At 34.1% G+C, this 72,089-nt stretch overlaps 7 protein-coding genes across 12 annotated transcripts; 2 read left to right on the forward strand and 5 right to left on the reverse strand.

The window, feature by feature from the left end:
• The first annotated feature begins 25,956 nt into the window (after positions 1-25,956).
• On the forward strand, positions 25,957-29,383 carry LOC140880006 (F-box/kelch-repeat protein At1g55270). The gene is made up of 2 exons (XM_073284040.1): positions 25,957-26,468; positions 28,133-29,383. The coding sequence occupies exons 1-2, from the start codon at positions 26,406-26,408 to the stop codon at positions 29,381-29,383; spliced, it is 1,314 nt and encodes a 437-aa protein (XP_073140141.1). The 5' UTR covers positions 25,957-26,405.
• Positions 29,384-29,759: 376 nt separating this feature from the next.
• LOC140880008 (uncharacterized) lies at positions 29,760-31,498 on the reverse strand. 3 transcript variants are annotated; one of them, XM_073284043.1, is made up of 3 exons: positions 31,219-31,498; positions 30,946-31,116; positions 30,020-30,150 (listed from the first exon to the last, which is right to left on the reverse strand). In XM_073284043.1, exons 1-3 carry the CDS (start codon positions 31,414-31,416, stop codon positions 30,076-30,078), a joined length of 444 nt encoding a protein of 147 aa, XP_073140144.1. In that variant the 5' UTR covers positions 31,417-31,498; the 3' UTR covers positions 30,020-30,075. The 3 variants fall into 3 exon arrangements, with proteins under 3 accessions (XP_073140142.1, XP_073140143.1, XP_073140144.1); XM_073284041.1 differs by having other exon boundaries at positions 29,760-30,150; positions 30,946-31,492; XM_073284042.1 differs by having other exon boundaries at positions 29,781-30,120; positions 30,946-31,487.
• A 4,390-nt stretch (positions 31,499-35,888) lies between these two features.
• LOC140885277 (non-specific lipid transfer protein GPI-anchored 14-like) lies at positions 35,889-37,174 on the reverse strand. 4 transcript variants are annotated; one of them, XM_073292237.1, is made up of 3 exons: positions 36,824-37,174; positions 36,306-36,374; positions 35,889-36,205 (listed from the first exon to the last, which is right to left on the reverse strand). In XM_073292237.1, exons 1-3 carry the CDS (start codon positions 37,140-37,142, stop codon positions 36,096-36,098), a joined length of 498 nt encoding a protein of 165 aa, XP_073148338.1. In that variant the 5' UTR covers positions 37,143-37,174; the 3' UTR covers positions 35,889-36,095. The 4 variants fall into 4 exon arrangements, with proteins under 4 accessions (XP_073148338.1, XP_073148337.1, XP_073148336.1 ...); XM_073292236.1 differs by having other exon boundaries at positions 35,889-36,226; XM_073292235.1 differs by having other exon boundaries at positions 36,306-36,401.
• Positions 37,175-39,681: 2,507 nt separating this feature from the next.
• LOC140880821 (uncharacterized) lies at positions 39,682-44,628 on the forward strand. The gene is made up of 9 exons (XM_073285626.1): positions 39,682-39,816; positions 40,347-40,733; positions 41,104-41,229; positions 41,317-41,356; positions 41,454-41,536; positions 42,280-42,357; positions 42,491-42,544; positions 42,627-42,761; positions 42,852-44,628. Exons 2-9 carry the CDS (start codon positions 40,443-40,445, stop codon positions 44,340-44,342), a joined length of 2,298 nt encoding a protein of 765 aa, XP_073141727.1. The 5' UTR covers positions 39,682-39,816; positions 40,347-40,442; the 3' UTR covers positions 44,343-44,628.
• A 217-nt stretch (positions 44,629-44,845) lies between these two features.
• Positions 44,846-47,953, reverse strand: LOC140884761 (uncharacterized). The gene is made up of 4 exons (XM_073291607.1): positions 47,474-47,953; positions 47,264-47,326; positions 45,763-45,935; positions 44,846-45,199 (listed from the first exon to the last, which is right to left on the reverse strand). Exons 1-4 carry the CDS (start codon positions 47,817-47,819, stop codon positions 45,005-45,007), a joined length of 777 nt encoding a protein of 258 aa, XP_073147708.1. The 5' UTR covers positions 47,820-47,953; the 3' UTR covers positions 44,846-45,004.
• A 1,657-nt stretch (positions 47,954-49,610) lies between these two features.
• LOC140884790 (uncharacterized) lies at positions 49,611-50,933 on the reverse strand. The gene has a single exon (XM_073291649.1). The coding sequence runs from the start codon at positions 50,842-50,844 to the stop codon at positions 49,894-49,896; it is 951 nt and encodes a 316-aa protein (XP_073147750.1). The 5' UTR covers positions 50,845-50,933; the 3' UTR covers positions 49,611-49,893.
• A 10,625-nt stretch (positions 50,934-61,558) lies between these two features.
• Positions 61,559-64,754, reverse strand: LOC140878464 (uncharacterized). Its single transcript, XM_073282064.1, has 2 exons — positions 64,551-64,754; positions 61,559-62,287 (listed from the first exon to the last, which is right to left on the reverse strand). The coding sequence occupies exons 1-2, from the start codon at positions 64,752-64,754 to the stop codon at positions 61,559-61,561; spliced, it is 933 nt and encodes a 310-aa protein (XP_073138165.1).
• Positions 64,755-72,089: the final 7,335 nt, after the last annotated feature.

The raw sequence follows: 72,089 nt of genomic DNA on the forward strand, positions 1-72,089 counted from the left end.
TCAAACTCTAGGATTTTATTAATACCTTGGTAGTTAATAACTAACTTGGGTTTCCCTCTTTTTATTTCACCATGATTCCTGACCAGAAAACCTGGGCTGCTACATGGAGAAACTCGTTCTTTGATTAGACCAAGGTCCAAATGTTCCTTGATAATCATTCTCATATCCCTTTGATCTGTTATGTTCATTGGGATAGGCTTATATCTGACGAAGTCATACTCTTTGCCTTCCTTTAGAGTAAGACTGGCTATATACTCTGTTTGGAGTTCTTGTTCTGTTGTTATTTTCAACATGGTTTCTCCAAACCTTCTTGGATCTTTCATTTTTGGGTGGAAAAGTTGTCCTTTATCACCACACTGGCTACGAAATATTATCGGCAATTGTCGATAGAAAGCAACCTTGAGTCGTTGAACGATAATTTTATGATCACAAATTGTAGTGAACATAAGTCTTCTTGATTCATTGTCTTGTGTGTACTTTTAAACATTTGTAAGAAGTTATTTTCTAACAGGATATCAGCTCCTGTATCATGGAAATAGATTGGTGGTGTCTTTACCTTGTACCAAGGTGTTTGACCTGCTCCTCCCATAAGGATCTCTGCTTGTTTTATTCCTTTGCAAAGAATTAAAATTTTTCGAGAGAAATCTCGTCCAGCAATTTTTGGCAATTATTCTTCCCATTCTTCAGGAAAAACTTCTCTTTTTGCTGTACAAATTCCTGCTCTTGAGTTAATATAAGCTGCAAAGTACTCAGCTTTATATTGTTCATACAACATCCCTATCGGAATGTATATGGAGAAAGGACTTGTTGTCATTTTTTAAAAGGATTACTAAATGGCCCTGCCATTTTTATCAGACTGTATTGTAACTCAGTAATCCAATTAAGACTATTCACCTTTAGTTTTCCTAAGGCCTCAGAAGGTAGAGTATGGTTACTCCTTTCCACTTCTTCAATGCGTTCTAGTAAATCATGTTCATGACTTACTAATTTCAACAGTTGCTTCTTTCTCTGTTTGTAAACAGAGTTTTCGAATCTGATTAAGGGATTGTCCCTTATCCAATTCTCTTGGTTTTCCATCTTGTAGAATTATTATTGAATTCTCCAAGTCTTTTCTTTTGCCATAAACTCTATTCCTTTTTCAAGGCGTTTCCATGGTTTATGGTCCTCTAGAAACTCTAGGCCAAGAATGAGCTGATCCACTTCTTTTCCTGGAATTCCACAGATTTGAACTTCCAATTCTCCAATATTTATTAATCCTTGGTAAGTTCCTGTTACCTGCTGCTCTAAATAGTAAATCGAGTTACAAGGAAATTGGTTCCTGTGACTTGTAATCTCGAATACTATTTTGACTTCTTTCCATCCTTCTGGAGATCTAAGTTTTCCTATTATTGAAAACTCCTTTTCTTCTGGTGGAATTTCCTGAATAGGAGATTTTTCCCACCTTCGACTTGTCATTCGGTCGCCTTGGAAAGATAACCTTCGGGGTTCTATTTTAAGGTCTCTGTATAGAACCGGTTTATCTTGTATTTGAATGTCTGTTTCTTGAATTAAAGAAAACTCGATTCTTTCCGGGTATATTACTTGAGCAACTTTTCCAAAGATTTCTAAAATTTCAATAAACTCATTTCTAATGAATAATTCAGAGTGATGAGTATTAGAAAGAGCATATGAAATTTGATAAGTAATAGAATATGGTCTATTACCTTTCTTCATTAATCTTTTTTCCTTGAAGTTTTGGTGCAACGTCAAGGCTCGACTAAAATCTCTGTCAGCTCAATTGTAGGCTATTCTTGGATAAATAACTCCTACAATTTTTCCTGCACGTAGATTTCCTGAGATCGTACCCAGAACAACATCTTGGATATTCCCCATTCTTTTTATCACATACTACGATATCTATGGGTGAATCTATTCCTTCTTTAAAAGTTGCCTTGATCATTATTTGGATTGCTCCAATATGAATCTAAGACATCGTTCTTGCTACCTTACCTTTCAGTTTCTGCAATTCCTCTCTTACTTCTTCAAAAGGAATTAACTGCATCTCTATTTGATTACTTGTTAACTCCATAGGGATTGCCATTTCCCTTCTGGATACTTTGTAAATCAAATGATGTCTTCTTTGTCTAAGCCCTAGGTTGCCTAAGACTCTTTCTACTTGTCCTGCCAAAAATTCTTGGTACTTTTGTAACGTTGGATTTTCTCTCATAATCCTTTGGATCATATTATGAGATATCGTGGTTTGGCTAAAGAATCCAGCCAAACTTTCATGTGTTTCATGCCGAAACACTTCCTCTTTATTCTGATTCTGATTCTGATTCTGATTCATCCTCGGAATCTTCTTGACTAAACAATATCTCTTCTTCGTATATGATTTCATCTGAGGGGATATCCTCAAATTGATATACTTGGACTAGATCTTGAAAGAAGACCGCATCATCCATATCTGGTGTTGCTTCAAAGAGTTTAACTCATTTTTTCTTGTTTTCTGGACAATTTGTAGATATATGTCCTCTTGCTCCACATGTCCAGCAGTTTCAATCCTTGAAACTTTCACTTGCTCTTGTATGAGTTCTTCTGAAAGTTCTTCTTGATGGTGTTCTTCCCCTACTTTGTGATGAGCTTGTTGCTGGGGATGTTCTTGTAGGTCCACTTCTTCTACCTGATTTATAAGATCCGGCCTTTTGTTTGGACCAAAATGTTCTTGGTTTCCAAGAACTTCTCATTCTTTTATTATATGGATTATTTCTGAATTTCTTCCTTTTAAATCCCTGTGATCTGTTTTCAATGATCGTTGGAAGATCATTTTCTCTGCAACATAAAGGTGTACGCTTATCTATACCCCTTATTTTCTTGTAGTTCTTCTGTAATGCTGTCATATGACACCATTCTGCCAATTTTCCTTTTAGAAAAGAGGCTCGTCTTGCCAAAGTATCAAGATTTCCTGGAACGTATTCTTTAATCAGCATTTCTCTTCAGGGACTTGGCATTTTTGCGAAAAATAGCTGAATAGCTATATTTTCCTCGACTCCCGAATTCCATCTGTATTTAGTGAATAACATAATGTATTCATCAACTAAACAAATATCATTTATTCGAGGCTATACAGAGCTTGAATATATCTTTTTTTTTTCTCTGTATCTTGATTATTGAAATAGTCTACCCCTATGAATTGTGCTTTAAATAGGGTGGCCATTCTTCCTCCAATCTCGCTAAAGGATTCTCCTGCTAAGATTGATTCCTTAGTTTTTGGCATAGTCATCTCCCATGCGATCTTAACAGATCCCATTAGACTCATTTCTAGAAGTTTAATGAATCCTTCTTTATTGAGATCCAATGTCCCTGCTGCAATTCTCATTGCTGACGTCCAGTCATCTATGAGATCTTCTCTGTTTTTGAAGTCCAGAACATCCAGGTTTAACATAACCCCATACGGATGTATCGGGTCTAAAACAGTTTTTCCATAAGGAGTTTGATGTATTGGTATCTTACTCCGTCTTGATCTGGTTCCTGCTGGATGTGAATTTTCTCCTACATGAAACTCACTATGTGGTTCTTCTGTTTTAACAACATATCTATGGGGATTCCCTATGGGTTGTTCACCTTTAGGGGAATTTATTTTTAGATCTACTACTTTGAAATTCGCAAAAGAATCCGCAAGATCTTGTAGATCCTCGAGATTTAATCTTTCTAAAGTAGTCATCAGATAGTATTTTTCTCTGATACTGCTTTTATAAGATTAATCATCATCTCATCATCAGTTAAAGGTTTTTGAACCATTTTCGTTTTACCTTTCTGATGTAACAGAAGTTCGGTACCAAACGAGAGTGGTAACCTTCCTCCTGTATTTTTCTTCCTAGAACTAGAAATGTGTTCTAGATTTATGATTTTGGATTGAAGATCCTTTAGAGTTACAAGAATTTTTTCTTGTTTCTTAAGAATTTCTCCAATCTGCCGAGGTATTTCATACAGCCGATTGCTGTAATATTGTACCGTCTTTTGAATTTCTCTAAGATATCCGGAGATTTTAGAGGAATCTGGTGTGATCTCTAAAAATTGAGAATTAGAAATCATATTTCTTAATCTTTTCAGAGAGTATAAAAGACCTAAGTCTCTTTTGTAAAGAATAGATTCACTTGTTTATGAGATTTCATATAAATAAAACCCTTCTGGTTCAAACTCTCGTTTGAATCCATAGTTTGTTGAAAATCTCTTTCTCAACAAAGAAAAGTCTGATTTAATTAATAATATAAAGTCTGAATAAAATTACCTAGGCTCTGATACCATTTTTGAGCCCAAAGGAAATATTAATAATAATTGTTAGAATAAGGGTATTATAGGCAATTTTTAGTTTGAGGGACATATTAAGAAAACTATTTGTTAAATAAGGGACATAATTAGGAACGAATAAAGTGTTAGTATATTTTTGGGAAATTTAGAAAACTTTGAGGACGTAATTGGGTATTATCCCATTTTTTTTATATTGATTAAACTTCCTAAGCTATCTACTTGATCAAGTATATATATTATGAATTTTTTTATAATTGAAAAGTTATCATTTATTTTATTTTACATTCTTGAGCTTTCATATCCGCGTTCCATATGCCATTTAATTTCATTAATTTTAAAAATTGATCATTTCATTTTTATTTTTCAAGAAAACTTGTTCACTTCTCTGTCTCCTCTTTCTTTCTTTTTCTTTTTCTTTTTTCCCCTTTCATGCTTCAAATTTGTTTTTGTTTTTGTATTTTTGTATTTTTTGTCAATTCAAAATATCTTCTCCTCCCTTTGATTGGCATTTCATTTGTTACGCGCATGCATCGTACATGTGTTTTTAGCATTATGGATTTTGAGATACCCTAGAATCAATAGACGAAGGAATGGACCGACTACTGATTACCTTAATTCTTTGTTTGATTTCATTTATTAAGATCCAACTTGGGATTGATCGATGGAGGATTCGAGTTTTAATTAATTTATGCAATCATTTATTGCTCATCACGAAGACTATACAAAAAATTCATCATATTAATTAAGTAATAACTATCGTAATCTGTTCCAAAGTTTATTGAATATTAACAAATTTTAGTTGGATTTTCATCGAAGAAACCTGTTACGGGGTTTGCTTTATGATTTATTTCAGCGTCATAGGTAGCTATTAACTTAAAATAATGTATTCAATTGTTGACTTCCTACGTTAATTGCTTTGCTATCCCTTAACAACTATACTACTATTGTGTAACAAAATCATATAATAATATATTATCATGTTCCTGTAAATATATATATATATATATATATTGAAAAATATATTATTATTATTATGTTGAATATTAAATGTTGAATGTTGAATATTGAGTTGTAAAATAGGGAAAATTAGTGTGTGATGATGTAGATGATGATGTATTAATTTTTGGACTAATCTCAAATGTGGATCTATAAATAGGTCTTCATTTGTGATGAAAAATATAATTGAGTTGAGAGAAAAATATTATAAAGTGTAGAGTTTGATATATTTTGAATTTTGGAGTTTTTACTTTTTACCATATATTTTTATTTTTTCACAACACGTTATCAGCACGATCGCTCGAAGGTTCTCTATAATTTCCGACGCTCCAAAACACAAAGAGAAGACAAAAATATTTAACAAGTAAGTATATTTATTTTATTGTTTATTTATTTATTGTGTATATATTTAATATATAATATCATGTTATTATCAGACATAAAAAAAATAAGTTTTTAAAAATTTGTTATAAATCCTGGGAGGATGTTAAGACGACATCCCACACTCCCAGTAAGGGATACGACAAGTATAAAAGCCTCTAAGGTTTTTAAATAATAACGTGATATGATTATACATTATTGCTTATATACTTTTATTGTGTAATTATATTTGTACAATTTCATGTTATTATATAAGAGGTTGTCTATGACACCGACCTTATAATAACATGATATGATTATACATTACTGCTTATATAATTTTATTGTCTAATTATATGTGTATAATTTCATGTTATTATATAAGAGGCTGTCTATGACACTGACCTTATAATAACGTGATATGATATATATTTATTATGTATATATACTAACTATATCAATATATAATTTCATGTTATTATATAAGAGGTTGTCTAGGACACTGACCTTATAATAACGTGATATGATATATATTTTATTATGTATATTTAATTATGATTATCATTATATGCATCACATGATTATCACGAATTTTTATTCAACACATACTCGATTTTTTTTTACCCCAACGGTAACAAACGGCTAGTTTTTGGTCTATAAATATGTTCACTCAAACTCATTTTTAATCACACCAAATTCACTCTTTCTCTCAAAATAATTTCTCCTCGATTTTTCAAAGATGAAGATGATGGCATTTCTAAGGCTATTTTTCATAACGATTATGATCATCATGCTCACGAGTTTTGTACTCATCAGCGATTTTCCACTACATACTTTTTTTTTATTTGTACACGCACTTGTAATCTTCGTTCTTCCATTATTTTGTATTGTCATATTAATGGAAATAAAGTAATAAAATGCATTGTTATTTTTCTAGTACCACCATGTCAAATTTGACAAAGATTGAATTCGTTGCGCTCGATATCACTGGAAAGAATTATATGTCATGGACTCTCGATGTAGAGATGCATCTTGAGTCATTGGGTCTAAGTGATACCATCAAAGAAATTAATATATCAACCTCACAAGATAAAGCAAAGGCAATGATTTTCTTACGCCGACATCATGATGAAGGGTTAAAATGTGAGTATCTCACAGAAAAAGACCCAATGATTTTATGGAAAGGGTTGAAAGAAAGATTTGAGCATATGAGGGAAGTGATACTTCCGACCGCCCGTGATGAATGGAATACGTTAAGATTCCAAGACTTTAAAAAAGTCAGTGATTATAATTCTGCGATGTATCGAATAGTCTCGCAATTAAAATTCTGTGGACTTGAAGTCACAGAGATGGAAATACTTGAGAAAACATTTTTCACTTTTCACGCATCAAATATAACTCTACAGCAATAGTATAGAGTGCGTGGTTTTACGAGATATTCTGAACTCATTGCATGTCTTCTTGTGGCGGAAAAGAACAACGAATTGTTAATAAAAAATCATCAATCCCGACCCACTGGATCAACGGCATTTCCTGAAGCAAATGTCGTAATGAAAAATGAAAACCAAAATCAAAGGCATAGATCAGATTTTGGTCGTGGACGAGGTCGAGGAAGTGGGCGTGGGCATAAAAATTATCGCGGTCGTGCTCGTGGCCGTGGATATGAAAATAATTGAGATAGTTATTTCAATAACTTATCTCAAAAAAACGTCACGAACCACCCACCAAAAAGGCAGCATGAAAATACGAGTGAAAATGAAAATCACTCAAAAAGATCTGAGAGTGTTTGTTATAGATGTGGCACTCCAGGACATTGGTCACATATTTATCGAACCCCTGAGCACCTATGTAAGCTCTATAAAGAATCGACAAAGTGGAAAGGAAAAAAGACCAATTTTATTGAAAATAGTGACCATTTAATTGGTTCAACTAGTTTCAATGCTGCAGATTTTTTGAATGATTTCGAAGACATTGATTAAAATATTGGTGGGACTAGATTGTAACAAATTTTTATTTTTCATGCATTCTTGTATTATAAAGCATGTTATATTTTGCATTTGTATTGTACTTAATTTTTCTTTATTGCATTTTTTTGAAGTTTGATATGGAAAATGCGATGAGCAAACATGGAAATAATATCATGGAAATTTGCATACCGGATAATGGTACAACGCACACTATTCTGTGAGATGAAAAATATTTCATGGAAATAAAACCAACAAAAACAATGGTGAATACCATATCAGGTCCTGTAGACTTGATTGAAGGTTGTGGTAAAGCACAATTTTTGTTACCAAATGGTACAAAATTTCGGATAAATGATGCTTTATATTCACCACAATCGAAAAGAAATTTGTTGAGTTTTAATGACATATATTCTCATGGATATGATACTGAGACGATAACTGATGGAAATCAGAAATATATGTATCTTACCACATATAAATCAGGAAAAAATATGTGGTTGAAAAATTATCAATGCTTCCTACTGGATTGCATTATACACATATAAGGTCAATCGAATCAAATATGGTGGTTAATAATTCTTCAATATTAACCAATTGGCATGATCGATTGGGACATCCTGGTTCAATAATGATGCGAAAAATTATTGAAAATACATATGGTCATCCATTGAAAGACCAGAAGATCTTTCAGAATAATAAGTTTCAATGTAAAGCATGTTCTCTTGGAAAACTTATTATAAGACCATCACCAGCTAAAATCCAAACAGAATCACTCATATTTCTTAAACGTATTTAGGGTGATATTTGTGGGCCAATTCATCCACCATGTGGACCATTTTGATATTTTATAGTATTGATCGATGCCTCCAGCAGATGGTCACATATATGCTTATTGTCAACTCGGAATGTGGCATTTGCAAGATTAATGGCTCAAATAATAAAATTGCGGAATCAATTTTCCGATTATACAATCAAAAAAATAAGACTTGATAATGCTGGAGAATTTAAGTCCCAAACTTTCAATGACTATTGTATGTCAATGGGAATTACTGTTGAACATCATGTTGCTCATGTTCATACACAGAATGGATTAGCTGAATCATTGATTAAACGTCTACAAATGATTGCTAGACCAATGATTATGAGAACAAAACTCCCTATTTCTATATTGGGACATGCAATTTTACATGCTGCGGCATTAATTCGCATTAGACCAAGTGCATATCATAAATTCTCCCCATTGCAACTTGCATTTGGTAAAGAACCAAATATTTCTCATCTGAGAATTTTTGGATGTATGGTGTATGTGCCTATTGCACCACCTCAATGTTGGAGAACCGTGATCAGATCAATCAGGATTGATACCCGGTGCAGCGAAAGTTTAAAAATTTTATATGGAACGATTCCATAATGGGTATCAAAACTTTACGATTAAATTGTGCGTGTAAAAATTAAATAACAATTAAATTTTTACCTCCAATCTCGAATCGAGATTATGGACACCAACAGATTACTCTGCTCTTGTTGTATATCCCAGGAACTGATGGACGAACAATTCTTCAATCAGGTCCACGAACAGAAGTTTAATCTCTCTGATAGATTGCACTAGAAAATCTATCAGAAGTTTCTACGAAGAGAATTAACGAATTTGATCCGTTAAACCAGACTGCAAATTCAAAATTCACAGGGTGGAATTTTCGAGCAGAGAGGGAGAGGGGGGCGGCCACTTAGAGAGAAAAACAGCTAGGGTTTTCGAAAATTGTGACCTCTGTTGTGTAATTTCTGTACTGCAATAACTTATTTATAATGTGGGCTGCTAACAGTTTAGGGCCCATTAGTCATAAGTTCAAGCCTGACAAGCAAAGCCCGCATGTTCAGAAATTAATATAAAATTCATCGTGACTCAGATTGATAAACCAATTTCACCAATGTTCACAGAAACCATTTCTGCATCTTTTAGAGTCAAGATAAATTTTCTGAATCCGAATTCAGTGGTTTCCAAAAAAATGCCCATCCCTATGTCATTTTAGGAAATCTTACTCCTCTACTCTTAAATAAGAAGTCCCACTTCTTTGTTCATTAAATTTAACTCTTTAAATTTAACTATCTCAACGGGGATTAAAAATCCATTACTTGTGTGACCCTCAATGGTTCAGGGATACAGCTAGCTGTGGGCTCACAACTCCTTGTGACTCGGAACAACAATTTCCGACTTGCCCATCGAATCATGGTAAGAGCACCTAGCAACATCGCCCCATGATTCCCTAGGTATCACTGATAGTGCCTGCAAGAACCAATAGATTTTGGTTAGCGTACAGTACGGTCCCTTCATCCAAATATCCCGATCGAATCAACAACCATTGGTAAATCGAGAGTCGTTCAAGATTCGATAACTATGCAATACATCTTGAAGATCAAATAGTGACATCGCATGTGCTACTAAGAAACCATTTCTTAAAACACATCATGTACTCTGGCCAGAGATTCGTCACACTAATATCTCCTCAGATTGCATAGGATATCCACACTAGCAAGTATGTGGTGAATCCTTGACAACAAAGCATCGACTCCTATATGTGTCGTAACTGTACCCAATCCCGACACCTGATGACCCCAATAGAGTCGGTAAACGAGTCAAAGTACAGTACTAGCATATAGAGTCTCAATGATGTTTCAAGTAGTAAGGACTAATGGTGTACAACCAAAACCGCGGACTTTATCCACTCGATAAGTGATAACCACTTGGAAAGTCCGGATAGGGTAGTTCGATCATTCATCGTATGAATATCCATTTGCATGCTTTGAACATCTCTATGTTCCATACCAATGAAACGTGGTACTCGGCATCGCAAATGCTAGTCTCAATCTCGAGCGATCCTTATCCTTATTAACGGACGGCTCAATTGACTAGGAACTGTTTAGAATATACAGTGACTATAAGATGTGTTTCATGATAGCCATCCCCATGTGCCACCACATCCTACATGCACTATAGTATATTCAAGGTCTTCATCTAAACATCTTATAGTATGTCACAACATAATAATATGATAAAAGATAAAGTAAACGCCTTTATAAAAGTGTAAATTATATTAAACAAAAGATTGTTTATACATAGAGTCATCAAAGTCCTTAGCCACAAGTTGGCTCACCGGGCACCCACTCTTTCAATCTCCCACTTGCCCTATAGCCAACTAGTCATACTACGCAGTCCCATTGCTTCGCGATGTTTGTCAAATAATGGTCCTGGCAAGGGCTTAGTAAGTGGATCAGCGATATTGTCTGCAGAGGTCACTCTCTCGACAGTGATGTCTCCTCTTTCCACGATCTCCAGGATGATGTGGTATTTCCTCACTACGTGTTTGGATCTTTGATGAGACCTTGGTTCCTTTGCCTGAGCAATGGCACCCGTGTTGTCACAGTACACCGGGACTGGACCAACAACTTCAGGAATAACGCCCAACTCTTGGACGAAATTCCTCATCCAAACGGCCTCTTTAGCAGCAGCTGATGCTGCAATGTATTCTGCCTCAGTGGTGGAATCCGCTGTGGTGTCCTGCTTGGAACTCTTCCAAGAGAAAGCACCGCCATTGAGCATGAACACAAATCCAGAGGTAGACTTCGAGTCATCCACGTCACTTTGGAAGCTAGAGTCGGTATAGCCTTCCAATTTCAGTTCTCTTCCTCCATATACCATGAACATATTCTTAATCCTTCGTAAGTACTTAAGAATGTCCTTCACGGCTTTTCAATGCATTTGACCGGGATTAGCTTGATATCTGCTCGTGACACTCAGAGCAAATGCTACATCCGGTCTGGTAGATATCATCCCATACATGATACTACCAATGGCTGACGCATATGGTACATGTGTCATTTTCTCTATCTCTTCATCAGTCTTGGGACACATAGACTTGGATAGAGAAACTCCATGACACATAGGTAGATGTCCTCTCTTGGACCCATCCATTGAAAACCATTTCAATATGGTGTCGATGTAGGTTGCTTGAGTGAGTCCTATCATTCTCTTAGATCTATCTCTATAGATCTGTATCCCTAGAATATAGGATGCCTCACCCAAATCCTTCATCGAGAATCTACCTGATAACCATATCTTTGTTGACTGCAACATCCCTACGTCATTCCCAATGAGTAGGATGTCATCAACATAAAGTACTAAGAATGTCACAGCATCCTTAACTACTTTCTTGTACACGCACGGTTCCTCCGGGTTCTTGATGAAACCAAAATCCTTTATTGTTTCATCAAATTTCTGGTTCCAACTTCTTGATGCTTGTTTGAGACCATAGATCGATCTCTGAAGCTTGCATACCTTATGCTCGCTTCCCATGGATGTGTATCCCTCAGGCTGCGTCATATAGATCTCTTCCTTAATGTTTCCATTAAGAAATGCAGTCTTCACATCCATTTGCCATATCTCATAGTCATACCAAGCAGCTATGGCAATAAGGATTCTTATGGACTTGAACATTGCAACTGGTGAAAAGGTTTCATCATAGTCAACTCCTTGTCTTTGAGTATAACCTTTCGCCACCAATCGTGCCTTGTAGGTCAGTACCTTACCATCAGGCCCAAGCTTTCTCTTGTAGATCCATTTACACCCTATTGGAACAATTCCATCTGGAGGATCTACTAAAGACCAAACTTGGTTTGTATGCATCGAATCTATTTCCGACTGCATAGCTTCAAGCCATAAATTTGAATCCGCATCAGAAATGGCTTCCTTGAAGTTTCTTGGATCACATCCAACATCGGGTTCATCTTGATCCCCTTCAAGAAGAAGACCATATCGAATAGGAGGTCTAGAAGTCCTCTCGGATCTTCTAGGTATAGGCGTGTCCATCATTGGTTCCTGAGATGTAGGAATATTATTTTGTATTTCGGGTTATTCTCGAATTTCTTCGAGTTCCATCATCTCGCCTTTCTTATCCAATAAGAACTCCTTCTCCAAGAAGGTGGCATTCCTTGAAACAAACACCTTTGTTTCAGCAGGATGATAGAAATAATATCTGATTGAATTCTTCGGATACCCTACAAAATAACATAAGGTGGATCGACTATCCAACTTATCTCCCACTGTCTGCTTCACGTAAGCAGGACATCCCCAAATCCTCAAGTACGAATACTTAGGAGCTTTGCCATTCCATAACTCGTATGGTGTTTTATCCACTGCTTTGGTATGGACGTTGTTCAACAACAATACCGCTGTTTCAAGCGCGTAGCCCCAAAACGAAGGTGGAAGCTCAGTGAAGCTCATCATGGATCGAACCATGTCCAACAAAGTTCGATTACGACGCTCCGATACACCATTCAGCTGAGGTGTCATAGGAGGAGTCCACTGTGAGAGAATCCCATTCTCTTTCAGATAGTCCAAAAACTCGGTACTTAAGTATTCTCCACCTCGATCCGATCGAAGTGCTTTAATACTTTTACCTAGCTTGTTTTCTACTTCAGCCTTTAATTTTTTGAACTTTTCAAATGCTTCAGACTTATATTTCATTAAATATAAATACCCATACCTAGAATAATCATCAGTAAAGGTAATGAAGTAGGTGTGGCCAAATTGAGTACCAATTCTAAATGGACCACAAACATCTGTATGGATCAAATCCAACAGATTTTGACTACGCTCAGGTTTCCCCTTAAAAGGTGATTTAGTCATTTTTCCTTTCAGGCAGGACTCACAAGTAGATAGAGAGTTAATATCAGACATATCAAACATGCCCTCTCCCACTAGCTTGTTCATCCTCCTTGAGGAAATATGACCTAGCCTAGCATGCCAAAGGTTTGCCGGGTTTTGACTATCGATTTTCCTTTTGTTCGTTGTTACCGGTTTATCAACATAATTTATTGGAACGTCTTTTAATTTTAAGTTATATAGATCGTTTTCAAGTTGTCCATTTCCAATCAAACATTCATTCTTGTAAATATTGCAAATCTCATTCACAAAATTGCAAGAAAAACCATCTCTATCAAGCATAGAAACAGAAATAATGTTTTTAATCAAATCTGGAACAAATAAAACATCTCTCAAAAGTAACTTAAAATCGTTCTGCAAAATTAAATAAACGTCTCCTACAGCTTTGGCTTCAACTCTAGAACCATTTCCGAGCCTCAGCTGGGTCTCACCCATTCTAAGCTTGCGACTTCTTGTCATCACCTGCAAATCATTGCAAATGTGAGATCCACATCCGGTATCTAATACCCAAGAAGTAGTATTAAGTGAAACATTTATTTCAATATAAAACATACCCGTCGCAGTTCGCAACTGCTCTAGATATTCCTTGCAGTTACGTTTCCAATGACCAGGTTTCTTGCAGTGATGACAAACATCCTTGGACTTTTCCATGTTTGAAGCCTTTGTCTTGTTCTTCTTCTCGGGTTCGGTTTTCTTGGATGGGGCAGAACGTTTCTTACCCTTTGTACTTGGCCCCTTCTTAGCAGAAGAAGAGGAGCCCACCAAGAGAACCGATTTATCCTTCTTTAAAGTGGCTTCATAAGTTACAAGCATATTGACCATCTCTTCAAGGGAGGCCTCTATCTTGTTCATATTGAAATTCACCACAAAATCGTCAAACGATGAAGGAAGAGAGAGAAGTAATAAGTCCACATTGAGTTCATGCTCCAATACCAAATCAAGCGTTACCAACTTCTGAATGAGCCAAATCACTCGTACCCCATGATCACGGACCGAAGTCCCTTCACGCATGCGACACGTCATTAACTCTTTTACAGTAGCGAACCTTTCAGCTCTTGATTGAGCCCCAAAAAGTTCCTTGAGTTGTACGTGAATGTCAGCAGCATTCACGGTATCCTCAAATCGCCTCTGGAGTTCATCAGACATCGATGCTTGCATATAGCATTTGGCCTTGATATCATGGTCCCACCATGTATCAAGTTTGGCCAACTCTTCCGGACTTATGTCAGCTGGTGCTTCCTTCGGAGGAGATTTTTCTAACATGTGAGCATCTTCTCCGAGGTCAAGACAATCTTCAACTTACGGAACCATTCCGTATAGTTTGCGCCAGTCAGTTTATTTTGTTCGAGAATAGAGAATAGTGGATTGCGCGAATTCATCTTAATGAAATACTGAAAAGAAACAGACAATAATCAGTGATTGTTTAATTAATTTACTAAGACATAAAATATGCGAAATTTATTTTATGAATCTCACTCCCACTATTTTAACGGTTTCACTACCCTCTAGTGAAAACGGGAAACTGTTTTCCTTAGTGGGAACATGGAGTCCAATTGACAAACTATGGTCCCGAATAATATCAGCCAACCATAATTTTCAAAAGGTAGAGCCCAATTGCTTCCAAAGCAACCTCCACGTTGTTACCTCATGTCCAATAAGGGCCCAATAATATGACGCCGTTTATTGTGACATGTCAAGATGACCCATCAATATTAAGTTGTGATGGACGGTCGCCATGTGGATCCCCCAATAATATGAGCCGATCCCATGGGAGTTCCACCCAACTTACAACATTTGTCGATCCAATGTACAGCTTTCTGACGAACGGGCCCCCCCCAATAATATGAGCCGGACCGTATCCGCGGGTAGCATCTCATACATTGATCGTTGATGGAAGTTAGGAACATTTAAACAATTTTAAATTTCCTTTATTTATCTTGATATCAATTTTAAATCATATTTAAAATGAGGGATTTTAATTTTGAAAAATTTGTCTCATCATTTAAAATTTGTATGCTTGCGGGATTCATATAATTTAGTCTAAAACATGCATACAACGATAATATCATATATTATATAGGATGATCGATTCCATTTCTAATCGACCCGTGGTTGCCAATCACGAGTCTAAGTCCAATTCTAGGTAATATGCAGGTATGCAATGCAATCCTATTACATTGAGCTTCCAATTTACATTTCTTCAGTCTTTATTGTCTGCTGGACCCACCTCCGTCTTCAAATCTTCATCTCCCACTAAGTCTAATGTATTTACAATAAATAACTATGACAAGTAGGAGATACATTTTAAGGGGTGGGAACGGGCCATAAACTAGGCCCACTTTTATTACATATGACAATTCATATTGGGCCATAAACCAGGCCATTAATAAATCCAACAACAATAAAACAAATGTAAATTCCTAACATACACCTACAAAATTGGTCATGGCAATCGATCATCCTTATCCAATAATATTTAATTCAAAATTAATTTATTGGATAACATGCAATGACAATTAAATTAAAAGGATAAAATCATATTCCATATATAAAATCTTATTTTACATACAAAATCATATTTTATCTTTTTATCAAATAAAATCATATTTTACATATAAAATCCAATTTTATACATAAAATCATATTTTACTCAATATTTCCATAAGATCATATCTTATCATCAATTGTACCAAAAATAATTAATTTCATAAAATCTGATTTAACGGATAAAATCTATAAATTTTCCAAAAATTCAAATTTATCCAAAAATCAATTTTAAAATTTTCGGACTCGAACAATTCGATCCAACGCCTCGTGGACCAATCAAAAACAATTTTCGATCGGACCAAAAATAGAATTTTAACATATTAAAATTTTAATTTAAAATAAAAAAATTAATTTTTCCCGAGCTGCCCGGGACGATCCCGGGCAGCGACCATCGCTGCCCTCCCCGGACAGCGATCCAATCGCTGCCCGTGTTTTGCCCGAAAAAAAAAATTTTATTTTTAAAAAAAATTTATTTTGTTTCAAAAACCGAGGCTTAAAATTTTTTTGTACAATCGATTAATTTAATCGCTTGATCTGAGCAACCTGGCTCTGATACCACTGTTGGAGAACCGTGATCAGATCAATCAGGATTGATTCCCGGTGCAGCGGAAGTTTAAAAATTTTATATGGAACGATTCCATAATGGGTATCAAAACTTTACGATTAAATTGTGCGTGTAAAAATTAAATAACAATTAAATTTTTATCTCCAATCTCGAATCGAGATTATGGACACCAACAGATTACTCTGCTCTTGTTGTATATCCCAGGAACTGATGGACGAACAATTCTTCAATCAGGTCCACGAACAGAAGTTAATCCCTCTGATAGATTGCACTAGAAAATCTATCAGAAGTTTCTACGAAGAGAATTAACGAATTTGATCCGTTAAACTAGACTGAAAATTCAAAATTCACAGGGTGGAATTTTCGAGCAGGGAGGGAGAGGGGGACGGCCACTTAGAGAGAAAAACAGCTAGGGTTTTTGAAAATTGTGACCTCTGTTGTGTAATTTCTGTACTGCAATAACTTATTTATAATGTGGGCTGCTAACAGCTTAGGGCCCATTAGTCATAAGTTCAAGCCTGACAAACAAAGCCCGCATGTTCAGAAATTAATATAAAATTCATCGTGACTCAGATTGATAAACCAATTTCACCAATGTTCACAGAAACCATTTCTGCATCTTTTAGAGTCAAGATAAATTTTCTGAATCCGAATTCAGTGGTTTCCAAAAAAATGCCCATCCCTATGTCATTTTAGGAAATCTTACTCCTCTACTCTTAAATAAGAAGTCTCACTTCTTTGTTCATTAAATTTAACTTTTTAAATTTAACTATCTCAACGGGGATTAAAAATACATTACTTGTGTGACCCTCAATGGTTCAGGGATACAGCTAGCCGTGGGCTCACAACTCCTTGTGACTCGGAACAACAATTTCCGACTTGCCCATCGAATCATGGTAAGAGCGCCTAGCAACATCGCCCCATGATTCCCTAGGTATCACTGATAGTGCCTGCAAGAACCAATAGATTTTGGTTAGCGTACAGTACGGTCCCTTCATCCAAATATCCCGATCGAATCAACAACCATTGGTAAATCGAGAGTCGTTCGAGATTCGATAACTATGCAATACATCTTGAAGATCAAATAGTGACATCGCATGCGCTACTAAGAAACCATTTCTTAAAACACATCATGTACTCTGGCCAGAGATTCGTCACACTAATATCTCCTCAGATTGCATAGGATATCCACACTAGCAAGTATGTGGTAAATCTTTGACAACAAAGCATCGACTCCTATATGTGTCGTAACTGTACCCAATCCCGACACCTGATGACCCCAATAGAGTCGGTAAACGAGTTAAAGTACAGTAGTAGCATATAGAGTCTCAATGATGTTTCAAGTAGTAAGGACTAATGGTGTACAACCAAAACCGCGGACTTTATCCACTCGATAAGTGATAACCACTTGGAAAGTCCGGATAGGGTAGTTCGATCATTCATCGTATAAATATCCATTTGCATGCTTTGAACATCTCTATGTTCCATACCAATGAAACGTGGTACTCGGCATCGCAAATGCTAGTCTCAATCTCGAGCGATCCTTATCCTTATTAACGGACGGCTCAATCGACTAGGAACTGTTTAGAATATACAGTGACTATAAGATGTGTTTCATGATAGCCATCCCCATGTGCCACCACATCCTACATGCACTATAGTATATTCAAGGTCTTCATCTAAACATCTTATAGTATGTCACAACATAATAATATGATAAAATATAAAGTAAACGCCTTTATAAAAGTGTAAATTATATTAAACAAAAGATTGTTTATACATAGAGTCATCAAAGTCCTTAGCCACAAGTTGGCTCACCGGGCACCCACTCTTTCACTCAACGATAAAAAATGGGTCCTCAAAGAAAAATCGGTATTTATATCGGTTATGATAGCCCATCAATCATTCAATATCTTGAGCCTCAGACAGGCGATGTGTTTACAGCACGCTTTGCTGATTGTCATTTTAATGAAAAAATCTTCCCAACGTTAGGGGGAGAAAAGAAACACATCGAAAAGGAAATCACATGGTATGTACCATCATTGTTACATTTGGATCCAAGGACCAAACAATGTGAGAAAGATGTACAACAAATTGTGCACTTGCAAAAAATTGAAAATCAAATTCCAGATGCATTTGCAGACACAAAAAGGGTAACAAGATCATATATACATGCTGTAAATTCCCCTGCTCGAATTGAAATTCCAAAGAAACAAATTGAAGACACTCATGATTTCATAAAATGCTTGAAGCATGGAAGGCCAGTCGGTTCCAAGAATAAAAATCCTCGAAAAAGAAAAGGCATAGAGAAACACGATGATCATAAAATAGAAAATGGTATTCCAAAAGAAACACCTGATGATGAAAATATTCTGTCAGAACCACAAACTGACGAGAATCGTGAAATTTTTATCAATTATATTAATACTGAAAAATATGGAACCGAAAAGATATAGAAGATATGGATGAGATATTTTCTTATAATGTGGCATGTGACATCATAAATAAAAATGAGGATCATGAACCAAAATCTTTTGAAGAATGTAAAACTCGTCATGATTGGGCCAAATGGAAAGATGCCATCCAGGTTGAATTGGATTCGCTTAATAAACGTAATGTTTTTGGACCTATAGTCCTCACACCTAAAGGTGTAAAACCTGTTGGATACAGATGGGTTTTTATTCGAAAGCGAAATGAGAAAAATGAAATAGCAAGATATAAAGCTAGACTTGTTGCACAAGATTTTTCTCAAAGGCCTAGAATTGATTATGAAGAAATGTATTCTCCTGTTATGGATGCAATTACGTTTCGATATTTGATTAGTTTGGCCGTGTCTGAAAATTTGAAAATGTGTCTTATGGATGTTGTTACAGCTTACTTATACAGATCACTTGATAGTGATATATACATGAAAATCTCTGAAAGATTTAAGATGTCTGAAACACGAAGTTCAAAACCCAGAGAATTTTATTATGTAAAATTGCAAAGATCATTATATGGGTTGAAGCAATCCGGCCGAATGTGGTATAATCGGCTAAGTGAGCACTTGATGAAAAAGGGATATGTAAATGATCCAATATGCCATTGTATTTTCATCAAGAAAACAACATCCGGATGTGTACTTATTGCTGTATATGTTGATGATTTAAATATCATTGGAACGAATAAAGAAATTCAAAAAGTTATGATGTACTTGAAAAAAGAATTCGAAATGAAGGATCTTGGGAAAACCAAGTATTGTCTGGGTTTGCAAATCGAACAAAAAGAATGTGAAATTTTTGTTCACCAGGAAAATTATACAGAAAATATCCTTAAACGTTTTAATATGGATAAATCAAATCCATTAAATACTCCAATGGTTGTAAGATCATTTAACATAGAAAAGGATCCATTCCGTCCATGTGAAGATGATGAAGTTATTCTTGGTCCAAAAGTACCATATCTAAGTACCATTGATGCCCTTATGTATCTTGCAAATTGCACTAGACCTGATATATCTTTTGCTGTAAATTTATTGGCAAGATTCAGTTCATATCCAACAAAGAGGCACTGGAACAGAATTAAACATATATTCCGTTATTTACGAGGAACGACAGATTTGAGACTTTTGTACTCAAAAAACACCAATCAAAGTATCATTGGTTATGCTGATGCTGGATATTTATCTGATCCACATAAGGCACGTTCCCAAACCGGATATGTATTTACTCGTGGAGGCACCGCAATTTCTTGGCGTTCACAGAAACAAACACTCGTAACAACTTCATCAAATCACACCGAGATTATTGCATTACATGAAGCAAGTCGTGAATGTGTATGGTTAAAGTCAATGACCAAACATATTCAAATATCGTGTGGATTGACAGTAGACAAGAAGCCTGTGACACTATATGAAGATAATGTTGCATGTATTGCTCAAATGAAAGAAGGATACATCAAAAGTGACAGAACCAAACATATCCCCCCAAAATTTTTTGCCTACACTCAAGAGTTTGAGAAGAATAAAGATATTGATATCTGTTACATTCAATCAAGTGAGAACTCATCAGATCTCTTCACAAAGACACTTCCCACGACGATATTCAGAAAGCATATATACAACATTGGGATGCACAATCTACGGAATATGTGAAGAATCACTCATGTTAACATGAGGGAGAGTTTACGTGGTTGCACTCTTTTTTCCTTACTATGGTTTTTATCCCACTGGGTTTTTCCTAGTAAGGTTTTTAACGAGGCAATATAAAACACGTAATGAAAACAGTCATCATATCACGATCATCATCACAAGGAGGAGTGTTGAAAAATATATTATTATTATTATGTTGAATATTGAATGTTGAATATTGAATATTGAATATTGAGTTGTAAAATGTGTAAAATTAGTGTGTGATGATGTAGATGATGATGTATTAATTTTTGGACTAATATCAAATGTGGATCTATAAATAGGTCTTTATTTGTGATTAAAAATACAATTGAGTTGAGAGAAAAATATTATAAAGTGTAGAGTTTGATATATTTTGAGTTTTGGAGTTTTTACTTTTTACCATATATTTTTACTTTTTCACAACAATATATATATATATATATATATATATATATATATATATATATATATAAAATGTTTATTGAAAGCAGGGGTGATCAAAATTTATGAAAAATCGTTCAAACCGATCGATCCGAACTGCACCACATCATCAAGTACAATTTTTTTGACTAAAAGTCGGATTAAAAAATAAACAATCAAACTGCACTGCATATAATGGTGTGTGATAATTTGAATGAAATACCGCGCTGACTGCACCGCGTAGTGATTTTTTTTATTATTGAATAGTAGTGATTTACTATTTTTGATTGAGTTGTATATTATTTATTCTATATTTAATATTGAACAACTAGTAAATAAAACCCTATTTTATTATTTTACACAATGTTCAAAATGATAATATTAAATTCATGATGCTACAAAATAAAACTAAAATATAGTAAACGGAACGTGAGAAATTAAAAATTAATGACATTATTTCATATTTCTATTAATTTTGTTACATTCTCATGCACGATTCATGCACATTTAAAGGAAAATCTGGAGACTGAAAAAAAATCTTTTTAAAACTCTTTTAATAAATCCAAAATAAGGGTAAGTTAGATCCTACCTATGCAGGCATTGCCTTGACATAGATCTAACGGTGTATATTTACAAATAAATATGAGGTTAATTATTTTTTAGTGGACCCCGCATGTATTGATAAATGAAGACCTTAGATCTATCATGGAGGTAATGCATGTAAAGGTAGATTGAAATGAACTATATGAGAAAAGTAATTATTGAATAAAAATTAATTTTATTTTACTGCTTCATCAGTGGTCAAATAATTCATTATAGTCTTTCAATCACCAACCTTAAGCATCACTTCATTTGAAAGACATTCTAATTTCATTTAAGATTATAATTATCAACTTAATTTTGTTTATATTTTATTAATTTATTATTTGTTTGTAAGTTGTTGATTTCTTTTCATTAGAGCTGTCAAAACGAGCCGACGAGGTGGGCTAACCTATAACCCACCAAAATCCGCCAGTTGGCGTGGCGGGCCGGCCCACCATTTAGGGGGTTGGAAAATTATCAACCCAGCCAACCCGCCTATTTGGTGGTGCGGGACGGACCGACCCGTCAATTTTTAGTTATATTTGGCGAATTAGAGCGGATTGACCCATAATCTACCACAACCCACCGATTGACTGGGTGGGCCGCCCCACCATTTAGGCGGATTGGAAATTTTTCAACCCAACCCGCCTATATAACGGGGCAGGACGGGCCAATCCAACTGGTCCAACCCACTTTGACAGCTCTAGTACTTTTCATTGGAAAAATCACATTAACGTTCGAAACCGGTCGGAACCGCACATATACTTTTACATAAAAAAACCACGATTAAAAAATATTATTTAAACCAAACCGTACATCACAAATTGATTTGAATTTAATAAGAAAACCGCTCAAACCGCAACGTGAATCCGTGATCACCCCTAAGTGGTAAGATTATGAATATTATTTCTAAATTTATCATTAGCATGTCATTAATCCGTCGCTATTTTGAATTAGAGACTGGATCAATGACCGAAAATCGATAATTAATCAGCGAATTTCTTTTATTATGTTATTTATAATTTAACTCCGGAATATGGGTCTTCATTATATAAACATATAAATTAAGTGAATTAGGACATATCGAAGACGTTTGCATATGTAACCACTCCATAAATATTATCCTACTATGGAGTGGTTATACACCCATACGTATGCATATCTGCACACACTTCTTGGTAAAGATTATATGTTAGAAAAATATAATGATATTTCTAAATAATATTTAGATCATACACAAAAACTGTTATGAGACGGTCTTACGGATCAATTTTGAGAGATACATATCTTATTTGACCCGACCGATGGAATATTATTATTATTATTTATGTCAAAAACGTTATTTTTGATTGAAAATATGAGCATAGTCAATCCATCTCATGGATATAAATCCATAAATCGTCTCACAAGAAACATATCTAGATCATAATACATTTATTGCTTGGATATGTGTTTGATATTTGACTCAGAAAGAAACAAACGTGAAATACCAAAAATATTAACTATCCCTATTTGCATTTGGATTGATGTATTTCATCTCTTTGAACTAAAGATTTCAACTCTATGATAACAAATCAATTGGTTTGTATGGGAAAATCCACTTAATAATGAATTTCAAATCTCAAATATTTGTTAGTGTGCAATAATTTATAATTGTTCTTGGTGGGTAGAGCGATCGAACCATGATATTTTAGGTATATTTAAATCTTTGTTTATGAATACATGTTTAATGAAAAAGGTGAAAACACGAAATGAGTTTAATAAAATAATGATAGCAAAATAAAATAATAATATTTTTTTAGAAACAAATTAATTAAGAATAATAAATTTAAAATAAAAATAAAAATTAATAAAATAAAAAATATTTGATAAATATTTTATAATTGGATCTTTATAAAAATTGTGTATTATGAGTTGAATAGATTTAAAGATTATACTCTCAAGGGGTCAAATATGTATTTTTAATATTTCATTAGGGTATTTGGTGGAAAAAAATTAAAATATTTGCCCAGTCGTATGAGTGGTACGTGCGCAACAATTACTCATATGAAGAGACACGTGTGCTAGTTTTATAATGAGTAACACTTCTGTGAGACGGTCTCATCCGTGAGACGAGTCAACTTTACCCATATTTATAATAATAAGTAATATTTTTGGCATAAAATGTAATACTTTTTAATGGATAACCCATATAAGAGACTCGTCTAAAAAAAATGACCATTGAGACCGTCTCATATGAGTTTTTGTCTTTTATAAAAGGTTAAAGTTGAAGATTCCTATTAAAATTTCACATGAAAAAAATGTGTATTTTCAATATTTTACATGGATATTTGGTGCAAATAACTCTACATATAATAACAACAACAAAAATAATAAATATACAATTTATTTTTTATACATAAATATTCATAGTTTAAGAACACAAATATATAATGTGTGTACAGACACGACTTGTATCTATACTATTATATAAAAGATGAGGCTATTAGAGTAACCACCTTGAGAACACCAAAATCTCATAATTTCATGATTACCCTTTTCTATTAACTACCCACAATTCCTTTCATTTTATTCTTTGTTTTTTAAAAAATATATATAAATTTTTTTTATTTTACACATGCAAAACGTGTGTTTTTTTTTTTATAGTATAAATAATTGATGGCCATGTGGATTAAATTATGACTGCTTTTTTAATTTGATCATATTTATAAATTTTTCACGCCCCTAAGAACCCTGAACGTGACAATCAATCGTTAATATAATCGAAAATGTCCACGGTAAATTTTGAACAAGTCAACATGACATCATTTAAAATTGTTTGAATCTAATAAAAAAGAATACTCCATTAATTGCCTACTTTATGTGCTTGATATTCCAAATCTATTCACAATTTAAAAAAAAAAGAGCTCATATTTAATTTTATACTTTATTTAATCAAAGTCTGGGAAAAATATAGTTGTTAGAAAGTGAAATGTATCAGGAGTGGTCCATTGATATTCAATATTTTATGATGAAATTAATAAATAATTATACAGCCGGCATCGTCAAACTCCCCAGCTTTAATTTTCCATGCAAAATTAATAATCACTCATTTTCATTTGACCAACTCACTCATATAATCATATTTTCCTCACCCTAAATTACTATCAAAGGAAGTTTCAGGAATATAATAGCTAAAATGATCATCTTCTAACCTTTTCAATTTTGTACTTTAGTCCGTAAGAATTTAAATTTGGGTTTTGATCATATAAGTTAGATTTATTTCGTCTTTTGGTCCATTTTTATTTTTATTTTTTATATATGAAGTGTTGACATATGTTTTTTTAGTATTTTTTGGCAACAACAAAAGTCAAATCTAAATATTTACAAAATGAAAATACAAAATAGAGACATTATCAATGCGTTCACTCGATGTTCCGTTCAAGTTCATTTCTCATTTCTCATGTTTCTTTTTTTTTTTGAATTTTTTTTCATTAATACATGAATATTGTTGAATTTTGTCAAATTTTCATATTTTTCCATGAAGAGTCTAATTCTATGCAACGTTTTTTTCTTTTTGGGAGAAGGGGTCCATTTAGGTAGAGACATTAATTCGTGGAGGTGGCCTAGTCTCTTTCAGATTAATTGTGATCCGGTATATGTATGTATGTATATCATATATCATTCACGCATTGCTTGTATTAATTTATGTGAATCATTTGTCTAATAAGATAAGATACATTAAAACTCGGGACAATAAAATTAAATAAATTAAACTTTATTTGATAGGTTAATTTTTTTTTAAAATTTTTAATATGTGCAATTAATTTAAAATAAAGAGTAAGCTTTAGTTAAGCCCATGAGTGATTAAGTGAGCATTCGAACTGATAGTTAAATGCTTGATCAATGATCAATTTTTGATATCATCTCATTGTTGTTTTTTTTTTGAGGAAATATCATCTCATTGTTTAATTTTATAAGAAATACTATTTATTTTCTAAGTAGTAGTTTTAAATTACTGTATAATTTCAATATCACGCAATTTATGAAATAACTTGAACTTTGTCACCATATTATATTATATCATTATATTAGATCACATATAATTTATATTTTATTAATTTAAAGAAAACTGTCGACTTATCATTCAACAACCACTGCATTTCCTCCACCACCATCACCTGTATATATATGTATATATATATATTTGAACAATTGTATATATATATATATATAATATATATATATATATATAAATTTAATAAGAGTATACAAAATCTTGGCCCTTTAATTAATGCAAACATTGAAAAATCTGACCAGCTTTCAGGTCTGCAGCGCAAGATTTGAAATCAATGAGGTAATTACACACAATATGTCTTAATTAAGGATGTTATATTAATGCGAAATTCTGCAAATAAATCCAAGTTTGTTGACGCTAAAGACAATGGGACCAGCTGTAATCTTCAGTTTAGCCTTTTATAAGTCTACCACTCGGTCAGATTATCCAAAAATACCAGCTTGTATTGTATGTGTGTGTATGTATAGATTCAAGCGTGTATTTGTGGTGTGTAGAAAGAGAAAGCCAGAGAAAGAGATGCCCTTCACGGTTTGAAGTGGCTGTATCCCTAACTTCCAAGCACAAGTTTTGCGGTTTGGTTTTCTTGTTTGTATTTGAGGAGCTCCAAAAAGGGATCCGGAAAGAGAGCTCTTTCCGTGGCCTTGTGGGTTTTCCGTTTTCTGCATCGACTTTTGAGATATTCAGATTTCATGGTTTTGGCTTTCGGGGTACGGTGATCTGTGTTTACGAGGGAGAGGCGCAGTTTCTGCATACTCATGGAGCAAATAATTGAGAGGTCTTCGAATGTACACAGGAATTTTAGAGCTCGAGCCCCACTGGTGAGTTTCACATGCTTTGACCCTTGTCTTTTGCTGGTGATTTTTGAAATTTGTTTGATTTTGGAGATGCCCGTATGAGATTCTTGGTAAATGTGGTGTTATGTCGATATGTTTCTTTGTTTTATGAATAGAATTTGTTCTGGGTTTTTCTTTCTTCTTGAAATTCTTGTTGTTTGGATTTCCGTTTTCCGAATTTTTATGGTCTCCAGCTGAATTTATGTTAAAGATACCAATTTTATGAATCTTTGACATCTGGTGCATTCAGTTGCTGTTTATTAATGTTCTGCTTTTATTTTCTTTTTCTTTTTCCCCATCAATGATGGATGAACATAGACTTGGATGCTGCTTCTTTGGTTTTGGTGTGATTTTTGAACCTGATTTACTTCTTTACATGGATCTGAATTGGTTGGGACGTGGGAACCTGTCTAACGATTTGACAATTACCCCATTAATTTGATCATGTAACTTGAAAATTTCTCAGTGCTTGAATTCATCCTTGAATGAAATTTACCATTATGAAAATCAATTATGATAGTTTAATCGGATGTGTTATTTGTCTCATGTTTGATTTGTTCTGATTATTTCAACTTCCCATTTCTGGTCTTTACGTGTTGGCCTTTACTCGATGTTACCGGTTACATTTCACCATAACATGTCTCATGTTCGAACCGGTTTAGTCTATGCCAGCACATGGGCACTCCAAGGGCCCAATTTTTTTTGCATTTGAGATGTTCACACTCACGTGCAAAAAAATGTGGGTCGTTGGATCTCCATTCAGCACTGCCCGAATGGGGTAGCATAGACTAAAAACCCCTAGCTTTCCTCCCAACTTTTATCTCGGTTCTTCTTCCCTTTTTGCATTTTTCTGGATGTTACTGTTTATCTTACTGATAAGTGACGCCAAAATAGGCACCCAATCGGTTTTATGTACCGGGTCCATGAAGAGGCACATGTTAGCTCATGTATGTCAAACGTACTTGGCAGGATTTGCTGTTGTCTATGCGAAGTGAGCTCACAAACATGTGTAGTAACTAACTCAACAGTTGCCAACCCCCCTAGTGGTTTAGTGGCATAAACCTCTCATATCTCTCCCCTGATATGGGAGAGGCGTTCGTTCAAAATGACCTACAGATGGACAAAACAAGAATGAATCCTTGAGACTCGAGTAGTCAAAGTTGTCCTTAGATAGCCTAGAGTGCGTGTGAAATGGTCACCCTTACTTTTACGCTTATCTGCCAGAGATAGATGAAATGTCAACTGAAGTTGGTGTATGAATTCGAATCCTCATCGATAGGGATATTCAAACAGATCCAACTATGCTAAAGTTGAATCTTTCTTAATCTCGAAGGAAATTTATCCAGCTACAAATAAAGCTGAAGCATGTGACTTAAACATCATCGTCAAATGCTTTTTTCTATTTTTTGGGTACGTATCGGGTATTGTGAGGAGATTCAGCTTCGAAAGTGATGCAACTGCAACTATTTTAAAATTTCAGATGCATAACTTGTTTCTGGTAGATAGATATATGGAATGGTGGACTAATATTCGAGTGCAAATGATGTGATACTAGTTAATGAATGTCAGAGTTCCTATTAATTATTTGTTGTTCCTGTTACATTACTGTTATTTGCACTTTGTGTCATCCTGACCAAGAAATGTTGCAGGTTGACTCGGTATCATGTTATTGCAAAGTCGACTCAGGGTTGAAGACAGTTGTCGGGGCAGGAAAATTTGTTCCTGGATCTAAACTTTGTATCCAACCTGATATTAATCCTCGCGCGCACAAGTCAAAAAACTCACGTAGGGAGAGGAGCAGGGTTCAGCCACCACTTCTACCTGGACTTCCTGATGATCTTGCGATTGCTTGTTTGATCCGAGTCCCTCGCATTGAACATAACAAGCTCCGCCTAGTTTGCAAGAGATGGTACAAACTTTTGGCTGGAAACTTCTTTTACTCTCTGAGGAAGAGTCTTGGTATGGCTGAAGAATGGGTATACGTAGTGAAAAGAGATCGTGATGGGCGTATTTCATGGCATGCTTTTGACCCAACCTACCAATTATGGCAGCCGCTTCCGCCAGTTCCCATGGAGTACAATGCGGCAGTTGGATTTGGCTGTGCTGTACTTAGTGGCTGTCACCTCTATCTTTTCGGAGGAAAAGATCCACTTAAGGGCTCAATGAGGCGGGTCATTTTCTATAGTGCTCGAACGAATAAATGGCACAGGGCACCTGACATGCTTCGTAAAAGGCACTTCTTTGGTTCTTGTGTCATCAACAACTGTCTTTATGTTGCAGGAGGAGAATGTGAAGGAATCCAGAGAACTCTACGTTCTGCTGAAGTATACGACCCAAACAGAAATAGGTGGAATTTTATTGCTGATATGAGCACGGCTATGGTGCCATTCATTGGGGTAGTTTATACTGGAAAATGGTTCTTAAAAGGTCTCGGAGCACATAGGGAAGTTTTAAGTGAAGCTTATACCCCAGAAACAAATTCGTGGAGCCCGATTAATGATGGGATGATTGCTGGTTGGCGAAACCCGAGTATCTCTATGAATGGCAAGCTTTATGCGTTAGATTGTCGAGATGGTTGCAGACTAAGAGTGTATGACGAAGGCACAAATGCTTGGCACCGATTCATTGACAGCAAGCTGCATTTGGGCAATTCTCGCGCTCTTGAGGCTGCTGCTCTTGTTCCTCTCAACGGGAAGCTTTGTATAATTCGGAACAATATGAGCATTAGTATGGTTGATGTGTCGAATCCGGATAAACAGGTGGAGAGCAACCCTAACATTTGGGAGAATATAGTGAGTAAAGGTCATTTCCGAACTTTATTCACCAATTTGTGGTCTAGTATTGCTGGGAGAAGTGGATTGAAGAGCCACATCGTGCACTGCCAGGTGCTTCAAGCATGACTCTATATTTCTCCCGCCTCATCATCTAAAGATACAGTATGGTCATCAAAATTGGATATCTGCAGTCTTTTTCGCTCGAATTCTTGATTGAAAAACGCATGAGTTAAGTATGAATAATGGAGCATTCGAAAGGCTCGTGGCCAGACGAGTCAAGAATCATGTCTGGTTCTGGTTCTCATCGGGTATCATCTTGCGAGATGGGATCATCTATTTTTTCACATGAGTACATTTTTGTTGTTCCAATCAATAGTCTGTTTATTGTTTCCCTGGGGTAATAGTATTATTGTATTGGAAATCCTTTCTTGTATATACAAGTGGTGTAGAAAACTGAGACAGCATTAGACAAAATGTTATTCAAATACTTGATTCTTGCTTCACCCGCTCGTCTTGTACACATTTATCAGAACTTTGATGTTTATTTGAATGGAATCATGAGATACATGGCAATGAAATATAAGTAGCTTCATTAGCTCTTGCCAGCTAAAGACAAGATATGCGATCTTATATTTGGTCGATTCGGCATTTTGACGTTTCTTATTCATTCATCTAGTATAACTAACTAGCAGTTACAGGTACATTGGCACTGGTATAATTAACTAGCAGTCGAGCTTCAATATATAGTCCGCATGAGGTAGCGATTTGTTCAGATTCTTCACAGCTTCACCGGCTATAAAATGTTGCATGTTCCAACACTACTCAGCTAAAAGCACTGGTGCATAGTTTCTTGGAACTGGAAGCTGTGAATTGTGATTACCAAAGGAACACCACTGTTATTTTAAAAGAGTGAGATGCAATACAAGAACACGTGAATGGAAAGTTCTTTCATGATTTCACACAATCCATTTTGTAAATGCCGTAAAACAAAGGTACGAGACACAAGGTTCCCAGTTCCCACGCAAAATACACAACAATTATTCATAGTTGTTAGATGCTCCACACAATCAAATCAGATTACTCAAAAAAATAAGCTGCAATTCCTGGAACCTAGTATCTTAAAAATTACTAGACCTTTTCCCTTTTATATGATTATTATATCTGCATCTAGATTCCCCAGATGAACATCAAATCTCTACCTTGGGCCAAAGGAGAGACAACTCATCCAAGTCATACAAAGAATTCTTCTCCAATCAAAACAGATTCATTCAACTTCAAACAAAACACCCCATGCAATACACATCGATTTCCTCGAATTGAAAGTTTTGCGCCATGTTTGTTCATGTTATCTGGATGTGCTTTAATTATCAGCAAACATACCCATATTATTTCAGATTCTTCGGCCAAAATTCATCCCATTTACACTTTTCCTTGGTGATATTCATGATTTTAGTTAGACTTTCAACAGCTCTCAAAGTAAACTACAACGTGATACTTTTTTCTAAAGGATACACAAATTCACACGAATAACAAATACAAACACATAACATCAAAAGTAAAAATCCTCTCGGAACAACCCCAACTCCCCAAGTTCACACTTTGTGAGCATAAAGTCAAACACATGTTAGCACGAAACTTTTCAGTTGTTCAAGAACGCCAAAGATTTTAATAAAGACCATGATTTTTACCTGCTTTAAAGTGAAGGCCTTATCTTTGCAAGAACGAACAGTTAAGAACTGATCCACATCAAGCTTCTTGTTAATGATTCCAACATTGAAATAAATACTACCAGAAGGAGGCAAGTCAACCTTGATCTCATCAACATTGAACCAGAAAAAAAATCTTTGAACCTCGATACCCTTCAAATCAGTGATAGACCCAATACTTAACTTCCCGGTAATCTTTTTCTCGTAATAAACCGTGTAATCGAACTTTATATAACAGGATTTCTCTAAATTCACCTCAAAATTTCCATCTTGATCGAGCGTGTAGTTGGTGACGGAATCAGGCAAGAGACCACTGGGGAGGCCGTATTTTGGGAGGAGTTCATACACCGTTGGTTCGGTATTTGATGCAGTGGAGAAAGATGAAGAACAGAAGACTAAGAGATGGAAAACGAAGAAGAAAAAGATGAACAACTTTTGGACTTTGGACTCCATTGATTTTTTTTTTTGTCGGTGTGTGAGTATGCGTGGTGTAATTTATCGGCGTAAATATATCAAATCGTTGGAAAGACAATATAGTTTTTTATATACTAACGTCTCTAAATGCGTGTTTTATGTATGTATTTGCATAAATCTTTTTATAGAGTTAGTTTTTGAAGTTGAGCATCGGTTAAGTTCATATCCATAATTTTTAAACATGATATCAGATTCATGTTTTATGTTGGACTGTTCATAGTTAAACTCATTATTATGTCACACGGGATTTATCGTCATAAAAACTTCAGTTCATTTCTCTTCTTATGTTCATTCTTGGTCATGAATACATGATGTGTTGAAATATCCCACATTTGGATAGAATTGGTAGGACAATCTTTTCTCATTGGACAATCTTCTCCCATTTGAGCTAAAATTCATGGGGATTTCATATGATTTTGGACTTATGTTCAAGTTCATAATCTTTTAACATTGTTTATACAATTGAAATTGGAATAATTATTTATAGTTGATAAATTTTTTATTTTCAAATTAATTATTTTTTATAGTTTAATTAGCAATGATATCTAAAAAATTAATAATATAGATGTATAAATAAAAATAAATATTTTATAAATTAAAAAAAATTTGAATGGAATATATGCCAGATTTTAAGTTACAGATTTACTAAAATAGTTCTTTATGATATTTTTATGAAATAATAATTTGATATTTTTGTAATATAATAATAACTAGTAACCCTTTTCGAAAATAATCTTACAAATTTACTAAAATAGTTCTTTATGATATTTTTATGAAATAATTATAATTTGATATTTTTGTAATTTAACAAGGATATTTTCAATACTTAAAAAATGATACAACACAAAGACACTAAAAGTTAGTTAGTATTAGACCTTCATTTTTTTATAATATAACTAGTGATCGACGTGTGCAATATAATATATATTAGCGATCGTGACGCATGATTTTTACGTGCGTGCTTGATAATTTGATATATAAATTAGAGAAAAATTGTAAAAAAATTTTGTAAATAATTTAATAGAAATTGATAAATGATGAAATTTGAAAAAAAAAAATAAAGATAAAAGGAGATAAAGTTGCAAGAGAAAAACGAGGATAGTTTTGTCATTTAAGATCTAACATAAAAGTGATGTGTGTTAAATTTAGAAGTAAAATGAAAAAAAAATTGGTATGATTTGTGATACACCAAAATCGATTAGTCTAAGTGATTGAATTATTCTATATAACATAGACAATAATAACTAGTAACACTTTTCGAAAATTTATATCTAAAAATAAATATTAATGATGCTAGTTATAAGTGATAAATAATAAATTTATTGAAATATAAAAGTAGATTTTTTTATTTAATTATTAACAAACCATATAGGTTGCGTTTGGATGAAAATATTTCAAATCATGGATTTCGATTACAATTTTATTGTTAAAAATGAAACATAGAAAAATATTAAATACACTACTTACTTATTTACACATTAAAAGATTAAAATAGATTGCAAATGATATCATTGTTGAGTGAATTTGAAATTCATCCTAATTAACATTAATTACTATATATATATATATGAAATGATTGGATTTGATGCTTATGATGTTACTTCTTTAAACAACAAAAATATATTTGAAATCCATGAATTTAATATACTTTCATCCAAGTGCTACTTTATTTATTTTTCAAATTTACTAAAATACGTTTATTGTAACTTTTATCAGATGAAATTAAAGGTTTTTTAAATGATTTGGGAACTCGCAACCGCTACTTTTTAGTGCACACTGGGTAAATCCCGAACTAACACAATAGTATGCAAACTATGCTAGTCAGGACAAGCTTTGTGTGACAAATTAGTCTAAAAAATTATTGGTAGAGAATTGAACACCCGATCACTGGTCAAATACTTGTCTACTCTACTAACTTGACCACTTATTGAGAACAAATTAGAAGTATTTTCGTTGATCCATTAATTATCAAATTAGTTACTGTACAGGGTTGATGTGTTATTTATATATATAGTAAGATAAAGATTTATTATTATATTTGTCTCTTTATTATTTATAATATATCCAAAAGTAGTGGTCCAAAATTTCATACAATGAATACCTTTTTATGTTTAAAAAAAATTATATATTTTTTATATAATTATGATATAAAAAATATTTTTGTTTTACAAATTTCGTCCCTTTTTTTCCCGAAAATTTTAATTTCTTTGATAATAATATCACTAAAATGAAGATGTTATTCCCAACATGAATATGACTTTAAAATAAATCCCAATATGGATAGAATAATGCTAGAGGTATAACATATATTGTGTACAAATGATATTTAATTAATATTAGAAAAATATAACAATTTGGTAAATTTCTAAAAAGAATATACATGCCACTCCTTCCATTTGTGATGATGAGTTTCATGAAAGAGTGGGTGCTCTGCTAGCCAACTTGTGGCTAAGAGCATTTATGACTCTATTTGTAAACAATCTTTGTTTAATATAATTTACACTCTTTATTGACATTTACTTTATCTTTTATCATATTGTTATGTTGTGACGTATACGATGTTTAGATAAAGACCTTGAATATACTAAAGTGCATGTAAGATGTGATAGTGGATATGGATGACTATCATGAAACACATCTTGTAATCACTATATATTCTAAACCAGTTCCTAGTCAATTGAGCCGTCCGCAATAAGGATAAGGATCGCTTGAGATTGAGACTAGCATTTGCGATGTCGATTACCACGTTTCATTGGTATAGAACATAGAGATTTTCGAAGCATGCAAATGGATATTCATTGGATGGATGATCGAACTACCCTATTCGGACTTTCCAAGTGGTTTTCACTAATTGAGTTGATAATTCCGTGGTTTTGGTTGTACACCATTAGTCCTTACTACTTGAAACATCATGGAGACTCTATATGATAGTACTGTACTTTGACTCGTTTACCGACTCCATGAGGGTCATTAGGTGTCGAGATTGGGTACACTTACGACACATATAGGAGTCAATGTTTTGTTGTCAAGGATTCACCACACGCTTGCGAGTGTGGATATCCTATGCAATCTAAGGAGATATTAGTGTGACAAATCTCTGGCCAGAGTACATGATGTGCTTTAGGTTACTTGGTTTCCTAGTTGCACATGCGATGTCACTATTTGATCTTCAAGATGTATTGCATAGTTATCGAATCTCGAACGAATCTCGATATACCAATGGTTGTTGATTCGATCGGGATATATGGATGAAGGGACCGTACTGTACGCTAACCAAAACCCACTGGTTCTTGCAGACACTATCAGTGATAGCTAAGGAATCATGGGGCGATGTTGCTAGGCACTCTTACCATGATTCGATGGGTAAGTCGGAAATTGTTGTTCCGAGTCACAATGAGTTGTGAGCCCACGGCTAGCTGTATCCCTGAACCATTGAGTGTTACACAAGTAATAGATTTCTAATCCCCGTTGAGATAATTAAATTTAATGAGTTAAATTTAGTGAATGAGAAGTAGGACTTCTTATAAATGAGTAGAGAGAGTGAGATTTCCTAAAATGACATAGGGATGCCATTTTTGAAAACCACTGAATTCGCATTCAGAAAATTTATATTGACTTTAAAATATGCAGAAAATGTTTCTGTACACATTGATTAAATTGGTTTATCAATTTAAGTCACGATGAATTTTATATTAATTTCTGAACATGCGGGCTTTGCTTGTAAGGCTTGAACTTATACTAACGGACCCTAAGCTGTTAGCAGCCCATGTTATAAATAAGTTATTGCAGTACATAAATTAAATAATTGAGCTCATAATTTTCGAAACCCTAGAGAGCAGTCTCCCTAGGTGGCCGACCCCTCCCATTCTCTGTGTTCGAAATTCTAGACTACAAATTTTGAAATTGCAGTCTAGTTTAACAGATCAAATCTGTTAATTCTCTTCGTAGAAACTTCTGATAGACTTTCTAGTGCAGTCTTTCAGAGAGTTTAGATTTCTGTTCGTGGACCTGATTCAAGACTTGATCGAGTCATCAGTTCCTTGGATATACAAGAAGAGCAGATTTATCTGTTGGAGTCCATAACCTCAAGTTGAGACTTGAGAGGTAAAATTTAATTATATTTCATTTTACTTATTCGTTTTAATCGTAAGAATTTGATTCCCACGATCTGGAATCGTTTCAAATCAGAAAATAAAAATTTTAAATCTTTCGCTACTACAGGTATCAGATCTGACAGATCCAAGTACGTGTTCCAACATTTCATACATATATCTTTATCAAAATATATACGACAAACAAAAAATTTCATGTAAAATATTATGCATCTCAAATCATCTTGATCGACCTGCGAAATTACGTAGAAAATCAAAGAGAAAAACAATGAAGACAATAGGGCAACTCCAAAACAAGGCATTATGAAACTAACCTTAGCTTGCTCAAGCCAATACAAGTAAACTCCAAAACTTTTTTAGTATGTGAAACAAAAACTACATACATACCTTAATTATGCAATCAAAGATGATATCTCCGCTCTCTTATTCAACGTACAAATAATATAATTGATTATAATAATGACATCGTTCAAAAAAAGATCAATGATCAATTCTATTCGAACATATATCAAAGACAAATATCAAGAAACATATTGATTTCATAAATTAATGATCAACCATCGCCGCCGCAGCGGCCGCCACCGTCAACGAGAGCCATAGCCCAATCTCCGGTCGTAAGATTCCTCCATGACCACTCCCTGGAACCGAGTTGCTTCCTGTCCCATTATTCGAGCTCCCTTTAGCATGTAGAATCGCGCAAAACAAATTTCAAAGATCAATATTTTTATAACAAATTTTGAAAAGCCATAACATCACCTATACGTGGTCTGGCACGAGCAGCCATGCTCCCATTGTTCGCGAAATCATCGAACAGCTTGGCGTCGGCTGAACCCGGTGGCAAATGCAGAAGACCTTTCAAGAAATTAAGCATTAAACATAGAAATAATGAACGAACCAGACGTCGAACACATCTCCCACAAAAAAACAGTACTGAATTTAATTTAAAGGAATTTTTGAAACCTCTAAAAATAATTTATAAAGAAAAACTCCATTATTTAATGATCATTGCAAACACTACTAAAAGATAGTAATATTTGGGAGAGTTTATAAAGAGTTAATAAAATTTTACAAGATTTCAAAATTTTGTTAAAGAAAAAGCCGATAAGTGCCTCTATCAACGACTACCTAAAACAGTATTTAAAAAGCACTTGTCGGCTTTTCTTTTTATAAATTTTCAAAATTTTATTAAAAAAAATCTAAATAGTGCGCTTTACAAAACACCGCCTAAGTCGAAGTTCCCAAAAGTAGCTAGAAAAGATGGAAATGGAACTTACGGGAACAGTCAGATACATTAGCCGGAACTTGACAGAGTTCGGGCAAAGAGAGGGCCAGTGTGGCGTTGATCTTAAGATCATTCCTATGATCTCTAACCAGTAAGCAGATGCATCGCAGGTTCTTGTGTACGACTTGGTCGACACCAGTGCAGCAGTCCCTTGTCGGAGGCGATTTGTCTTCACCGCCGCTCACATAAGGAAGGCACTTGGCGAGCTGATCTGTTACTAATTGGTTTGCACATTCTTCTTTGTCTTTGTCTTTGTCTACGTCACTTGCCGCGACTCTGAGAAACAACACCCACAATATCCATGTGCGCATGAGCTTTAACAAAGTGGCCGTTTTGGAGTACTTCATTGATATTGCTAGCTACCTTGAGGGTGTGAATTAGGATTGGGTTCCCTCTATACATGTATATCACATCAAGCTTTATTATCTAGGCCACGCAACCTTCATTAATTCGCACTTAGTTCTCTGTCTGTCTTGGTTACTCGGTTCTAGATAATATAATAAAATACTAGCTAGGTCCTTCTTCCCTTATAAAATACTAATACCTAGCATCCACACATGCATTGTGTGTGAGTATGCATGTCTTGTTAAAACATGGATATTTATTATCATTGTTGTTGTTATATTTTGTTTCTAATAAATTTAAAATTAAAATGAAGGCACCAAAAATGGACAAAATCATGGGTGAATGAAGTTTAAAATAGATATTGAGATTTTTTTCACTTGTTTTGGGCTTTTTGAAGTGTATTTTAGTTATTTTATCTTTGGTTTTTACTGACCGAATCAATTCTAATTCGGTTACTGAGTGCATGGTGTTCTTTAATAATATGCTAAGATATGGGAAAATCACATTTTTTGTTTGCTAAATTACCATTTTTTGTCTTTTATGTTATCAAGTTCAATATTAGTCATATATCTTCCGATTTTTGATAATTTTAGTTTTTTTGATCGAGAGTGCTGATGTGACAACATATACGTCAACGTCACATGCACCACACGTCGGGAAAACAAATATTAAAAAATTTCAAAAAAAATTAAATATAACTGAAATTTGACAAAATATATATATATATATATATATATATATATATATATATATATACTATCAAAACCCATACAAAAACGAACAGGACAGAGCGAAAACACAATTTCTTGACATTCAGATTTAAATAAACAAAACATATCAAAGTGTTGACAAAAAAACTAAAAAGTAGGTCTCTTGTGATGTGGTCTTATGAGTCTTTATTAGTAAGACGAGCCAACTCTATCTATATTTACAATAAAAAGTAATATTTTTTTATGGGTGACCAAAATAAGAAATTCGTAGCATGAAATTGATACGTCATGTCGTTTCACACATATTTATGTGAAAATTAAATTGGATTATCCCTCGGTTTAAATTAATTATCATAAAATGATTCCTCATCCGGAACCAACTCACCCCCACCTTAACACGGATGATGGAGAGTAAATGAAATAAATGGTTGGGTGGTGATGGTTGGAGAATTAGTCCTGCGAGTTTGCAGTCGAAGTGGCCAAGTATACAACTAATAAGAGTTGGCAAAGCTTTTGAAGCCACTTGCCCACTCATGACTCATTCTTCCATAACGGGTCATCAATTCATAATTGTAAAGATTTAGTGTTTTTAACGAGTTAGAAGATACAAAAATAAACATGGATGCTTTAATTTTAAAGGATCAAAACCATTTAGGCAGTGTTTGTCCTCGAAACATATTTCACAAACATTATCTTACTGTGTATTGCTTCAACGTCTCGTTTTTTCCATTAGATTACATGTGGATAAATAGATTTAAAATATATAATTATAATTTTCTCAAAAAATTCAAGCGTGAATAAAATCAGCTCGGTATCAAACTAACCATTTTGAGCCGTAATAATTTTGTTAGATTTCAAATAGCATTTATGTTGAATATATTTAAAATTAGGGCTGAATTTTTGGTATACCGTATCTAAAATATTGGTATGAAAAAAATTTATACCGGTACCGATATTAAAATTTTGAAATTTTGGTATGGAAAAAATCTATACTAATACCGTACAGATATCGAAAAAAAATTCGATATACACAAAAAATGTCTGTATATCGAAAAAAATTCAGTACGGTATACCGAAAAGTCGATATTTTGTTTCGGTATCCCAGCTCTATTTAAAATACATTAGGGATATTTTTCCAAATCAAATCGTTACAACTCATTGCAACCTTGTCAAAAATCTCACGTGGGTTTTGAGTTTTAGTAATACATTTTGCATTCAAGTATTTTTACGTTGATTATGATTTATGACGATTGATTTTAGAAGTCTATTTGGGAAGCCACGCGCGGCAACTACATGACACCGTTTGTACAAATATTTTAAAAATATTTTACATTTAAAAAAACTTGAAACATGTGTTTTGGAGAAATATTTGTAAACCAAAATAAGTTTTTTACTTATGTCAGTTGCTACTAAAAAACGCACGTTGTGTATATATCAAATGACTCAAATAATAAATATTTTAGTGTCATGGATAACAAGAACTCTCTAAAAATTTTATCTAATTTTGGAATATACGAAAGCTTTCACTTGTTTCATAGGAAAACAAATATGATATTTTCCTCTCAATAATAAGACAAAGTGTATTCTAAATTTTCCAATTTGAAAAAAAAATAAATTGAAAAGACGGACATGAGAAAAAACATTTAATAAAAAATAGTTTTGGAAATAAATAAAGTATTGGACAGTAGCAAACAAATAAAATCTTGATAAAATTTAGTAATTAGTAATTCTAAACAAGATATATAATAAAAAAACTTAACACCATTATACATATATGCTCTTAAAAATCGTTTATTTAAGAGTAGGAGGGGAGGAAACCCTAATTAAGCTCTCAAAAGAAGGAAGAACCAATTTCCCCAAACTGGCGAAGGATCAGCGTAATCATTTACATAGTGCTTGTCTCCGAACCCCTCAATCAATCCCCCTTCAGGTACGACTGTATGCGTAGACGAAGATAAATATTGACTTGCTGCATATGGTTTTTTACGCTTCTGATTGGTGAAATGATTTATTTAGATGTTAAAGCAACAAAGAAATTGTTCTTTCTGTAGCTTTATCTGATTTTGTTGAATGTTGATTGCCATGTAGGATAAAAGATAATATGGGAGTGCAAATAACTGATGTGTCAGCTGTATTTCCATGATCGATCTTTTCTCTGATATAATTCGGATGCTGTGTGATATTAAATGTTTAGCAGTTTTTGTTTTTGTCCTCTTTTTATTCTTCAGTGTGGGCATTTGATTGTTCCTCGTTTACAGTTGATCTCAAGAACATAAATTTTGATTGAAAATGCAAAAGTGCAAAGTTTTCTTTGTTTGAGGACGATACAAAGAGAGATAAGTTATGTACTCTGGTTGAAACTTTGAAACCGGTGGTTTGTTTAGGAATTAGACAAATTTGGAGTTTCGCCTTCGGTTTACATGTTTTGATGTCCGTGACAGTAATCATTGATTATAACAGGGATTATTCGTAAAGTTGGATTTATTAACCATGACTCATATCTGAACCATTCGTTCCTGAAAGTAAAGTGATTGGCGGGAGCATTTCTATGGTAAGATGGGAATAGAGGTTGAGCATACATCTAGCCCTATCCAGACTTTTACAATGACTCAATCATCTGCATCGACTAGTGGCCCAAAGACATCCATGTTCATAAAAAAACCAGGATTTGTTATCCCAAAAAACAAGTTATCTGGTTCGCTTGTTCCTTTATTTCGGGGTACTAAAAAGGGAGATGGTGATACACCGAATGAGGAAGCTTCTAATCGGAGTCAGAGAAAAACCAAATGGGGCCCTGATCTGACCCTGGATGCCACTGTTCGAAAAGGGAGAGCTTCGGCGTATCAGGTATTTCGCTTTCTCTTCTTTAGTATATGCATGTTAGTAGTTTTTTTTTCTTTTTCTCCAAACACTCATGCATTAATGTATGTGTATACATTTACACCATGAAAACGTTTCTTTTTTACTTTTTCCAAGCCGTAGTATTGTGTTGAAATTTTCCTTGAATAAAAGAATTTATTTCACAGGATTGGGATGAAGGCACATTGCCCAACTATATGTAGGGATTTGATTGCACTCTAGAAAAATAAGTATCTTGGTTCAAAATGGGTGAAACATGTCATGTCATTGTATTCTTTTTCAACAGCTCGAATTAACTTCACACGTAGGGGCTTTAAGTGATGCTATTTCTGTTTTTGTGGTGGCACATTTTGGACAGGCTCGTATCAATCAAATATCACAACAGCTGACCTTAGCGTCACTGGCAGTGGATACCAACGAAGAACCATTGCCCACATCTGAATTCGATTATGGGAAGTCATCGTATCATCAGCTTAGTCGGGAGGTCAGTTAAATTTTCAGAAAGTATGTTTTGGGTGCCTTTTATTTTCTTTATCATTCATAGACTTACACTATGGGAAACGGATTATAGGCATTGGAAATGCTGGAAGTTGAAAAGCGAGAAATTATTGGTATGTAGAAACAGAATCCAAATGTGTCTCTACAACTTTTATGTTTTTCTTGTGATTTATGAAGTGACGTAGTTTGCTTATTCTGTTCTATTTTCAGGTGAATTACTAAAGTTAAATCCAAGTTACAAGGTTCCTCCTGATTACAAACCTCTGTTAAAAGAGGCAAATGTTTCAATTCCCGTGAGTATTTCTTTACTTGGATTTGTTTTTTGTACCTGTGCACGGTTCATGTTATTATGATCACATTCCGTCATCGCAAGCTCTATAAAAATGTTTGATTTATTTATTTTTATGAATATATTTCAATAAACAAAGACACTTATTTCAGAAAAAGATTATATACGTGATCTCTGCAATGAAAAACAGTTTGCAAGATTTTAGGGTTATGCCAATGTGTGAATGTTTTTACCATTTTCTTAAAATTGTGAGAATACCAGAAATATGCAACAAGAGTTTCACGTGAAATGATAATAAGGTAGAATAACTAGGAAAAAAGAGAACGGGACAACAAGAAATACTTTATAACAGAGATGAATGAGTGAGTCTTTTCTTTTTAATTGTGAAACAGAGCTGGGAGAGGGGTAACTGGTAAGATAATGATATATGCCTGCTGAAATATGGAAAAACAAGAAGCGTGTGTGAAAGCAGAGAGAAATCGTTCATAAAAGAGCATTCCTGGTCTTGTAAAAAAATTGTCCTTTCTGTGGTCACTTCAATTTGTTCAGACTAGATACATTTATTTGTGGCTTACTTTTGTTGCTTAAAAATTGTCCCTTCCGTGGTCACTTCAATTTGTTCAACTACATACATTTCTCTGCGACTAACTTTTCTTGCATTACTGAAACAAGCTTGCCATCCTTGCATTTGAACTATAAATGTTGTGATGGTTTGTTATGAGAGCCTGCCTATATCTCTCTGTGCAGATCAAAGAATATCCTGGGTACAATTTTATTGGTTTAATATTTGGCCCTGCAAATGATACTCAAAAGAGATTGGAAAAGGTATGTAATCTTTATTACTCTTTTGCACCATTATGGGAGGTCTATTTGACTATTTGTTGAGTATTTCATTGCACTCACTAAAATATGCTGTCATATAAAATGATACTTTCTGCTTCCTTGGCTTATAAACCAGGAAACAGGAGCTAAAATACGAGTTTATGGCACGAAAGCAGATAAGGGATGGAAGGTAAAAGATTCCAGCAATATTCCAATCATGTCATAATCTTGTCCATATTCCAGCAATACTCATTTTTTCCTGTATTTTATAGTTTGAGGTTAGTGCTACCGATGCCAGAGAAACAGTCAGTTCTTATGAAGATCTATATGTACATGTATCAGCTGACACATTTGAAAAAGTTGATGCTGCTGTGGCTTTGATTGAATTGCTAGTCACCCCGGTTTCGGTTAGTACCAAGTACAAACCAAGATATTAAGCTGCTCTACTTTATACAATTGTTGTCATGCGTTAACTTACTATTCCTGCTTTTTGTCAGGTAAATGCATTGTCTTCGTCAACAACATTGACCTCAATTGCTGATGACAGTATGATAGCTGATCCAATTCAACGCAGCTCATTTAAGGCGCGTACACTGGTAAATCAGGGAATAGCTCAGCCATCTGCAGGACCTTTACCAACTCAGGCTCAAAATGACATGCCACAATATCCTCTGGCATGGTTTTCTGCCGGTCCGACCCAGATTCCATTGTTTCCACAGTCTGGTTTAGTCCCCCCAATAAATTCTTCTGCACCATTACTTGGTAATCCCGTCCAAGCAAATTCCACTAGCATGCCTTCATTTTTTGGTCCTCCACCGGTTATACCTGCAAGCTTCAGTCCAGTTCCTCAAAATTCTCCCTTTGTTACCTCCAGACCTCAACTACCCATTGCTTTACAGCCACTACAAGTACCAATGGTTTCACTGCTTGTTCGTTCTCAAGGAAATAGTGCTATGGCTTCTCAGAATATGACCATTTCTGTTGTTCCTCGGGTGAATATCCCTAACAACATGATATTATCTATACCTGCTCCAACCCAATCCACTGGAGCACCTTTGGGCCATCCTATTGCTTCTGTATCTTATGGTTCTGCTCCACAACCTCAAAGGGGCTTCTCTCCGATGCTTCCATCAATGGCATCTGACTCTGTATCTTCATCAGTTGGACCAATGCAGCCTGCTATACCACCTGTAGCAATGCGTGCGCCATCTCCGAACATTATGACTGGTGCCACACCCGTTCCTTTCCTGGCAACATCTTCAGTATCATTTCTTCAACCTGGAATGAATAATTCTGTTTCTGCAGCGATTCCAAGACCTCAGCGTGGCAGTTCCGGTGACTTCACGTTTCAGCCTCAACGCCCACAAAATACGGTCTCTCAGGTGTCTTTGCAAAGCAATCAACCTACAAACCATAATCTGGCACCCCCAATTCAAACAGGGCACACACCTTTAACACCACCGTCTCCTTTGGTCAGACCGTTGATGAATAATATGAATCCATATCAGGTTCAGAGCTTCCCAAGGATTCAGGTCAGTCATCAGATGAATCAACCAAGACCACAGATTTCCACGAACTTAGTCGGGAGTCCAGCAGCAGCCCCTCTAGTACCACCTAGAGGTCTGCCATTACCAGGTCACAACACCCTTTCATCGGGTGCATTCCAACATATGCAACCAAGAAACTTTACTCCACCTCACAATATTGGTAATCCAGCTGGTCCTTTTCCTCCCAGAGCAGCAAATCAGATAAATAGTATTCCGCAAAGTCATTCTCCTGGAATAACCCCACAGAGGTTCCCAAGCCCTCGTCCACATTTTGGCAACTATTCTGGCAACCCATTTTCTGGTGGCACACAGCAAGTATATGATCCCTTTGCACCTACTTCTGTACCTTTCAACCCTCAAATGGGTGGTACTGCAGCGAAGGTACACAATGAAACTGATCCAGAGTACGAGGACCTGATGGCCTCTGTGGGAGTTAAGTGATTTGTTTTGTTACCTATAGTTATTAAGTCTTTGGGCATTGGTTGGGGCTTCCTCCAAATGATTTCTTCAGTAAATTTGGATTTTCTGAGGCTCGATCTCGGATTGTTCTGTGCAAGAGCTGCCATATTATTGTTGGTATCTTGTAATTGTTGATTTTATGTCATTGAGTCGCATTCTCAGCGAGGTGTAGCAACTAGCTAATGCCAAATGGAAACTTGATGTTTTATGCATCGGGAAGGTTCTAATTTGATACGACGATTCATGTGAATTCAGTAGATCAAGTTTGTCGGCGCATGCCTATTGTTTCATTGCTTGTTTGCCTCATTTTTTTGGGAGTATTTGTTCGAGGGCATGACACAAATGCTGCACAATTCGAGAAGTTAACGCTCATACAAAAAGCCTAAAGGAAGATATATGCCCAGACAGTATATCTCCCCTGCTTGAATTGAAACTCTAAATCCATCCCAGCTATATGCATGGTTATAAAGCACTAGAGAGTTGCAGACGATTCAAGCATGAAATGTTAAGCAACTAATCGAGTGGTAGTTTAGTTTGGCATTTAAAAGCGCACATGCACAAAACAAAGTCTTTACTCATGTAGCTACTATGTACAAATGAAAGGATTGATACAAAGTAAAAACTAGCCAAGATGTCAGATGTGGTCAAATCGAGGGACCAGATCTGAGCACTCTTTCTAGTCTCTCAGCCTTCGCGTAATCACTTTCTGTGAGAGGGCCAGCAGGGAAAGCTGTGATTTCCACAATTAAGTGTGGAGTCGGGAGCTCATCAAACAAAGCTCGCACGTTGTTACAACATACACTTTCCCCATGAGCGTTTTCCCGCCTAATTTGGCATCCCTGGAGAAGACAAAAAAGAAGCAATGAACAGGCTGATTTCCAAATTCATATAATTTTACATAATGTGAGGAAAACACAAGTCAACAAAATTGTGTCTGTCGTTAGCCTGCTGATGTCGAAACCCTAGTTTATACTCTCAACTGGATGCTATGATTCCAGTATGTGACTTATATCGTCGGGCCATTAATATAATATTGATCGAGAGAGGATTCAAGTGAATTAGCAATTCATTTTAACGTCTGAAATAGGCCAATGCTCGGGGAGTTAATGCAGAAAAGGTTACTTGCATAGCATCACACCCCAACTCTCAAGAAACAACCCATCCAGGGTGTGAGATAAGAGCACAGGAAAGGCCCGGATGGGGAGTAGAGCAAGTTTAGTGGCTATTGACTGAGAGCTCATTTGGATGGATTAGGCTATACTAAAAACATTTTTCTAAAATAAGTTACGTTTGGTTCGGCTTTTACTCACAATAAATCGATTCCAAAATCAAAGCCAAACTACGTGGCGTTTATGACTTCGTTTTTTATTTTTTGTTACAGCTCAATCAATCTAAAATATACCTTGTGGGATGTGGCATCCCTAAACTGGTCATCATCTGACAGCAAAGATGCAATGGCTTTAAGCAGACGTCTTCCTTCGGTTTTAGAGGGTATTCTGTAATTGCGCCTAAGGGTACCCTTTGTAGTAGGATGCCATTTGCTCACTAATTTTCTCCTTTCAGCTGCCTCTTTTTCTGTATAAAGAAAATGAATTATCAATTACTAATCTTTGGATACATAAATGTTAAAACATTTGGAAAGTATCCCCATACCCATGTAGCTCGAATAAACTCAAATAAAATCGGACAGCTATCTGCTCATAAGAGCTGAATTTCAAATAAGATCGATGCCAACAACGTCTTCAATGACATTTGGACTTGAGTTGGCAATAACATGATTTTTAACTTTTAGTCACTTAATATTTCGTAAAATTCAAGGAAATTTTCGAAATTACGCACGAAATGTGCAGGAAAACACTAAAAGCTGATTTTTGTCTCGAAGTCAAAATTCAAAACAATGCTTAAAAGCAACAAAGTGAAAACCTGTCAATGGAAAAATCATGTCGCAGACAGATAATATTATCTATCTACATGAATAGACTTTAAAAGATTTTTAAACTTTGTCACTTTGTTGTTGCTGCTGTGTTGCTGTTGTTGCTGTTGTTGTTTTTTTATTTTTTATTTTATACTCCTTTTGGCTAAAAGAAAGGATCTAATTATTTTCTGTTTCCACAATTTGTTTCGGGGCATGTCAAACACAAAATTCCAGAATGGGTCAAAAAATGGATTAAGAAACCATATATGAAAGCTTAGCCACTGAAACTAGAAAAAGCTGCTGCTTATGTAGGAATCACGATGCAAACCAAGACAACAAGGCAGGCCGTAATTCACTCCCTGAGAAAACAAATGTTCTCGTATAGAATAAGATAAAAAATTCATAGTCCGATAGCCACTTGAAAGCACAGCAAAGATAATCCGGCTTGAAATGGCACTTTGCACAACCTAATTTCACACAATTAAATGAACATAGAAGTGACTGTGGAATCCTAAATGTTAAACGGATCCACTAAGAAACTAGATATCACCAAAGTTTCTAAGATTAACGCATGAAGTATAGAAAATTGAACTTTCAAGAAAAACATGCTTCAAAAGCTGAAAGAACAAGGATAAACGATTAGAACTCTCCTGCTACCTAACACAAGACCAAGATTTTTAAACACCCGATTCTTTCAGCAAGGTGCCAGAAGCAGTGAACTTGAGCATTTCTGACTCATGAGCAAACCAAGTTATGAACACAATTACCAAACGCCACAACAGTGATTGGAAGAATTAGATGAAACCAAATTCCACTAACACAAATATACCAGAATGCAGCCAAACATTGACCAATTGTTACACAAATTAATGAGATTAAAGTCAGCTGATACACACAACTTGCTAGCTATCCATCAACCCTCTATTCCCCACAAATAAAATTCAAAGGACAAGTAACTAGTAAGTTTTTAGCAAAAAGAAACACAAACCTGGTTTGCTTAACGCCTGAAACCAATCATAAAAACCCAAATCGTCAGCTCCACTTTCCAAATCTACAAGAAACATCATAAATATTAAAGTTTCCAGCTGACAAAAAAAAAAAAAAAAAAAATCTTTCGCAGGAAGGATCTGAAGCTAGTAGCCAACTTCAATCTTTTTTAGTCTACTTCTACATACAAATCTGGAAACAGATAGAGAACCTGAAATGAGTGGATTAGTGGGAGACCCGGCGAAACCAGCTTTCAAAAGAGCGTAGAAAATGCAAAGACGTCCAGCCCACAAAACCGGGGTCTCAAGCATAGTTGCTCGTGGTGTTAGTGCTCCGAAATGACCAATATGGCGGGATGAATTGCTTCTCGATCCGGTTCCCACGTGAAACCATTTCCATAGACGAGGCAGAAAGATGGTTTGGGGCAATGAAAAGGGAGCGTTTTGGGTGAGACTCTTGTCGGAGTAACAACAGTAGTGGCCGTGGCAGAGGGTCGACTGAAATGATGAAGTGAGAGAGGCGGCACCGGTGTAGATGGCGGTGGTTTGCAGAGGCATTTCGGCGGGGAAGGAAGGAATTGGGATGGTTGAAAATCAAATCTTGGATGAAATTTCTCGTCTTTCTGATTTCTTCAAGTCCCCCCATATACAGTATACCTGATCCCAACGATGAACGATCAGCTTTCAGCATCGGCCCCTATACGACATCGTATCTGCAACCTTTTTAAAGAAAAAATAAAATAAAAATTTCAATTTTCAATTTGAAGTATAACTTAATCTACAATACAAAAAAACGAAGGTTTTGCCACGATTTATAAAAAAACGTAGCAAAATATTGTGACTGTTTCTTATTTCTACGCTTTTATAAAAATCATCGCAAAATAGAACAATTTTTTAAACCGTTGAAACATTGTGATAGTTTTTATCTCACCGTCGCAATGACATTGCAACAATTTTTAATTGCGACGGTTTATTAAAAACAGTAGCAAATATATTGCAACGGTTATACGGTTATTTAAAAACCGTTGTAAAATAATATTTACGCATAAATTTGCGACGCTTTTACAAATTGCGATGGTTTTTCTAAAAGCGTTGCAAATTATGTATTTTATTATTTATATATATACACTATTTATAAAATTTATTTGTAATGTATATTTAAAAATATAACTGTAAATTAATTTATTTTTTGAGGTGTACAAAACTATTGTAGCCTTGTAAGAATTTATTTATGTGTATGTATATTTGTCCATGTTCAACGCATCTCATTAATTGTACGTGTTTTAATAATTGAGTTAGCTTTTAAGTTGCGACGATTTTTATAAAAACCATCGCATAAAAACCGTTGCACGATTTTACGACGGTTTTATAAATAGTGTGTGTATATATATATATATATATATATAATAAAATACATAATTTGCGACGCTTTTAGAAAAAATCGTCACAAATTGAGACGGTTTTGTCAAAAAGCGTCGCAAATTTATGTGTAAATAAATTATATATTATTTTGCAACGGTTTTTTAATAACCGTTGCAATATATTTTCTATTGTTTTTAATATGTGCGAGTGCGATGGTTTATTAAAAATCGTTGCATGATTTATTAAAAATCGTTGCAATGTCATTACGCCGGTTACATAAAAGCCGTCGCAATGTTTCAACGGTTTTTTAAACCGTTGTATTTTGCGATTTGCGACGGTTTCTTATAAGCCGTCGCAAAAAGCCGTCGCAATGTTTCAACGGTTTTTTAAACCGTTGTATTTTGCGATTTGCGACGGTTTCTTATAAGCCGTCACAATATTTAAACATTTAAACAACGGTTTTTGAAAAACCGTTGCAGATGTTTCTACGGTTTTTAAAAAACTGTAGCAAAACCTCCGTTATGTTTTTTGTAGTGAGCTAGTTCTAGTTCTCTCATATAAATAACACTATTAAAATAATTTATTTTATATTTATTATATATGTATCTCTTGCCAAAGTAAAGTTATTATCTAAGTTTGAAGGCTTATCCGCTATGAAATCAAAGTCATTATTGTCCCCACCTCATCGGATATAATCTCCCCCACCAAAAAAATATCAGCATCTACCTTGTTTTTTCTCTTTGTTTTGGTTTTTTTTTAATGAGAAACCTATAGTTAGGTCTCGTATAAATGAAATTTAAATATATATATAGAGTAGATTTTCGGTGAGATGATCATACATATCTTTATTCTTAAGACAAATTAACTCTGTCCATAAAAAAATAATATTTTTTTCATGAATACACAAATAAAATATATGTCCCACAAAATTATCCCACGTGAATTTTTGTGATACATATGTACTAATTACATTACATTAAAAAGAAAAGGCTTTTCATGGACAAATTTGTGGCTTGCTTTTTCACTTCCAAGGGGCTAATTTACCCCAAAACAAGAAACCAGCTTGCTTTTACACTTCCAAGGGGTTAATTGACCCCAAAACTAGAAACCAAACATCATACTTTCTTTCCACTCTTTACAAGTGAATCTACATAAATGAGCCAACATCGCGGAACGCTTACTCAATGAAACAATGTGAACATCTACTTTTTACACACACAAATTAACCTAACCATCTTTGCGAATCGATAATCCCCTAGTTGCCTTGGCGCTACCTCTCCATGACCATAGAGGCTAATGGCTTTCCAATTTGTAGAAAACTCGTGGACTCACCAATCTTATGGTTTCCATCTTTCTGCGCCTCGACGTCGTCGTTGTTTTCGTCTTCCTCTGCCACATAGTTCGTTAGGGAATACTCGATATCGACCTTTTTATGGTACAACTTGATCATAAAAAGATAAAGTGCCACGACGAAAATTGTCATCACTGTTATGTACCAACTAAATTGAATGTTCACTAACGATTTGGCACGTTCTAGCGACTCTTTGTCGTGGCACCGGACCACATCGTGACTTTCCTCCAAGTTTATGAAGCAACCTTTAGGTAGGAGGCTAGGGGTCCATAACATGTAACCCATGACCACGAGCCAAACACCCTGGAACATAATGCTAGCAGACCTAACAAAGCTATTCAAGAAACTTTGGGGGTAACTAATGCCTAAAAGGGTGGTGGAAAGTGATACAAAGATGGCAATTTGAAGAAGCCAGTGGTATTGGCCCTCAACCCCCATGTGATCCGTGGAGTGGAGATGGAAGAGGAGCAGTTGCTGCCCGAAAGCCACCGCGCCTAGCATATTGGTGAGTCCGTAACGTGCCGGAGGGGCGAGCTTATCTAGCACGATTGAGAGGAACGCATACGTGAAGAAAGTTAAGGAGATGTTGGAATGCTCGAAACTGTGGAGATGGTTAGAAGGGATGGTTCCGTCGGGGTCGAAGGGCTGGTGGCGATCGGGCCCTATGAAGAGTTCCATTGCTATGGACATGGAGCTTCCGATCATGATCAAGTAGAGCTCGAGATACTTGATTCTTGAAGTTGGAAACCATGGCGAAGATATGTAGGAATTCGGGTTCAGGCCATGCAACTTGATGTGATTGAGAATATGCCATAATCCTATGATGAAAAAGCCAAATCCAAGTGCCACATGCCCAATGAAACTACCCATCTTGTATCAACTTGAAAGTAGTAGTAGTTGAAGCGGTTTAATTTTTGTAAAGGGACTATAGGTAGTGGATTGGTTTTTATATGATGGAGTATGGGGCCGGGAAGAAACATGAAATCTGTGGTCTGGATATTGCTTGTAAATGAGCAGTTGAATACATAATTCTAAAGTTTGAAAATTCTAAGAGGGTTCTCTTATCTTTTCTAGCTTGGAGAGTAAGAAGAATATGAGATCGAGAAAAGTTGACCAAAGACTAATTTCTATAATATATGTATGAAATATGGTTTAAATCTAACTTTGGAAATTATTCATGTATGTTATCCGGGTTTTTATTAAATTAACGATAAAAAAAAAATCGATTTCAAAAATTACGTGGAACATGAAAAATTTCATATATACGTTATTTGGCAGCCGTCCACTGTCGGTGGCAGCGAAGGCTGCCATGTTGGCATGCCCACACGGCACTCACCCATCCCACCCATTTTTGGCTCCATGAGCACTAAATACATATATTATGTTCCATTTACTTTTATATTAAAATGCCTTCATGCGCATTAAATACATATTATGTTCCCTTTACTTTTATATTGAAATGCATTAACACGAAAAAATAAATGTTAACTTACAATTTCAGCGTGAAAATTTAATTCACACGGAAAAAATAATGTTTACGTGTAAATAATTAATGCACGTGGAATCATATTGGCTATATAATGAGAACATGAGAATCCGGCAATATCATTAAACTCTTAAGAAATATTTCTTTCCTTGATTCATTGACATTAAGAGCTCTTGATTCGGCTGTAGAAAATTCTTCTGAAAATCTTCAATCATCTTCAACGTTAAGAGCTCTTGGTTTTCTGCAAGTCGAAGTTTCTATTTGATCATGACTCTTCCTCTCGCGCGCAGTCATCTTTCCTCGATATACGTAGAGTCTTGAGAACTAGGAAAAATTCCTTACTTAGATTCCTAAAAATATGGAAACATGTGATTTAAGACATCAAATTTTTTTAATTAAGATAACGATGAGTCTAAGTAAGACAAAACTTAATAACAATATCTAATCAAGATAGGAAATAACATTAAGTAATTTGTATCTTGCAAGCTTATTCCTTTCAAATCACATAACATTTTTTTATGTCGAAAGTATTATTTGTTATAAATATAAATCAGATTGACTCATCTTATAAAAGTAGATTAATCGTGATATCAACTAAAAAAAACTTTTTTTATATCGTTATCATCAATATATGTAAAATACTTTTGCGCCGTGGTATATAGGTGATTTTTTTTTTTGAATTTTGAGAAGTAATGGATCGAGCAAATACTGCAACTGAAAATCAACCTAAATATATATATCAATTAAGCTCGAATATATCACAAGTGCACGAGTCAAGTAATAATATAGTGTACAAAGTACGAGTATCGTCCCGCAGAGATTGATGTCTGACAAAATTACTCAAGTATTATTCTTTAGTTAATTAAGATAAGATGATAATAAATTAATAAACTAAAATAAAATATGAAAAAAGCAAAATAATAAAATTAAATTTCAGAAAATAAATAAACGATTCTTTAGAATCTCGGTTCACCTACCTCTTTTTCTTCTCTAATGATTGAAATTCGGTTCTCAAGTCATGCTTTTGACGGAATTCCCTAATCTATCAATATACTCTGTCGAGCTATATTAATCTAATTAACAAATTGCAATAACCAAGTGTCCTTGTGTTATTTAACAATTGTAATTGCATTAACGATGACTATCAACATGTATCCAACCTCATATTTCTATGTAAGTTGTAGATCCATGGACTATATTACTCTATCATGTTATAAAATCACCTTTCAGAATCAATTATAACACATAAAATCAATTCGAAGTTGATCAACATCCAAATAATCATTAAACACAGTAATATAATCAAGAATGCATAAAAACCAAATTCAATCTTCAAGAAGAAATCAAAACAAAGTTTTGGGGGTAGGATCCCCTAAATCCCAACAAAAATAAGAGAGAAAAGAAGAAACTAGTTTGCGCGGTTCTTAATTGAGATCTTCATGCCGTCTCCCTCTTTTGCTCTTGGTTCTCGCTTGGTGGCCACCTCTCTCCCTCTTTTTGCGTCTCCCTCTGATCTCCTTTTTATATGTACTTGAAAGCCTCTCAAATAAAACCCGTGACTCAAGACTTTTAAAATCTCGAAAATTCTGACTTTTTTCCTTCCGTGTCGCGCCATGGCGCAGGACAAAGCACGCCATGGCGTGAAAAGTTCTGTCCCAAATGTCTTTTTTTTTTGTCCAGGTCGCGCCTAGGCGCTCAAAACTTGCGCCTAGGCGCCATATTTTCTTCCCAGCGCGCAGTTTTCTTGAAAAAATTTAGAACTTGAGTTCCAGCCGTCGGATCGAGATAAAATTTGGACAGCAGCTTCAAAACATCTTGTACTACGATCTGAACAGTGAAGATTTGATTTAGAGCAGTTTAGAATTAAATTTGAATTTTTGACCAAGGCTGCTCCGTAATTCATTCTTCAAAAAACCATTTTCTACAAAATTAACCCGGACAGTGAAATGCACAAATAAGTAATAAATCACTCAAAAACAATACATAAAACAATATGAGACCAAACATATGCATGCAAAATAAACATAAAATAATGCACACAAAATGCACTTATCAATACCCCCATACTTAAATCTTGCTCACCCTCGAGCAAGACAAGAAAAACAATATGCAAACAATAACAAAAATAAGAATGAATCATGAACGTGCACAGCCCTCGAAAAGTCCCCACATTCAAAAATTAAAAACCACAAACTTCTGATTGTTCACAATAACTATCAGTTTAACGTAAACGTGTGTGTGTGTCATGTTATTTCAGTTTCGTGCAACTTTAAAAGAATCCATCCTAAGAATGTTTAGCGACCTTTGACAATTCAATGCAAGTATCACAATTCAGCACTCCTTCATCCCAACAATCCCAAACAAAACATGCATTCTCTTGAGAATAATTACGTACCTCCGGATTTTGCACCCGATTTTTTTATAAGCCCCAATAATTACCCGCAAACTTAGCTATAACTAAGATAGGATTCGAATTTCAATCCCCTCGTTTATAGCCCGGATGGAACTACAATCCCATTTATCCCGCAAACTTAGCTATGGAAAATTGATTAGGATTTCAACCATTTTCCAAACCTAGATGGAATTGTTATTTTAAAATTTGTTTAAAAATTTTCTATTAACCCCATGGACTCCGCATACTTAGTCAAGAACAAGATATTAGGATTTCAATCCCTCGCTCGTAACTTGGATGGAGTTAACTTAATTTTCAAAAAAAGTTTTTTTTTTTCAAAAAAATTATAGGTACGCCCAAAATCACACATGCAATGTCTAACAATCATCAAGAATCCAAAGACACTATCATGATCAACAAACATCTATTGTCGTGCAATGATCAAACAAACACGAACTTCATCAATTACTTGATACACTACACCAATCTAACATGCGTGCTTAATATGATTCACGATTCAACCAAAAGCTTCTCATGTTCAATCAAAAGCAACATTTTTTCAAAAATAATTTTTTTCAACTCTATCATCATCGGCTAACAGTCATCATTCTACTTATTCACATAACACAAACACAAAACATAATGATATGCATGAATACGAACTATATCAATAATCTAAACCATATGAATGAAAAACATAATGACGAACGAAACAAAACTAAATAACACCCTCATACTTATCCAAAGCATTGCCCTTAATGCTCTAGAACAATGAACAGAATGAGAAACGGACAAATGCAAAACAAAAATAAACACAATGAAAACAAAAAAAACACTCCCCTGGTCAATCATCGTGGTGTAAATCCATCTGCCGCTGCTGCACCACATTTCTTAGGCCATCAATATTCCAAAATATTCACCTTGCAAGTCAAAAATTTTGAGGGATTAAACATGATCAACTCAATATAAAGCAACAACTAGATAAAAACTAACACTAAAAAAAATGATGTAAAAATCTTGGGTTGCCTCCCAAGTAGCGCTTGAGTTTCAGTCTTCAGCTCGACCCTCAGAAGCACTCATCAAAGAGCGGTTGACGCCCAAAGTAAGTGTCAAATGACACCACAAATGGGTGTTTGTTCCATGTGCCCTCAAGCTTGGCCAGATGTAAGCAGTTTATGCTCGTCACCTCAACAACACTCCATAGCAGCTGATAAACATGGGAGAAGAACATCTCTATAGGTTCTCGGAGAACAAATTCTTGTGAAATTTGTGTTGGCGGTGTATCTGCATATATTGTCTCCTTTATAACTTCTTTCGGTTGAGGTTCAATGGGAAGAGAAAACTCAAACACCTCTTGATCTTCAACATGAATTGATTCGCATTCCAAATCATGGTTCTCTAAGTCACCATCATCGAACCAAATTTGGGGAATCAATGTTTGAGTATCTTTCTTCACTTCATGTTCTTGGTGTTCATGGAGAATTGATATTTTGAGATTCTCTATCTTCTCCTCAAGGTGGCATCTAGAATTGATTAGATCTTCTATAGCTCGCTCGTTCATGGACACGTACTTGCTCACCATATCCTCTAATGAATGCATGATCAATTGAGAACAAATTACCTCCTCCTCTTGAAGTTCGAATGGTTGGTCTGAAAAATCTGGGTAACAAGTATCTTGTGGGTCTTGGTGGCTCCAAATATGTGGTGTAAGATCCCAATACCGGTGGTAGTTAAATTCTGCCCTATCATCTAATATGTGTATCGCACTGTCATCATCTAGGTAAAATAATGGACAACCAGTTTGCAAAGCTCCATTAATTATCCATCTCCTTGTCACTGCATCCAAACCATTAAGAAAAAATTTAAGAATAGAGTAATTGGAGAAATTATGATACCGAAATGTGTTCGCCAAATTATTGAATCTCTCACATGCTGCGTAGAACGGTTCTCCATGTTGCTGGGTAAAACTCGTGAATACTTGTCGATTGATCATCTCAAAGTATTACACCAGATGAATTCCTGCAAAAATAAAATAGAAAACGGTAGATAACGCAGGAATAAAATAGAATAAATAAAAAGAAGAAATTAACTAAAGAAAATAACAAAAAGTAAAATTTGTCTATTTCAATCCCCGGTAACAACACCAAAAACTTGATCGAGCAAATACTACCACTGAAAATCAACCTAAATATATATATCAATTAAGCTCGAATATATCGCAAGTGCACGAGTCAAGTAGTAATATAGTGTACAATGTACGAGTATCGTCCCACAGAGATTGATGTCTGACAAAATTACTCAAATATTATTCTTTAGTTAATTAAGACACGATGATAATAAATTAATAAACTAAAATAAAATATGAAAAAAAGCAAAATAATAAAATTAAATTTCAGAAAATAAATAAACGATTGTTAGAATCTCGGTTCACCTACCCCTTTTTCTTCTCTAATGATTGAAATTCGGTTCTCAAGTCATGCTTTTGACGGAATTCCCTAATCTATCAATATACTCTGTCGAGCTATATTAATCTAATTAACAAATTGCAATAACCAAGTGTCCTTGTGTTATTTAACAATTACAATTGCATTAACGATTTGTGGAATCCTCTAGCTTTCGACCTATTGGAGTATGACTATCAACATGTATCCAACCTCATATGTCTATGCAAGTTGTAGATCCATGGACTATATTACCCTATCATGTTATAAAATCTCCTTTCAGAATCAATTATAACACATAAAATCAATTCGAAGTTGATTAATCTCCAAATAATCATTAATAAACACAGTAATATAATCAAGAATGCATAAAAATCAAATTCAATCTTCAAGAAGAAATCAAAACAAAGTTTTGGGGGTAGGATCCCCTAAATCCCAACAAAAATAAGAGAGAAAAGAAGAAACTAGTTTGCGCGGTTCTTGAGATCTTCACGCCGTCTCCCTTTTTTGCTCTTGGTTCTCGCTTGGTGGCCGCCTCTCTCCCTCCTTTTGTGTCTCCCTCTGATCTCCTTTTTATATGTACTTGAAAGCCTCTCAAATAAAGCCTGTGACTCAAGACTTTTAAAATCTCGAAAATTCTTATTTTTTTCCTTCCGTGTCGTGCCATGGCGCAGGACAAAGCACGCCATGGCGTGAAAAGTTCTGTCCCAAATGTCTTTTTTTCGTCCAGGTCGCGCCTAGGCGCTCAAAACTTGCGCCTAGGCGCCATATTTTCTTCCCAGCGCGCAGTTTTCTTGAAAAATTTAGAACTTGTGTTCCAGCCGTCGGATCGAGATAAAATTTGGGCAGCAGCTTCAAAACATCTTGTAATACAATCGGAATGGTGGAGATTGGATTTAAGCACTCTAGAATTAAATTTGAATTTTTGACAAAGGCTGCTCCGTAATTCATTCTTCAAAAACCCATTTTCCTACAAAATTAACCCGGAGAGTGAAATGCACAAATAAGCAATAAATCACACAAAAACAATACATAAAACAATATGAGACCAAACATATGCATGCAAAATAAACATAAAATAATGCACACAAAATGCACTTATCAGTAATGTTCTCGTTCTTTAATCTGCACAAAAAATGTGTTACACGTTAACTGAAGAAGAATTTAAATTGATCGAATCGTAAAATATTTAAAGCCAAACAAAATTAACGAATATAGTCGGTAAGAACTCAAATATACAAGTAAATTTACAATTTTGTGTTTGTGAGAACTAAAAAGTAAAAATAGGACTATTCCATTGTCACAATATAACTCTTCAAACTACTCAAAAAATTAATTTATTTTTTATCCAGTTTTTGTTTTTTTGGCAATTATTCTTCAAAACAAACTTTAATCACTAACATATATATAATTAATTGATTGTGCTTTATTAGATCTAGAGAACACTCACATACTAAAATTTATTCTTTTCTATCAATATTAAGGAGAATGGTGTTTTTTTTTTTTGAAACAAAAACACAAAATTAAGTAAAAAATAAACTAAAACAATATAGGGGACATCTTGTTTCAATTTTTATTGATTTTTTTATCAATAAATTTCTTACATAAAACTCAGCCCTCAATGATGTAAAATTCTGGTTTGATCACCCTACAAAAAGTCAATGAATATGAAATCATGCATGGATTAATCACTACAAAAATTCTTTGGTTTTAGCCACGCCCAAAACCGTGGTTAAAAAATTTAACCACGGTTTTAGCCACGGTTTTTGAAACCGTGGTTAAATCCACCGTTGCTAAGGTTAACAACGGTTTTTTGAAAACCGTGGTTAATTTAGCAACGATTTTGAAAAAACCGTGGTTAAATTACCAACGGATTTCTAGGAAACCGTGGCTAAATTAACAACGGTTTTATAAAAACCGTGGTTAAATTAATCACGGTTGTTAAAAAACCATGGCTAATTTAGCAACGTTTTTTTTGGAAACCGTGGTTAATGTTCCACGGTTTTTTCAAAACAGTTGGTAATTTGGGCCACAGTTTTTGCCAAACCGTGGCTAAATTAACAACGGTAGATAAAAACCGTGGTTAAATTAACCACGGTTTTTATAAAACCGTAGGTAATTCTACCACGGTTTTTAAAAAACCGTTGGTAATTTAGCCACAGTGTTTCTCAAACCGTGGTTAAATTACCAACGGTAGCTTAAAACCTTGGTTATTATTACCAACGGTTTAAAAACACCGTGGTTATCTTAACCACGGTTTTTTAAAAATTCGTGGTTAAGATAACCACGGTTTTTGAGTAAACCGTGGTTATTTTTACCACGGTATTAAATAATCCGTGGTTATTGTATCCAGCGCTATTTGTTTAATCAATTCTGCGATGAATTCCCCTTGTCTCTCGGAATCCTACGATTAGCATACAATATTATCATTACCAACTCGAAGGTGATAAGAATATTAAATGTCAAATCGTAAATTAAATATAATCTTACTCTGATGTAAGATTTGAACCAACCGAAGAAGTTTGCTTGTATGTTGGAGTCTAAATCTTGATGACTTATCCCAGGAATCTCTGCACGCATTTGCTCCTCGTAAATTCTAAGCAAATATGAAAATGTTGTCAGAATGAAATACCAAAAAAATTTATGCCTATCAGTAAGATTGAAATAATGAACATATAACATTGCATACCTCACGTAGGACTTCAGTTCAACACAGTTCAACAAAACATATGTCGCCACAACATGATATTCCTCGTTTGACAGCCATCTAGGTTTTCTTCCACCGATATGTCTACCACGAACCGTTAATATTGAAAAAAGCTCTGAAATGGATGGGAGAAGGAGAGAAGAAGAAAATCGTGTGAAATGGATGGGGAGGAAATAGAAAATAATTTTGTATGTACGTGTGTGTATTTTGTGTATCTTTATATATTTAGGTTTAAAATTTGATCAGATCAATATTATTTCAATTTTTATGTGCCATAAAAAAAATTAAATATATATTTTAATACCATCTATATATCGATTTTTTAATATGTATTTTTAAAACATCAATTAATAATTTGGCTTTAATTATTTTAATGAGTAAAAATTAATTTGGTATTTAAATTATTAGTTAAATGTCAAATTGGTATATGAACTTTGTTAATTATTTAATTGGTACATGTCCACTTGATTTTAATCAAATTATGATGAAGAAAATGATATAATGGTCTTCTGATAATACAAATTAATTAAAACGATAATATTATTTTAGTTTCAAAACCAGTTTCATCATTTTTGTCCGTCAAAAAACCAAAAACGACTTTAAATTTTTTATTAGTCATATTCTCTTATAAAATTATTATGTTTAAATACACTTTCAATTTTTGATTTGTTTATTAAAAAACATGTGTCTCGCTATGATCCCTTTTGAAAATCGATAACCGACGGCGAAAATATGGTGATTTAAATCGACGAAAAATGTTTGAAGAAGTAAAGAAAGAAGATGGAAGGGAGATCGAGCGTGTGAGGCGGTGGAAGTGATGGGTTTTGTGGAGAGACAAGATATATAGATATATATTTATATTTTATCATAATATAAATATAATAATATTATTATAATTAAATGTGTGTATTCAAAATATTTATTTGTGGTTAAAATTTGACCTGATTTAAGTTATTTCAACTCCTACGTGCTCTATAAATCAAATAAATATTTTAATATCGTATATAAACATATATTAAGGAAAACTATGTGGACCAATTTATTACAAAAGAAACAAAAAATGTCAAAAACATAATAATAAATGAGGGAGGATACGAGAAGTACATGTGAATGAATATTTAATTAATTCTTAAGTATATTATATGGAAAATATTCATGTTAATTAGAACAAAATGAAAAACTATGGTTACTTTTAGCCACAATTTTGTAATTTCCGTCTTATTTTTAGCCACAGTTTAAATAAAATCGTGGTTATTCAATCACGATTTTTAAAAATCGTGGCTAGTTTAACCACGGTTTAAAAAAACCGTGGTTAATTAGGCACGGTTAATAAAAATCATGGCTAATTAAACTTTCAATTTTTTATTTGTTTATTAAAAAACAAATATCTCGTTATGGCGGATTTTAATGGGTGTTTTGATGAGTTTTTCTAATAAAATAATTTCAAATTAAATATTAGTAGAACTTAAGTAATATTTTTATCAAAATAATATTCAATAAATTTTTACATAGTTAAAATTAAAATAATGAAAAAATATTGTATAACATTCAATATTTATTTAATATTTTTTTTCAAAATATTATCAAGAAAACTAAATATAAAAAAATTAGAATTTTAGCTTAAAAAATATTTATTTATTTTTTATCGTATCAATTTATTTATTTACAATTATTTAGATATTTTTTAGGAATTAATATAATATAATTTATCTAATCCTTCTCGTTGAAATATATAATCTATCTAATATAATAATATTATGTACAAATAAAAATTTTAATCAAATCACTTTTTAATATATAACGGGAAGAAATAACAAATACATGTTTTAAAATATTATTTAATTATTTGGAATAACAATAATAATAATTTAATGTTTGTAATAATAATTTTGGCAATAATTATATAAAATATTTACTCAATAAAAATAATATATTCGATAAGTATTTTTTTTGAACGACTTGTTTTTTAACACAGTTTAAAAAAATCGTTGATAATTTAACCACGGTTTTAATAAAACCGTGGTTAAATAAAATCACCACGGTTTTTTAAAAACAGTGGTTAAATATATAACCACGGTTTTTTTAAAAACCGTGGTTAACTAACCACGGTTTTAAAAAACCGTGGCAAAACTTAGCCACGGTGTTTTAAACTGTGGCTACAACTAACCACGTTTTTTCAAACCGTGGCTATTTTTATCCACGGTTTATATAAAACCGTGGTTGAATAACCACGGTAATAAAAACCGTGGCTAACTAACCACGGTTTTATATAAACCGTGGCTAACTTAGCCACAGTTTTTTTACGATTTTGAAAAAATCGTGACCGTGGTTAATTAGCCACGGTTTTTTAAAACCGTGGTTAAAATTAGCCACAGTTTAAAAAAACCGTGGTTGTTTAACCACGGTTTTAAAAAACCGTGGCTAATTAACCACAATTTTTTCATACCGTGGCTATTTAACCACGGTTTTGATAAAACCGTGGGTAAATTAACCACGGTTTTAAAAAAACCGTGGCTAAATAGCCAAATTTTTTTGTAGTGAATATTTGAGATATTCCATCATTTCAAATTCATCAATCCAATCACGACTTTAGACTCTTGGATCTTTCCATTGTTGGTAGCCTCGACGCGGTCGCCATCATCGTCATCTTGGTCTAACACAAAGTTGGTTAGGGAGTAGTGACAGTAGTCAGTAGTCTTGTTATGGTACAACTTGATCATGACAAGATAAAGGGTCACCATGTAAGTTATCGTCCACAACACGAACCAACTAAACTGAATATTCGCTAGCGATTTGGCGCGTTCCAGAGCCTCTTCCCCGTGGCACCGGACCTCTTTACGGCCTTTCTCCAAGCTCATGTAGCAACCTTTACGTATGAGACTAGCTGGCGATAACACGTACCCGATGACGACGAACCAAACACCCTGAAACACAATACTAGCCGACCTCACAAAGCTATTCAAAAAGCTATGGGGATGACTAATGCCTAAAAGGGTGGTGGAAAATGATACACAGATGGCAATTTGAAGAAGCCAGTGGTATTGGCCCTCAAATCCCACGTGATCCGTGGAGTGGAGATGGAAGAGGAGGAATTGCTGCCCAAAACCCAATGCAAATAGCAGATTGGTGAGTCCGTATTGAGCCGGAGGGGCAAGCTTATCTAGGACGATCGAGAGAAAAGCAGCCATGAAAAATGTCAAGGAAATATTCGAGTGTTCGAAAAGTCGGAGATGGTTAGATGGAATGGTTCCATCGGGGTCAAGAAGATGGTGGCCATAGGGCGTGATGTAGTGTAACGCCCGGAATTATTTAATTTTAATCCGAGAATATTTAATTTGGGAATATTTGGAGTTTTGATTTAAATTCTAATATTCTTAAATTATTTAGAATTGAAATTGAATGAAATGAGAAGCTGAGGACCAAATTGCAATTTTTGAATGGTTGAGGGACTAAAGTGCAATTATTCTTGAAGGTATCAGATTTTTTAAGTTATTACTCAGTATGCACGTGTCTTATGAACATGATTCCATCATATTTTCAGAGCAAGAACCGAGAGGAAAGAACAAAGAAATCCCAAGCCTTCTTATTCATCTTCAAATTGACATATCTTGAGCTCCGGGTATCCGTTTTTGATTCCGAAAGATGTTCTGGAATCCTCGCAACAAAACCTTCGATTTGATGTAAGTTTTATATTTGTTCATCAGGGTTTGGTCATTCTAAAATGACAGATATCAGACTTGTATATGATTTGATGTTGATGAGCTTCTATCTTTGGTAATCTTGAAGTTGGGTTGAGGATTGATTGTTATATCATGTTCTTATGATTTCCCAGCTATGATTTGATCCTTATACCTGCTGATATGTTGGGTTTGAGTTGTTAAACATCTGATATGAATGTTAAAAATGGTATAGATATGTTCGGAATCGCCGAGTTATACCGATATGCCGTCGAACTTATGAATTGAAGTGATTTGCTATTGTTCTTGGACTTAGAAGTTGCTGAAGTTTTAGCTGATGATTCCTTGCTTATTATGCTATGATTTCAGTGTTTAAACAGGGCATATAAACTCGAGAAGTCGACTCCGAAATCGATAGAAGATAGAACAAGGTTGGTAGAGTTTGCCTTGAAGTCTTGTTGAAGTTTGGATTGAATTGGAGCAGATTTTGAGATGAGTTTGGTGATTGATCTTGTACAGACTTTGACAAGCTAGAAGACATCCTACACATCACGTTTGAAAGGTAAAAGTGGACTACTATTTGATTGGGATTACAACTCGAGATGGTTTGTATCGAGTTCCCCTAAATCACATACTTGTTTGCTTAATTGCTCTTATGTGCTTTACTTTGAGTTGTTGAATAAGTTCTTGATATAATGAATGCTTTGATGATGATATATGTTGCATTCATCTTGAAGACTTATTCCTTGATTTTGAAATGAACGGAAATGTTCGAATAGACGATTTGAGGAATTGTATATGTATGGCCTGGGTGGTTGTTTTAGCCTAGCGTCTGATTTGCATATATGATTGCTTCAAAGTCTAGAGAAGAAAGATAAGTAACCCCACCTCGATTGGGAGAGTCGGTGGATTAGTTATGATATCTACTTCTCGGGATCCCAACCGACGAATGAAGAGATGAACCTTGTTTTAAAACATGCATTGAAGTTATGTTCTTTATATCATGATCTTGATATATGTTTGTATGCATGTTTAGTTGCTTTTACTGGGAAATCTATTTCTCCTCGGAGTTATCCGGCTATTGTTTTGTTGTATGTGTCATTGCAATAGGAGGGAGTGGACCCGGACAAAAGCGGAATTGAAGAACAAGGGATGAGAGAATATAGCGTGATGATCCGAGTTAGATGAGTTGTGTGAGCTGTCGATGTTTGTATTGAGTTCCAAACATGATCATGTTCTAGCTACTTGTTTTATAACTTGTAGATGATCTAGTTGTTGTCTTGTTGATGTTTATAGGATTTGAGATATGATGTAAATCCTTAAGACAACATGATGTATTTTGATCTTGTTATATAGCAATGTTTCTTGCATATTCTGGAAAGTCTTGATTATTATGATTGTAAGGCTTGTTATGATCTAATTGTATCCAATGTATAGCATGTTAGAATGCATGTTAGATGTTGCTATGGATTAGATCATGAATAAATCCTTGTATGAGTTGATCTTGGATGAGAATGTAGGTATGGACTCGTTTTTTACAGCAACTTTGTCTGATGTTTTTCTTCTGTTCCTGTGCTCGCTCGATCGGTAGAACATGACCGATTGAGCGAGGCATTCTTTTTGCTGGACAGAAGGGTGATCACAGAGGGCTCGCTCGATCTGCAAAGTTTGGCAGATCGAGCGAGACCATATATTTAGCACCCGAGAGTTGAGCTGAGGAGCTCGCTCGATCGGTGGTTTTTCACCGATCGAGCGAGGTGCTCACCCTTTTAAAAAAAATAAAATAAAATTTTATTCTTTTGTTTAGACATTGATTATTGTCTATTATTGTTGATTAATTGATTATGAGAGATTAGAACTCGGGTCGTCACATGTAGAGTTCGATTACTAAAGAAATGGAGGTTGCAATCATGATAAAATACAACTCAAAATACTTGATTCTTGAGGTGGGAAACCATGGTAAAGAGGTGTAGGATTTAGGGTTCTTGGCGTGAAGTTTTATGTGATGGAAAGTTTGCCATAATCCGATGGTGAGCATGCCAAATCCATGCACCACATGACCTCCAGTTCCACCCATATACACAACAAAAAAATTGGCTATTTAGCCACGATTTTTTAAAACCGTGGTTAATTTACCAACGGTTTTATCAAAACCGTGGTTAAATAGCAACGGTTTTAAAAAATCGTGGTTATTTAACCACAGTTTTTAAAGTTATTTAACCACGGTTTTTAAAAACCGTGGCTAATTTAAACACGGTTTTAAAAATCCTTGATTAATTAACCACGATTTTTTTAAACCGTGGCAAATTTAGCCACGGTTTTTTCGAAACCGTGGATGAATAACCACGGTTTTAAAAAAACCGTGGTTATATATTTAACCACTGTTTTTAAAAAACCGTGGTTATTTCATTTAACCACGGTTTTAATAAAACCGTGGTTAATCAATCACGGTTTTAATAAAACCGTGGTTAAAAAACAAGTCGTTCAAAAAAAATACTTATCGAATATATTATTTTTTATTAAGTAATTATTTTATATAATTATTGTCAAAATTATTATTACAAACATTAAATTATTATTATTCTTATTCCTAATTTATTCAATGAAAATGCATGTATCAAAATGTAAAAAATCTTGTTAATGAATGTTCCACTGTATTTATTATTTTATGAACATAAAAAATGTTATTCTAACATGTTTTCGCTGTTTAAATTAATTAATCTTGTAAGGATCCAATGTTAATTACTATATCATTTGACTAGATTTATTAATAATTATTTTAAAGTGTTGAATTAAAATATTTAAACCAAATAATTAAATAATATTTTAAAACATGTATTTGTTATTTTTTCCCGTTATATTTTATATGTAAAAAGTGATTTGATTAAAATTTTTATTTGTACATAATATTATTATATTAGATAGATTAAATAGATTATATATTTCAACGAGAAGGATTAGATAAATTATATTATATTAAGTCCTAAATTTTTAAATAAATAAATTGATACGATAGAAAATAAATAAATATTTTTAAGCTAAAATTCTTATTTTTGTATATTTAGTTTTCTTGATAATATTTTAAAAAAATATTAAATAAATATTGAATGTTATAAAATATTATTTATTATTTTAATTTTAAATATGTAAAAATTTATTGAATATTATTTTGATAATTAAAATATTACTTAAGTTATACTAATATTTAATTTAAAATTTAAAATTATTTTATTAGAAAAACTCATCAAAACACCCATTAAAATCCTCCATAACGATATATTTGTGTTTTAATAAACAAATAAAAAATTAAAGTTTAATTAGCACAGTTTATTCAAAACCGTGGTTGAATAGCTATGATTTTAATTAACCGTGCCTAATTAACCACGGTTTTTTTAAACCATGGTTAAACTAGCCATGATTTTTAAAAACCTTGATTGAATAACCACGATTTTATTTAAACTGCGGCTAAAAATAAGACGAAAATTACAAAACCGTGGCTAAAAGTAACCATAGTTTTAAATAACCGTGGCTATTCGTCAACGATTTTAACAAATATTTTTATTTAGAAAAATATTGTTTTTGATATTCATTTTTTATGGTTTTGAACTCCTTTTAGCATATATTTTACAATTACTTAGCGAGAATTTAAGTTTCTTGATTTTTGAGATTTTTGGAAAAAAGTTTTAATAATTAGCCGGAGCAGGTGTGCCAAAATAAGAGCAGATGCGCATAAAATCAGTAACCAAATTTTACCCATGTGCAAAGGCGATTAAACTTGGGAGCAGACGCGCAAAAAAAAAGAAGGTTGAGGAATCTGCGGAAGCAGCCGCGCTAAATTGAGTTTCTATTGCGGAGAAGCGCTAAAGACATAGCGCTTCTGCGCTAGAGAACTAGCGCAGCTGCGCCTTGTGAAGGACACAGTTGCGCTAGTGAGATGGAGCAGCTGCTACATGTTTCTAGATCAACTGCTCTCTCTCTATATATATATAAATATTCTTTTTAATATTAATTTTAATATTAAAAATATTTTATTTTCCCCAAACTTTGATAATTTGTAAATTAAAAATTTTAAATTTCAGTTTGGTTTTTATATTTTTTTGAAAAATTTTGACTTATATTTTTTATGTCTTCTATACTAACACTTGAGATATAATATAAATAATACATCATTTTAACATCACAAAAAAATCTTTGGTTTTATTTATATAAGATATAATATATTGTGATATTATTTTAAAAATATACTGATGCATATAAAATATTACGAGGATAAACAAAATATTTTATTGTTAGATATATAATTTTTTTTTAAAATCTAAATTTTTGTCCCAAGATATTTTAAATTATTTCTCATATTAGTTTTAATTTTGTTCTAATTAACATGAATATTTGCCATATAATATACTTAAGAATTAAATATCCATTCACATGTACTTCTCGTATTCTCTCCCATTTATTATTATGTTTTTGACATTTTTTGTTTCTTTTGTAATAAATTGGTCCACATAGTTTTCTCTAATATAGGTTTATATATGATATTAAAATATATATATTTGATTTATATAGCACGTAGGAGTTGAAATAACTTAAATGACGTCAAATTTTAACCACAAATAAATATTTTGAATACACACATTTAATTATAATAATATTATTATTGTTATATTATGATAAAATATAAATATATATCTATATATCTTGTCTATCCACAAACCCATCAATTCCACCGCCTCACACGCTCGATCCCCCTTCCATCTTCTTTCTTTTCTTCTTCAAATTTTCCGTCGATTTAAATCACCGTATTTTTGCCGTCGGTTATCGATTTTCAAAAGGGATCATAGTTTCGGAATCCTCGCGACGAGAGCTAGGTAGTGATACCAATATTTGCAAGGTTTTCTAGTAACTGGCTCGAACCAAAATCAGCAGCCGTGACCCAGCCGCCTACTTCCGCCGTAGCCGACCGCCTTTCAGCCTAGGATAAGGTTGTTTAGGTCGTTTGAAACTTGTTTCGAGGTACAATTTCGAACCTAGGGTTTTGAATTTTGGGAATTTTGATTCAATTGAATTTCGGTAATTGATATTTTATGTATTATATTGTTTGTACGTATTATTTTAGACTCGATTGAAGGTATTGACTATTTTTAAGAAATTATGGGGATTGATTTTGAAATTCCAGAATTATTGAGTTAGGTTCTTCGATTTTTATAGTTGTTTGAACTGTTATTTAGATGTTTAGATGTGTTTAGATTTATATAGATTATTTTCAGAATTTATGAGAAATTTTCTGTAATGTCAAACTATTTTCCAATTTGGGTAATTCGACTTTTGGGTCCTATATTCCAACAAGGGACATTTATAGTGATGTTTAATATGAAATATGATTTTTTGGAAGAGTTTGAATTTTATAGTTAGTTTCGGTAATTTTCAGATTTTATAAATTAGAATAAGAGTTAATATGAAATAAATGGGAAAACAGGATTGGATTATTCGAGTAATACGTGAAATCTCATTTTGATGTATTTAATCTGTATCTTTTATGGATATTGAAGCAACAGAGCGTGGTATCATAAAAAAATTTAACCGGGAGAAGCCTCACCTACCTTTTGTGCTTGGTTTCGCAGCCAACCTTAATGGTTCACTTGATTTTTTGCTGGTTTACGGATTTTGTTTGTTGCATGTAAAAAAAATGATGCTTCGATTATTAATGTCACCTTTGAGCAGTAGAAGTAGCTCAATTAGTTTGTATGGGTATTGCTTCCAAGCCTTTAATTTTCCACTTTGTATTAATATTTCTGTAATATGAGCTTCGCTCCCTAATTATTCTTATTTAATTCTTATAGGTTGTTGTATATGCAAAATTCCGCAGAGACTATTTTGAAGCTTCAGGTATTCATGAACTTTGATATTATTGGTGAAATAAAACAAATGAGATTTAAATTTCCATGCTTGCATGGTGTTCAAATTGGTATAATGTTTATTATACTGGTTTGTCTTTACATCATACAAGTCAGGTTATATAGTTAGCTTCACATTGTGTTCATTACATCAAACTTTCTGCTGTGGGTGATCTGAACATCTCAGTGTCGCCTTCGAAGACGACACAAGGTCTGACGGCTCTCCTTCTGATACCTTCCTCGTTTATAGTTAGCTTCACGTTGTGTTCATTATTGATATTCACTTATTGTTTCTGATTTTCGTTCTCCTTGTTGGAAATTGAATTATTTTTGACAATTGATCTCGGCAGAAGAAGTTTATTTAGAATGTGGTTGATTTTTTTTGAAGAATGTCATGAAAGTGATATGTTACTGTAGCATTCTCTCAGTTTTGGAATTTCCTAATTTTGTAGAAGTCTATAGTACTAAATGCTACTGCTTGTTTTTTCCCAACTACCGAAACATAAACATAATTGGTGGCATATGTCATCTGTTAAAGTTGATCTGAACAAGTAGTGAAGCATGAGATGTGGAAATATTTTTGCTTTTCTCTGTGGGCATCTACCACCTTAGTGGGCAACTGGGCATGAATTATCTTCTACTTCATTTCTTTCCATGAATCTCATACTTGTACATTATTAATGAGAATTTTTTTGCCACAAGGGTAAAGAGATAAGACGATTGGAAGAAAGCATGAGATGTGGAAAGATGTTTGCTTTTCTTTAGTATAAGGGGTTTGGGAACACAATCTCCATATTGGAGAACTCACGTGAATTTATCTTATATTAATAGTGCTTCTACAAATACTTGCGTAAATGTTTGCTTCATTTAGTTTCAAGTTTATGCTATCCAATACATATGTTTGTAAGTTCTACCAAAAGGGTATCAATTTATTTATTTATTCCTTTACACTTAGCCTTTGTTTGAGTTTTAATTTTGTTATAGCTACTAGATGATTGAATCAATGCATCGACATACTTTCTGGTGGAACCTATTCCCTTTGATGGTGTACTTGCCAACTTTCACAATGAATCGTAAGTGCTAAATATTGTTATTATGGGATTTGTCCCCTTAACAGTATTTTAGTCCTTTAAAATTTGAATTGCTCCGTTAAACATGGTTATTTGTTTTTATTAATGTTTAGTATTTGTTTCTTTTCGTTTTTTTATGTTTTTTTTTTTCACGTGGAATTAGATTTTCTGAACAAGGAGTACTTGAGCAGCGACAACAAGTTTACGATCATCACCTATTCTCCTACTCGAGTTGTAAGTGTTTTCTGAGCATTTGTGGTGTTATTTGCATCTAGCTTCGGATTCGTTTTACGGGTTTCCTTATTTTATTTTGGAAATAGTTAATTAATATAGTAATATGGTTATGTTCATGTTGTTTTAGCTATGTATTTAGATTTTTATGTATTTAGATTTTACTTGTTAAACGATATAATTAAGATAGGTTTTAGTGTTTGTCATGTTGTGGTATTTAGAAGTTTTCATTGGTTTCTATGTTTTTTGATCTTTTGTGACTAAATTAGTCACGGTTTGGCTAATTCAGCCACAGTTTTTTTAAAAACGTGGTTAAATTAACCACGGTTTTTTTAAAACCGTGGTTAATTTAACCACGGTTTTTTTATTCCGTGGCTAATAATTAGCCACGGTTTTATACAAAACCGTGGCTGATTTAGCAACAGGCTTTTTAATTCCGTGGCTAATTTAGCCACGATTTTTTAAAAACCGTGGTTAAATTAACCACTGTTTTATTCAAAAACCATGGCTAAAATCGTGGGTAAATTAATTTAGCCACGGTTTTAGCCACGGTTTTTGCCGTGGCTAAACTCAAAGTTTTTTTGTAGTGATATATTGTTTCGAGTTTTGGAACTAATTGAAAGTTGTAGATGAGTTGTTTAATTTGTTGCGAGTAATTGGGTGTAAAGGGATTTAGGTAGTGGATGGGTTTTTATAGAAGGATTGAATATTGAAGGAACAACATGAAATTTTTGGGGTGTATATGGGAAAAATTGATAAAGTTGGTATGTTTGGATTTTAGTCTTAGGTAGTGTTTGAAAGAGCTTCTAAAAAGTAATTATCAGTTTTTTCAACGTTTCACATCATCTTTTAAATATCTCATATTTTCAATATCCCCGCCCACGTTCCACGATCAAATATCTTACCAACCAAATATGTATGGGACCTTGTCAATTTAACATTTCTACATCATCATCTAATTATCTCACCCTTCAAACTATTTAAAATTTTTACTTATTTCTTTATTTCAATTTATTCCATTTATAATTGTTTCATTAAATTAAAATTATTTAATATTGCATTTATATATGTATGTTTTAGAAAATCATATAGTACGTACGCTAAATTAATATTTTATAAATCATTTATAGATGAATTTTTTTTTAAAAAAAGAAAACAAAATTGTGACGGCTAAATTAGCCGTTGCATATAACTCGTTGTACATATAGTACGCTAAATTTAATATTTTACAATGTCTTGCAATGTGTATGTTATTATAAGGGTACTTGAACATTCGATTCAAATTTTTTGGAAGAGGGATTTCATTAATATTCATTTCAGCTGCTTTTCTTTGCTTTGAGATTGCACCACTTGGCACGCGATACGTGAAACTTTTTGTCCATGTTATTTAATCTTTGTATAAAAAACGTAGAGAGTATTATAAAATTAGTACAGAATTTATATATATATGATACCCCGAGGAGGAAATCACCTCAGCTCAAAGATGACCCTAAGATAAAGATCAATCCTTAGATAGACAGGATGGTCCAGGAGGTCGGCTCGGGAGCTCAGCTCGGGAGCTCAGGACCTCCTTCAAACTCCTCCACCATCATCTCCATCTTAGGTTGGGAGCTCTGGAATTCATCTCAGCCCCGATGGTAGTAGGAAGTTAGCTCGGTAGAGGGGTTGGACAACCTCGATGAGCTAGCTAAGATGTTAGGATCAGTGCTCGGGTTGAGTTCAGGGGTTCAACAATAGACCATTCATCCCTTTTCCATATGACCCCAGACAAGATTCGGGCGAGATCTCAGCCTAAATATTCGGGATTGTGATCCCGGGATTCGCGGATTCTTGATAAGGAAGGTAGGCGTTAAATCCGGAGCTCTCTCCTATAAATACCAGGTTCATTTTCATTATTTGCATCTTAATTCTTCACTCGCGGGCACACACCACTCTCTATATTTTCGCTATCCTAGCATCTGACTTGAGCGTCGGAGGGGATACGCCGGAACACCTTCCGGCCCCCCTTAACATTCTTGTTAGTGGTTTCAGGTCAGCAGCAGTTCATCTCTTATTTGGAGGAGTTTCTTCAGCTCGTCCAAGGAGATCACTTTATTGAGGTATATCAATATATATATATATATATATATATATATATATATATTTATATTTTTTTAAGTGACAGTGAACTTACAATAATATATATATATATACATTAGTTGTCAATGCATAGATCTT

The sequence above is a fragment of the Henckelia pumila genome, chromosome 2 (genome assembly GCF_033568475.1).
Source record: "Henckelia pumila isolate YLH828 chromosome 2, ASM3356847v2, whole genome shotgun sequence".
NCBI classification, from domain to species: Eukaryota; Viridiplantae; Streptophyta; class Magnoliopsida; order Lamiales; family Gesneriaceae; genus Henckelia; species Henckelia pumila.

What these genes read in the sequence shown, in the direction of transcription:
- LOC140884761 (XM_073291607.1), bottom strand. Translation starts at nt 47,819, where the DNA reads ATGCCTCTGCAAACCACCGCCATCTACACCGGTGCCGCCTCTCTCACT. An exon ending in CACTAATCCACTCATTTCAG is followed by an intron (nt 47,327 to 47,473) that starts GTTCTCTATCTG and finishes TGTTTCTTGTAG; the next exon opens with ATTTGGAAAGTGGAGCTGAC. An exon ending in TCAGGCGTTAAGCAAACCAG is followed by an intron (nt 45,936 to 47,263) that starts GTTTGTGTTTCT and finishes TTCTTTATACAG; the next exon opens with AAAAAGAGGCAGCTGAAAGG.
- LOC140880006 (XM_073284040.1), top strand. Translation starts at nt 26,406, where the DNA reads ATGGAGCAAATAATTGAGAGGTCTTCGAATGTACACAGGAATTTTAGA. An exon ending in TTAGAGCTCGAGCCCCACTG is followed by an intron (nt 26,469 to 28,132) that starts GTGAGTTTCACA and finishes GAAATGTTGCAG; the next exon opens with GTTGACTCGGTATCATGTTA.
- LOC140884790 (XM_073291649.1), bottom strand. Translation starts at nt 50,844, where the DNA reads ATGGGTAGTTTCATTGGGCATGTGGCACTTGGATTTGGCTTTTTCATC.
- LOC140880008 (XM_073284041.1), bottom strand. Translation starts at nt 31,416, where the DNA reads ATGGAGTCCAAAGTCCAAAAGTTGTTCATCTTTTTCTTCTTCGTTTTC. An exon ending in AGGCCTTCACTTTAAAGCAG is followed by an intron (nt 30,151 to 30,945) that starts GTAAAAATCATG and finishes TTAAAATAACAG; the next exon opens with TGGTGTTCCTTTGGTAATCA.
- LOC140878464 (XM_073282064.1), bottom strand. Translation starts at nt 64,754, where the DNA reads ATGGGTGGAACTGGAGGTCATGTGGTGCATGGATTTGGCATGCTCACC. An exon ending in CTTTAGTAATCGAACTCTAC is followed by an intron (nt 62,288 to 64,550) that starts ATGTGACGACCC and finishes GCGTTACACTAC; the next exon opens with ATCACGCCCTATGGCCACCA.
- LOC140880821 (XM_073285626.1), top strand. Translation starts at nt 40,443, where the DNA reads ATGGGAATAGAGGTTGAGCATACATCTAGCCCTATCCAGACTTTTACA. An exon ending in GGAGAGCTTCGGCGTATCAG is followed by an intron (nt 40,734 to 41,103) that starts GTATTTCGCTTT and finishes CATTTTGGACAG; the next exon opens with GCTCGTATCAATCAAATATC. An exon ending in TGAAAAGCGAGAAATTATTG is followed by an intron (nt 41,357 to 41,453) that starts GTATGTAGAAAC and finishes TTCTATTTTCAG; the next exon opens with GTGAATTACTAAAGTTAAAT.
- LOC140885277 (XM_073292234.1), bottom strand. Translation starts at nt 37,142, where the DNA reads ATGCGCACATGGATATTGTGGGTGTTGTTTCTCAGAGTCGCGGCAAGT. An exon ending in TAATGTATCTGACTGTTCCC is followed by an intron (nt 36,402 to 36,823) that starts GTAAGTTCCATT and finishes ATTTCTTGAAAG; the next exon opens with GTCTTCTGCATTTGCCACCG. An exon ending in TCGTGCCAGACCACGTATAG is followed by an intron (nt 36,227 to 36,305) that starts GTGATGTTATGG and finishes TACATGCTAAAG; the next exon opens with GGAGCTCGAATAATGGGACA.